The sequence below is a fragment of the Dreissena polymorpha genome, chromosome 14 (genome assembly GCF_020536995.1).
Source record: "Dreissena polymorpha isolate Duluth1 chromosome 14, UMN_Dpol_1.0, whole genome shotgun sequence".
NCBI lineage: Eukaryota > Metazoa > Mollusca > Bivalvia > Myida > Dreissenidae > Dreissena > Dreissena polymorpha.
The window spans coordinates 4,113,910-4,185,998 of record NC_068368.1 but is presented as its reverse complement, the minus strand read 5'-3'; the positions used below and the strand labels follow the sequence as shown (position 1 = coordinate 4,185,998).

At 35.8% G+C, this 72,089-nt stretch overlaps 3 protein-coding genes and 2 long non-coding RNA genes across 9 annotated transcripts in view; 3 read left to right on the top strand and 2 right to left on the bottom strand.

Annotated features, from left to right (window-relative positions):
• The window catches only part of LOC127858846 (uncharacterized), a 9,336-nt gene extending 8,962 nt beyond the window's left edge, over nucleotides 1-374 (top strand). For all 3 annotated transcript variants that reach the window (XR_008039126.1, XR_008039125.1, XR_008039127.1), the window contains exon 6: nucleotides 88-374. This is a non-coding gene — a long non-coding RNA (uncharacterized LOC127858846). The remainder of the gene's footprint in view (nucleotides 1-87) is intronic.
• A 27,416-nt stretch (nucleotides 375-27,790) lies between these two features.
• Nucleotides 27,791-40,923, bottom strand: LOC127858124 (uncharacterized). 3 transcript variants are annotated; one of them, XR_008038764.1, is made up of 4 exons: nucleotides 40,612-40,923; nucleotides 31,254-31,402; nucleotides 29,850-29,974; nucleotides 27,791-28,160 (listed from the first exon to the last, which is right to left on the bottom strand). It is a non-coding gene; the product is annotated as an uncharacterized LOC127858124 (long non-coding RNA). The 3 variants fall into 3 exon arrangements; XR_008038765.1 differs by lacking the exon at nucleotides 40,612-40,923 and adding an exon at nucleotides 39,535-40,459; XR_008038766.1 differs by lacking the exon at nucleotides 40,612-40,923 and adding an exon at nucleotides 36,804-38,259.
• A 400-nt stretch (nucleotides 40,924-41,323) lies between these two features.
• LOC127858902 (dipeptidase 1-like) lies at nucleotides 41,324-56,456 on the bottom strand. Its single transcript, XM_052396231.1, has 12 exons — nucleotides 56,381-56,456; nucleotides 55,776-55,879; nucleotides 49,542-49,638; nucleotides 48,602-48,749; nucleotides 47,939-48,071; nucleotides 46,823-46,973; nucleotides 46,398-46,470; nucleotides 45,558-45,734; nucleotides 45,042-45,138; nucleotides 44,132-44,207; nucleotides 41,750-41,885; nucleotides 41,324-41,416 (listed from the first exon to the last, which is right to left on the bottom strand). Exons 2-12 carry the CDS (start codon nucleotides 55,876-55,878, stop codon nucleotides 41,324-41,326), a joined length of 1,284 nt encoding a protein of 427 aa, XP_052252191.1. The 5' UTR covers nucleotide 55,879; nucleotides 56,381-56,456.
• A 3,962-nt stretch (nucleotides 56,457-60,418) lies between these two features.
• LOC127858663 (uncharacterized) lies at nucleotides 60,419-61,762 on the top strand. The gene is made up of 2 exons (XM_052395869.1): nucleotides 60,419-61,023; nucleotides 61,258-61,762. The coding sequence occupies exons 1-2, from the start codon at nucleotides 60,510-60,512 to the stop codon at nucleotides 61,683-61,685; spliced, it is 942 nt and encodes a 313-aa protein (XP_052251829.1). The 5' UTR covers nucleotides 60,419-60,509; the 3' UTR covers nucleotides 61,686-61,762.
• A 3,218-nt stretch (nucleotides 61,763-64,980) lies between these two features.
• LOC127858311 (uncharacterized) lies at nucleotides 64,981-67,606 on the top strand. The gene is made up of 2 exons (XM_052395336.1): nucleotides 64,981-65,498; nucleotides 66,299-67,606. The coding sequence occupies exons 1-2, from the start codon at nucleotides 65,404-65,406 to the stop codon at nucleotides 67,125-67,127; spliced, it is 924 nt and encodes a 307-aa protein (XP_052251296.1). The 5' UTR covers nucleotides 64,981-65,403; the 3' UTR covers nucleotides 67,128-67,606.
• Nucleotides 67,607-72,089: the final 4,483 nt, after the last annotated feature.

The following is a 72,089-nucleotide window of genomic DNA, read 5'->3' as shown; positions in this document are numbered from 1 at the left end:
TGCCATGACTTTATTTTTGAATATTTCTGTGTTCATGTGGTAGGGAAAACATTGTTGTATACTACAAATTCCCTGTTTTGCTTTTAGGTTGGAGACTACATAAGACTTTGACAGTTGGCGGGAAACCATCATCAACTGGAGAGATGCCGGTAAAAAGATGGCCATAAAACAGTGACCGCTGATTCGCATTGAGTTCTTTCTTACATATTGGATGACCTATGTTTTTTATTGTTTAAATCATTGCGGCTTGGAATGCTCTTTAAGAAAAGGTATGGTTATGGGGGTGTCTACGCGCAAAAGTTTGACTTTATTTTTTGTTAAAGTTATTGCTTTTACATTGAATTTGTGCAGGAAATCTTTTGGTATGTTGTGACCTTATAGAATAACCTCCTTTTGAAGAACGTTGCTTACATCTTTAACAAGTAATAATATTTAAGTCGAGACGGCAAGTTGAGTCGGTCTCAACTGAAATGAGATTTGAAGGGATCTTTTCACATATTTTGGCATGTATTAAAGTTCATCATTAAATGCTTTATATTGATCAATTAAAACATTGTATCTAAAAAGCTGCAATAAAAAACAAGAATAATTTTTTTTTTAAAGTAACCCTCAACAGGGCTCGAACCACTGACACCAGGAGTTAAAGTCTAAGGCATAGACCACTCGGCCATCCGTGCTCATAAAATGAATGATGTATTTTATACTTCATATAGCAATCCTCGTAGTGTCACACAATATAACGACAAAAACAGAACTATCCAAATTAGTAAATTGTTTCGCGTTGCAACGCTTTATTATTTTCAGGTTTGTAAATCGTCAAAATATGCAAATATTGGATTTTTAGAGCATGTTAAATGTTCAGTATTACCGTTTCCTCACAAATATTATAACTACAACGAACATTTGCATATCTGAAACCATTTTTTGTAATTTGCCAAATTACCAAAACGTAAAAAGGCCCCTTAATATTATAATACATGTATAGGTATGTTTAATTAAATGGTGACTGCAAAATTGCGAACCGTCTGTTCTTTTTTCTGGGTAGGTTTTATTACGCCACATTTGTCGTGTAATTACATCGTCGATACTCACGTTCGGTGATACCTGCTATTCATCTTGAAATCGGTGTATGTTGAATTTTGCCTCGCTCTGGAAAAACTGGTCTTGATTCAAGTGCGTCAAGCGACGTCCCAGATTAGCCTGTGCAGTCGGTCTGTGATTAGCCTGTGCGGGATTATCTAGAACGAAACTTTACGCACATGCAATAAGCCCCATTTACCCACAGCGCGGCGCAATTCTAATGGCCGTTTTCAAAAAAGTTTGGGACGTGCGGAATACCCAACATACCGATTTAATGCAACGGCATTTTGAGGTAAGTCTACAAAGGATATATGCTACAAGCACACAACTGTACCAAATCCATATTTTTTTCCGATTTCCTATGCGGTTTGTTGGCATTTTGTTCGGTTAACATTTTCTTGTTTAAAGTTTATGTTTAGTGTGTTTACGAGCTGATGCTTTATGTAATCGGATTCTTAATACACACAAAAATAAAACATACAAAACTGGGACAACTGGACGTAATGCACGTGCTTCCAGTATCGTCCTGTGTTAGTACGAGCAGGCCTCCGTTTAATGGAATTTTTCGTTTAAATGAAGTCTCTTTTGAGAAAAAATCCAATTTAGGAGGAAAATCAGAACGAGGCTCAAATATACCCCAATTGACTCTGTGTGATTAAAAACATAACGGCTAATATGAGGTGCAATTTAATATTTAGCCCACAACAACACGTCACTTATAATGAATAATTTCCTAAAATAACGTACACGTGAGATTGAATTCCTGAAATAACATCATCATTAAGGTTGATTTGAAATGATTAAATCTGTTCAAAAAATGTAACGTGCATGTTTTGTGTAAATGGTATTCAAATGAGTTGTTAGAATAATAATTATAGGTTATTAGACGTTTCATTGTACAATACGGAGATATATTTGGACGAGCACACAGTTTGAAGTCAAATTGGATATATAATAATTATTATTATTTTACATTGCTTAATATTACATTGTTATAATTTGAATGTATTTTTGTTTAGACAATCGTCTACGTCTACGCATTCGCCATCGTATGTATGAGAATAAATTGGTAGAAAGACGATTATTATTTTTGCGCGTGAACAAGCACTCACGATAAAGTTATATATATTAGGGCGAATTTTGATTTAAATTGAGTTCATACAATAAAAACAAAATGTTCAAAAGAGATGTTGAGTAAAGATATGTTTAAAATCACACTGAATAGAAATGTTGGAGTATCAGGACGCAACAAACATGTTTTTAAATCCAATGAGCACGTGTTCTGTGCTGATAATAACGTGAATGTTCTTAGGATGTAAGGTTTTATTGTTATTTCAAAAGATAATAATTTTGAGTTGAAACAGTGTATGCAGACCTTTCGAATATACCGATGGGTCGAGAATGTAGATTATTTTTTTTGTGAATAAGAAGACAAGTTTTTAATTAACTTATAAAGCAAGTTTTTATTTTTATTGACATTGGCATTTATTTTTTAAACAATTTAGTAGACAATATTAAAATTTCGTCAATTATAAAAAATGATTTATGCAGTATGCCATCATCAAACATTTAGAAAGTACACACAACTGTTTTGCCTGTACATAGGGACCTTCTTACAGGCTGATAATTTAATTGATAGATTTGCATTGAAGCGTAGTGTACTTGTTAGCTGGTAGTTATTTTTTATCCATGAAGAGTTTTACCATTTTATTACTAAAATTTATTTTTCAGTTTGTCAAAGTAATTGTCAAATCTGTATTACAACATTCAAATAGTTAAATAACAAGTTCAAGAACTTTAAACACACAATAAACAATTAACACTTTTGTTCTGAAACTCAAAAGCAACTTGTAACACTAAAATACATTTAAGATTAAACAAAAAATAAATAAAATGCATTATTACATGCGATGATTTTATTAGATTGCATAGAGTTTGAAGTCAACAGTATTTGCCTGTTATTTCCTATGCGTGTAATGAAATTGAGCTGCGTTCTTGGAAAACGGGGCTTAATGCATTTGCGTAAGGGGGTCGCCCAAAATAAGCGTGTGTTGTCCACGCAGGTTAATCAGGGACGACACGTTTTGTTTCTACGTAGTTTTCGTTTAAAGGAAGTCTCTCCTAATTGAAAATCCAGTCATGATGTTATGTGTCGTGTCTGATGAGACTGTGCGGACTACACAGGCTGATCTTGCATGAGACATTTCGCACATGCATTAAGAATAGTTGTTACACAGTGAGGTTCAATTATTGATTCCATTTAAGATCACGTGTCTGCGAATAAAGACTCCGAAGAAAGAGTGAAATCTGTCCTGAAGTCACTGACAAGGTATAGTATATTCATTGTCACTCATGTCTTTAATTATCAGCATTTATTAACAGTAAAGCTGCCTTGGTAAGATATTCAACATAAAATGTGCGATTTTGTCCTAGAAATTTAATAAATATCATTAAGGCGGTTTGTTGGATTCGCAGCGTATGAGACATATGTGTAAGCTATAACACGAAACAAAAATATATGCATACAGTGGCGAAGTGAATAATGTGTCCGCGATCGGGAGGTCACGGGTTCTAGACCTACTGTGGGATCGTGCTTTAGATTTCCCAAATAAACACCAAATATTGGTTCTAGTCCCTGGAAGCGGACTTGAGAGCGTTTCAATTTAGCCTTATGCTTTCTATGCAATCGAGCTAAATGAATATTTTTTAACTCATACATACATACGCATATTCAAACGCATTTTTCCATTTCATTCGAAAACACAAGAATCAGCACAGGAACCTGGAAAGTTGTATTCCAATTCGCTGCGAGACTGAGGTTCCCTTTATGCCGACGGTATGACTAGAGCCTTCTCCGGCGCCATTTCCGGCGGCGGCAGTGGATCGGATACGATTACTCTCAATGCAGCGAATCGAATAATTGAGAACATTATGGCCAGTTGCGACACCGATAAACTTCTCGTGGAAACCCTCGAGAAGTTGATCAACCTCCGAGACGTCGTGAAAAATAGACAACAGCGCAATGGAAGTCGGGCGAACGCGGAACTGAATTCAGAACTAGTCGGAATGGATAATGAACAGTCACAAGCAAAAGGCCAAAAATCGGAACCGGCTGTTGCTGAGCGCGACTTCCATAACAGAAACTGCTTCAAGCTTGGGCAGATCTGCGGCTTCTAACGAGACTCCTGCTCCGCGCGCGATACAAAATACTGCTCAAACGCACCGCTGTGCTGCATCGGGCTTTCCGGCGGCGGAAATTTCCTCCTAAGTGACAGTTACGGGAACTGCGTGCCGATCTACGACTCCTACACGTGCGAAGAGGATGCAGATGATGTACAAAGATTGGCAGCGTTAAGCGGCCGTTGCACCGGACATGACACAATTAATAGGTGTAGGCGCCTGCTAGCGCGGGTTGTTGTGTTTTTATCATAAGCTCTCGTTTAACAACGTTGTTCTTCGCGTGCGTTAGTTTGTTCGGGGATATTTCAAGAAGAATACTGTATATGATTTGTGATCACTTACTATTTAATGTAGAATGTTCATTATGATTTTGTTGTTTGAACTATTATTAAATGAGGGCCTTGGTATTTATCTTACTACACATACGCAGGATGCATAGGTGCAGTACAATCGTCATTAATCTGTGACATCGGGATTACTCGTCATGAATTTTAATCAATTTCGTGGGTTAAGCGATTCTCAAATTGAAGACCACAACGAACAATTAGTTCTTGTTAGGTTTTATTGTTTGTTTTGAATGGGGGGGGGGGGGGGGTCACAGTTCAATGAATTTACGAGTCCACAAATTTATAAGTTTTTCATCCACGAGTTTTATACCGCCGTATATCAATGATTCTATAGTATTAGCTTGTTGGTGAAATGTACGAGTATTCTGAGGATATTCCCATAGTCGTGCTAAATTGAAATGAAGTTTAAAAAAGCCGTCCTTCTGAGGTAAGAACGTACAAATCAGAGCCTCGCTCTGGGAAAACGGTGCTTAATGCATGCTCGACAAGTATCGTCCTAGATTAGCCTGTGAAAATTGCACTAATCTGGGTGGATACTGTCCGCTTTTATGATATCGTTTGGTTAAAGGAAGTCTCTTCGTAGCGAAAATCTAGTTAAGGCGAAATTGTATACCCAAATTAGAATGGGAGAATTGTGCAGGCTAATTTGGGACGACACTGTTCACACACGCATTAAACCCCGTTTTCCCAAAGCGACGCTCATTTGATCAGTACCAGTTTGTGAAACTCTCGTTTAAATATATCCGTAAAGATTTGATTTTTATTTAATTTGCTTTAACGCTCTGCACGATTTAGAAACATCTCATTTAACAAAAGTGTAGAAAAAACAAACTGCCGATTAAAATGTGAATACTTAAATTCTCCTTTTAATGCACATTTCATATACAAAAGTACTTTTAACGTCGCTTACAGTCATTTTTAATGTGTATTTTATATGAAGTCATGTTTATTATTCCCATGTGTGTCGTATGTCATATTTAACTCCAATGTTTACACTTTTAAGACATGTACGTTGAGTGTCCATCTAGTTAATAAAAAAAATTACTGTAACGAAAAATAATTGTTTTATCCCAATATATAAATGAAATCACGACTATTATTGATGATGCTGATATCTAAATGAAATCACGACTATTATTAATGATGCTAATATCAAAATGAAATCACGACTAGTATTGATGATGCTGATATCTAAATGAAATCACGACTATTATTGATGATGCTGATATCTAAATGAAATCACGACTATTATTGATGCTGCTGATATCTAAATGAAATCACGACTATTATTGATGAAACTGATATCTAAATGAAATCATGACTATTATTGATGATGCTGATATCTCAATGAAATCACGACTATTATTGATGATGCTGATATCTAAATGAAATCACGATTATTATTGATGATGCTGATATCTAAATGAAATCACGACTATTATTGATGATGATGATATCTAAATGAAATCACGACTATTATTGAGGATGCTGGTATCTAAATGAAATCACGACTATTATTGATGATGCTGATATCTAAATGAACTCACGACTATTATTGATGATGCTGATATCTAAATGATATCACGACTTTTATTGATAATGCTGATATCTAAATGATATCACGACTATTATTGATGATGCTGATATTTAAATGATATCACTACTATTATTGAGGATGCTGATATCTAAATGAAATCACGACTATTATTGATGATGCTGATATCTAAATGATATCACGACTTTTATTGATAATGCTGATATCTAAATGATATCACGACTATTATTGATGATGCTGATATTTAAATGATATCACTACTATTATTGAGGATGCTGATATCTAAATGAAATCACGACTATTATTGATGATGCTGATATCGAAATGAAATCACGACTATTATTGATGATGCTGATATCTAAATGAAATCACGACGGTTATTGATGATGCTGATATCTAAATGAAATCACGACTATTATTGATGATGCTGATATCTAAATGAAATCACGACTATTATTGATGATGATGATATCTAAATGAAATCACGACTATTATTGATGATGCTGATATCTAAATGAAATCACGATTATTATTGATGATGCTGATATCTAAATGAAATCACGACTATTATTGATGATGCTGATATCTAAATGAAATCACGACTATTATTGAGGATGCTTATATCTAAATGAAATCACGACTATTATTGATGATGCTGATATCTAAATTAACTCACGACTATTATTGATGATGCTGATATCTAAATGATATCACGACTTTTATTGATAATGCTGGTATATAAATGATATCACGACTATTATTGATGATGCTGATTCTGTCAAATGTAAGCCTCGCTCTGGGAACACGGGGTTTAATACGTGTTCGTAAAGTGTTCTGCGAACACAGCATTTATTGCATGTTCTTAAAGTGTTCTGGGAACACGGGGTTTAATACGTGTTCGTAAAGTGTTCTGCGAACACAGCATTTATTGCATGTTCGTAAAGTATTCTGGGAACACGGGGTTTAATACGTGTTCGTAAAGTGTTCTGCGAACACAGCATGTATTGCATGTTCGTAAAGTATTCTTGGAACACGGGGTTTAATACGTGTTCGTAAAGTGTTCTGCGAACACAGCATTTATCGCATGTTCTTAAAGTGTTCTGGGAACACGGGGTTTAATACATGTTCGTAGAGTGGTCTGGGAACACAGCATTTAATGCATGTTCTTAAAGTGTTCTGGGAACACGGGGTTTACTGCATGTTCGTAGAGTGGTCTGGGAACACAGCATTTATTGCATGTTCTTAAAGTGTTCTGGGAACACGGGTTTTAATACGTGTTCGTAAAGTGTTCTGCGAACACAGCATTTATTGCATATTCGTCAAGTATTCTGGGAACACGGGGTTTAATACGTGTTCGATAAGTGTTCTGCGAATACAGCATTTATTGCATGTTCGTAAAGTATTCTTGGAACACGGGGTTTAATACGTGTTCGTAAAGTGTTCTGCGAACACAGCATTTATTGCATGTTCTTAAAGTGTTCTGGGAACACGGGGTTTAATACATGTTCGTAGAGCGGTCTGGGAACACAGCATTTAATGCATGTTCTTAAAGTGTTCTGGGAACACGGTGTTTACTGCATGTTCGTAGAGTGTTCCGGGAACACAGGATTTAATGCATGTTCGTAAAGTGTTCTGTGAACACAGGATTTAATGCATGCTCGTTAAGTGTTCTGTGAACACAGGATTTAATGCATGTTCGTAAAGTGTTCTGGGAACACAGGAGTTAATGCATGTTAGTAAAGTGTTCTGGGAACACTGGGTTAAATACATGTTCGTAAAGTGTTCTGGGAACACATGATTTAATGCATAATCGTAAAGTGAACTGGGAACACTGGGTTAAATACATGTTCGTAAAGTGTTATGGGAACACAGGATTTAATGCATGTTCGTAAAGTGGTCTGGGAACACTGGGTTTACTGCATGTTCGTAGAGTGGTCTGGGAACACGGGGTTTAATGCATGTTCGTAAAGTGTTCTGTGAACACGGGGTATTATGCATGTTCGTAAAGTGTTCAGGCAACACGGGGTTTAACGCATGTTCGTTAAGTGTTCTGGGAACTCGGGGTTTACTGCATGTTCGTAAAGTGGTCTGGGAACACGGGGTTTAAGTCATGCTCGTTAAGTGTTCTTGGAACACGGGGTTTACTGCAAGTTCGTACAACGACAAACATCCTCAGCTAATGGAAAAATTGTCATTATATCTAAATCACTTTGCTTTTCATTCGTTAAATGACGGCTTATAAACTAGTTAGGCGATAATGTTGAGCTCACCGGTGACGTCGGCTATCCAGCCGTAATAAGCTTGCACGGAAGCAGTGGCGCAAGGGACAACATCGTGCAGGCAGTTTCCGGACCCGAAACGGATTACTTCTGTAGCTCTCATTTTCCAGTCCCCAGCTGACACAACAGCGGACCGCCAGAATCACCCCGTATAGGTCAGACAGTTTGGTTTACCATGTTTTCATTTAAACAACAAAGATAGAAACAACAACAATATTTATTCCGTAAAAATAACAAACTCATAGCCTACAACCGAGCTACTATGTCGAAATCACAATCGTATTTTGCAATGTTTGGTGACATTTGTTTTCAGATTCTGATAATTATTAAAGAGCCTGTTTTCATTGGTCCGCATGCATACAATTAGTTTTTCATGATCTTATTTTTGATAAACTTAAAATGTGGTCCATTTTGATCTGATTCATTACGAGAGTGTGTCATCACACCAGGATGTCGTTACACTGTAGAACGGTTTTACATTCATTTTATAGAAATTGTATGTTGGAAATGAGCAGTCTCTCTAATAATGACGAATATCCCCCTCCCCGCTTACACCTAACAGCCGCATTTAAAACGCGCAAGGATATCGAACGTTGTTACAACCATGTTAAACAAATTGTAATGTACGAGATCGGCAGTCTCAATCATGAAGCAAATACTTTCCCAAATTTTCACTTGCGAAGCTTAAACGAAAAAGCTTTGCATTATGCGTCAAATAAACACTAGCCCCTTTTTACATTTGAAGCTATTTCCGGGCGCAACTTACAGACCTCACACGGAAAAGCCTTAAGGGATTGATAAACCACTAGCTCCAGTTCTTAGTCGTCTTTCGAAGCACGTGGGCGCTCCCGGTCCCTCACTGGCGACGCAGACGACTTCACTGCGGAAGTTGTAGAAGCCGTTCTCTTGAAGCCGCGCGGTTCGGCAGATTTAGGTTAGCACGAGATGCACGCGTTTCAGTTGAAGTTGCCACGCAGGCGCCATGGACGAAAACGGGTCTGAAAAAGATTTGTGTTATTATAATATCTCGCACAATTTTAACACGGTTTCGAGGAAATTGGAAAATAATTTTAGAATGAAGTTATAGAATGAAGTTTTACAAGATAAAATGGTTAACACCGCCGGCGCGCCTCTTATGTCACATGCGAACATTTTCTTAACAACCCTAAATGTACATTAATGTAGATTGATGGAGTTGCCTTAATAAAAATGAGCCTCGCTCTGGGAAAACAGGGATAAATGAAAAGTGTCGTCCCAGATTAGCCTGGGCAGTCCGCATATTAATCAATCTAGAAAGATTTTCGTTGAGAAGAGAATTATTTAAAAAATAAATTCAATTAAAGTGGAAAGTGTCTTCCCTGATTAGCCTGTGCGGACAGTGTACGCAAACACATTAATCCTCGTTTTCACAGGGCGAGGCTCACATACATTCATCATAATCATACAAGTAAGTGTTACTTTAATGGAACTGTAAATAGGGCAAGTGTACTTGACCTGTCGCCCCTTTATATATACATCTTTTATGGTTTCAGCTGTTTAGTATGACGGGCTTAAATTAGTTCATTCCAAATGGCATAGTACATGTATTGTGAATCACCCAAACGTGAACAGTTATCAAGCCGTTTCGCAGAAGAAAATAACGCGCATATTTCAAACAAGTGTATCCGTTTCAAACTTAGAACGTCATGATGATGGTGATGATGATGATGATGATGATGATGATGATGATGATGTGGAGGAGGAGGAGGAGGAGGAGGATGAGGATGAGGATGACGATTATTATCAAAATCATGGTGTTCATAGCGCTGCTGATGAATAAAATGATAATAAGCATCATAAAGAGTACTATTTTGGCGAAAATAACGCTGTTGTTTAAAATGTATGGTTTTTCCTCAACGATAATTACGTTACGCCATCCTTAAATGAAACCATTTTACGATCTCCCATCAAGTTTGTCTTCGGTCGCTCCGTGCCCAGTAACGTAACATTCGGCATCAACGTTAGCATCATACACGGTCGACACTGACGTCACATGCGACACGCCGCTAACCGGAAGTAGCGGCGATGGAAGGCACACGACGATGGAAGGTTGTAGTTGGAGAGGAAGGCCGAATGTTCCAGTCGCAGTATCGCGATGTCGTTTGCCGGGTAGGGTTCGACTATGTATCCAGTCTCTTTAACACAATATAAATATGAATGAGAGTGATAATAGTAACACGTATACGGAAGTAGTTTTATCAAAAGGCATTTACATAATGACTCTTATAAAGGAAAGGTAAATAATAACCATTTAGTTAAGCGCTTAGTTATAAAACCCTTTTAGCTGTATTTATAAGACTGCTATTTGTGGTGATGTAGCACTACAATACTTTATCGTATGTTTTGGTGACCCGAATCGTCTGCATCCAGTCATCGGAAGTGAACAAAGAGTCGACGCTGTGGACTACCGAGTATTCTGTATCCGAAGACAGCTTTTTATTATACAATAAATAAGCGCCTTACATTGTAAAATTTATCATTCATATTTTTATCTTATATTATACGTAAATTTATGTGTTTAATAACTCTACAAGTCTATTTGTGCAAGCGTTTAATGATTGTTTACGTTAATTAATCAGGAAATTCTTCAACAAAAGCACACATTATTTAGTGAAAACTTTTTTTTTTTTTTGGTTTCGAACTTTTTTTATTCACAAAGAAATAAGGGCATACAACAGAGTATAGGTCAGTTATAAAGTACAGTTACATATAGTTACATACAGTTGCAGCTGTATAAACATTCATTCAAAACGTGTGAATCAATATTTAATAGTTTCTTTATAATTAAGTTATATATTGGTTATTCACAAATATGTTAATACTCTTTTTACATAAATAACATAGGATACTTTATTTATTACAGATTCTAAACAAAAAAAATTCTGTTATGTAAGTCATCAAAAGCACTGGAATATTAATTTCCAACAAATTGTGAAGGCTATAAAGTCAAGTGTTTAACAAACTTTGATAATATATTGTGACATATATTTCGTTTTTGGTAATATTGGGTAACAGTGTGGAGATCTCTTATAAGCATATCTTTCATATCAATAATTTTTGATCTTCTCTCACTGATAATGTAACATTTATATATGTAGAAACAAGCATAGCTCATTATGATATTGACATCATCGTATGTACTACTTTCTATTTTATAGCCTACAATTATATTACGAAGGGAAATAAGGGGGGAACAAAAACCTATTTTCTGGAAAGTTATTTAGACAATGTACCAGAGTCTAATAGTAAGTGTTCTATTGTTTCTAATTCCCCACAGCAAAGGCATAGAGGCGATTTTTTTACTTTCCAAGTAAACAAGTTTTCATTAGTTGGGATAATTTTATGAATAAGTTTATATCTCATTTGTCTAACCATAGTATTCTGAATAACATTATTAATAAAATCGTATACTGATTTCCAGATTATTCTTCCTTTAAATTCTCTCGTCCAGTAGTCATGGACGTATGGTTTAGTGCACTTATGCTTAGTAAATATCTGTTTTTGTTGTTTATTATTCAAGCTATAGATGTTTATTTTTTTGACAAATGCACCCTGCTGGTCTGTTTTTACCGTGGAATTAAATGATTCAGTTGATTGCAAAGTAAGAGTCCAATCTTTCGGAATTGATATTTTTAGTTTATTTAACTCGGCAATCCAGTTAGATTTGTTTTCTAATTTTGAAATAATATAAGTTTCCTTAGCTAGGCCAGTGTTCGAAACTAAATCATTAATGAAAATTATATTCGAATTTATCCAGTTTTCGAAAATAAGACATTTGCCATTATGTTTTATATATCGGTTTCCCCATATTACTTCAGTTCTTGTATCAAAATATCTTTGTTGTTTTTTTTTGTGTATTGACATTGTTCATTTCGATGAAATTGCATATAATATCTTCATAAAAGGAAGGTATTTTCCATGTTACTTTTGGTAATGACTTAAAAGAATCGATGTTCATTTTAAATATTAACAGCTTTTTGCCATACTGATTTAAGAAAAAATTAGGAATAACTTTCCAATTTGCATTGTCATCGATACATAACATTTTTATCAATTTCATTTGAGTGATTTTGCAAAAATGCTCATGTCAGGCATTTCAATTCCTCCATCTTGTGTATTACCTATTAAAATAGATCTTTTAATTTTTTCGGTTTTGTTATTCCATAAGAACTTAAAACACATAGTATTAAGTTCATTTATGATATTCTTTGAAACAAATGTTGACTGTAAAAGATATGTTAATTTTGGTATCAATAACGTTTTAATTACTGTTACCCTTCCATAAAATGTCAGGTTCCTGTTGTTCCAGGAATAAATTACTTTTTGACACGATACAATTTTGTCATTCCAATTAAGTTCTTCACATTTAGCAGAAGTTATCCCAACGTAAGTGCCTAAGGCTTTAACCACTGCACTAAATTTTCTGTCGTGAATAACACATTCGTTTTCGTGTTTAGACTTACCAAGTAATATACCTTCGGTTTTTTGTTTATTTAATTTCAAACCTGATATTATCCCGAATTCATCGATTATATTAATCACAACTGGTATCTCATTTGTATTTTTTAAGAAAATTGTGGTATCATCTGCAAGTTGTGTGATTTTAATATTTCGAACTTGTTGGTTGCATTTTATCATTATACCGTCATATTGATTACACAATCGAAGCTTTGTTGCTAATATTTCAGCTATTAAAATAAAAAGCAGAGATGAAAGAGGACAGCCTTGCCGTATTCCTCTTTGTATTTTGAAGAATTTTGATTGCCAACCGTTATTCATTACAGATGAGCAGATGTCATTATATAATGTTTTACCATATTAATAAAGTTACTCTTGAAACCGAATTTTGTTAAGACGTTAAACATCATGTTCCATTCAACTGTATCGAATGCCTTCTTAAAATCAACAAATAAAAGGGCTCCGTCTATGTTAAGCAACTCAGAATAATCGATTATATCTTGTATTTGTCGAATATTGCAACCAATAAATCTGTTTTTAATAAATCCCTGCTGATCGAGACTGATTATATTTGGTAAAATAGTTTGTAGACGCTGAGCTAAAACTTTTGCTAAAATTGTGTAATCTGTATTTAAAAGTGATATTGGTCTCCAGTTTTCTAAATTCTCAGGATCACCTTTTTATACAACAATGAAAAAATACATTGTTTTTGAGTATGCGTCAATTCTTCCTTTTGAGTACATTCTGTAAAACAATTTAGTAATAAAGGCGATAAAATAGCCCAAAACTTTTGGTAGAATTCGACAGTTAAACCGTCTAGGCCAGGACTTTTATTATGTTTCATTGACGCTAAAGCATTCGACAGTTCTTGTAAGGAAATATTATCTTCACATAGATTAGCATCGTTTTCTGTGACTGTTTTTTCGATAGTAATTGAATTAAGGTAAAACTCTAAATCGGAGTTTGTACATGCATTTGATTTGTATAATGATTCATAAAAAATTGCTTCTTGATTTAATATTTCAACTCTGTTATTAAAGTGTTTGCCATCAACATTAAGAGAAGTTATATTTTTTCTATTTTGTCTTGATTTTTCTTGACTAAGAAAGAATTTAGAATTTCTCTCGCCTTCTTCCATAAATTGAAGTCTTGATCTAACAAAAGCCCCATTTGCTTTTTATCAGTTTCTGTGTCAGAATCTTTTTAAGTAAATTATTTAACTCGGTTTCGAGAAGATGCAACAAAGTTTGGCGTTCACGTGATTTTTTCTTTGAGTATCCTATTGACATTTGTTTAACTTCCCATTTAAGTACTTCCCATATAATTTGTTTACTATCTATATGTAATTGTGAGCATTCGTCGATAATGGTTTTTACTTTAGTACAGTATTCATGTTCACTCAAAATTGAGTTATTTAATTTCCAAAATCCTTGGCCCCGTTTCGATGGGGTTTTAAGTTTGATAGATATTGCCATATGATCAGTCGATTGAATTATTGCAGGTCTAATATCGCTTGCATTTACAAGAGGAATACTATTTTTGTCTAAAAGCCAGAAATCTATACGACTTTTATCAGTATAATTTTTCCTCCTCCATGTAAACTGGTTTTTTGTAGGATTTAAATATCGCCAAATATCCGTAAGATTATTTATTCGTTTAAGATTTGTTAGTTTACCATTAATTTTTACTTCACTTTTTGATGATGATACTCTTATCACGTATGTCGTTTATTTCATTAAAATCTCCACCAATTAATTTAATGCCCTGGGAATGTTAATTTAATATTTTTGAAATTAAATCGAAAAAAACGTTTCGTTGTTTTTTGTCATTTGGTGCATAAATATTGAGTAGTGATATGTTATTGTTTTGTGTTTCAATATTCATTAATATATATCTTCCACTTGTGTCTATGTATGTGTCAATGACCGTGTATTGAAGGGACTTTTTAATTATGATTGACACACCTTTGCTTTTACTATCTCCGTGTGAGTGGTAAAGATCCCATTCAGAAAATTCATCCACTAAAAGTACTTTTAAATCTTCAGAAAAGTGTCTCCTGTAAAATAGCGATTTGTGCTAGTTGATGTAAAATATATTGTTTTACTCTTGCGCGTTTTAATTTATCACTTAGTCCTTGCACATTAATGGAAATAATGTGTACATATTCATTTAAGGTTGTCATTTACAAAAATATGAAAAAAATGCAAAACATTGTTACATCCATTACATTAATGGAAATAATGTCTAATGCTTATTTAAGGGTGTCCTTAACAAAAATATTGTAAAGGTACATCCCGTTGTTACATTAAACAACGGTATGCGACTACATAACCGAAGAAAAGTACATTTTAAAAACCAACATGTATAAGCCACCACATGCAAGTGTGGCACTACAGGATAACAAGTATAAGACATCATATACAAAGGTAGCAAAAAAAAATAAGCATATTTGTACACATTAAGTGTATAATACATAATTGAAGGCATGTTAAATGATTAAAATTGCGTAATCTGGATAAAACTATACATTCCATGAGCGTTAATACGTCATGTGGACACACAGCGCTATTTATTGCTATAACGAAGTAAATCACTAAGTCATTTATCAAGCTATTAGCAATGTGATTAAAGTTCATGTAAAAAAGCAATAGACCATGCAAAGAGTACAATGTGGTCACGATGTTGTGTTGATTACAGTGCGTATAGCTGTCGTGTAACACGGTTGGATAGTTTAACAAAAAGTGGAACAGACTATACAGTGAAAACTTAAATAGATGCTTTTGATGTTTTTTCTTATTTATTTAAAGGACATTAATATAATTTAAACATCAATTTAATATCACTGAATTATTGCACATTTAATGTATGATTGTCGTGTTCAATTTACTTGACTGTCATGAAATGTGAAGCGGATGCTTTATATCACGCGATAGTCAAAATGGCGACGTTCATGCCGAGACATTTTTTTTCCGCCGTTTTATACCCTTTATTTCGTATGTTTAATTTTTAAATGACGCTCACTTTCCAGCCATATCAGTAAACATGTGTCTGTTTTGCATATCTACACTTCATGGCCATAGCATATTTTAAGTTCCAATTTAATCTATTGAGACATTTCCAGACCGAACTTACAACATTTCATGCGGAATAAAGCAAATTGATATATAATCAGGTTGATTTTTGTTTACGCGTTTGCGTTTTGTGATAATTCTGGGCCAAGTATGGCGTGAAGTCATCAATCGGTTTAAACACAACTAATGTATGTAGTGATTGTTCAAAAGCAGTCACATCCGTAGTTATGGCTACCATAACTTTAAATGTCGCTTTTTATGATTTTTGACTGGCGCGACTTTATAGTTATGGACCAACCCCATTAGGAAAGTTAACCAGAAATTCCCGAAAAGTTGACAGTTAACAAAGACCGGTCCAAAACAGCTTTAAAATGCAGTTGTTGGCCCAAATCAACCACTTGATTGGATAGATTGACAAATTTCACATTTAACAGATATATTCTTTCACAAAATACTATCTTAAACATTTAAAATGTATCTATTCTGCTCTTACATATCGAGAAAAACAGCGATGTGACTGACTTTCTTGAAATGCGAATCTCCCGAGATTTCACGGTCATATGACGTTATTTCTATTTTTAGTAACAAACCATGTGCTCAAGTGTTTTCAAATTCAGAATGACATTTCCCGGTATTTTAATTATTCTGGCTTATTTTGTAAACAAATTGTAGTGTCAATACAAAGTAAAAGTAAATATTATATAAAACTACCTGATTCACAATGAAATCATTCTTAATAATCCACCAGACGTAAGTTGTTAATCACAAATAATAGATTTCAGAAAACGAAAGTAATGTTTACAATTTCAGCATAAAATGTCAAGGTCGATCCGAAAGTATCCAAATGAAAACTCGTCACGTGACAAAGCGACAATGGCGTCAAAATTGTGAATTTCAGACTGATGAGAGTTATTTTCGTCTATTGTAAGATGCATTTGAAACATTTGAACCTTAAAATATTCCTCGATGCAGTAATTTATATTCATTCACCAATATATGTAGAAATGTATCCAAGAAAATGAGCTTTCTTTGATTTATAGCGTGACATAAATATGTTACGACTCTGGTTGACTTTCGATACGGGGTTAGCTTCAGCGTACAGGTCTGTCAATACTATATAAACTGTACGCTGAAGTTTCTTTAGCTATCACATCCGCTGTATTAATTCGTTTATGTTTTATGCATTGTATGCATTTCCTGGATGTGTAAATAAGCAACCCTTTTGAAAAAACAGGGCTTAATGCACGTGTGTAAAGTGGTGTCCAGATTAGGCTCGTTTAGCAGTCCGCACAGGCTAATGTAGGACGGCACTCACCGCTGATACTTGATTAGCAGTCCGCACAGGCTAATGTAGGACGGCACTTACCGCTGAGTCTTGATTAGCAGTCTGCACATGCTAATATAGGACGGAACTTACCGCTGAGACTTGATTGCAGTCCGCACAGGCTAATGTAGGACGGCACTAACCTCTGAGACTTGATTAGCAGTCCGCACAGGCTAATGTAGGACGGCACTTACCGCTGAGACTTGATGAGCAGTCCGCACAGGCTAATGTAGGACGGCACTTACCGATGAGACTTGATTAGCAATCCGCATAGGCTAATGTAGGACGGCGCTTACCGCTGATACTTGATGAGCAGTCCGCACAGGCTAATGTAGGACGGCACTTACCGATGAGACTTGATGAGCAGTCTGCACAGGCTAATGTAGTACGGCACTTACCGCTGATACTTGATTAGCAGTCCGCACAGGCTAATGTAGGACGGCACTTACCGCTAAGACTTGATTAGCAGTCCGCACATGCTAATATAGGACGGCACTTACCGCTGAGACTTGATTAGCAGTCCGCACAGGCTAATGTATGACGGCACCTACCGCTGAGACTTGATTAGCAGTCTGCATAGGCTAATGTAGGACGGAACTTACAGCTGAGTCTTGATCAGCAGTCCATACAGGCTAATGTAGGACGGAATTACCGCTGATACTTGATTAGCAGTCCGCACAGGCTAATGTAGGACGGCACTTACCGCTAAGACTTGATTAGCAGTCCGCACATGCTAATATAGGACGGCACTTACCGCTGAGACTTGATTGCAGTCCGCACATGCTAATGTAGGACGGCACCTACCGCTGATACTTGATTAGCAGTCCGCACAGGCTAATGTAGGACGGCACTTACCGCTGAGTCTTGATTAGCAGTCTGCACATGCTAATATAGGACGGCACTTACCGCTGAGACTTGATTGCAGTCTGCACATGCTAATGTAGGACGGCACCTACCGCTGAGACTTGATTAGCAGTCCGCACAGGCTAATGTAGGACGGCACTTATCGCTGAGACTTGAAAACTAGTCCGCACATGCTAATATAGGACGGCACGTACCGCTTATACTTGATTAGCAGTCCGCACAGGCTAGCGTAGGACGGCACTTACCGCTGAGACTTGATAAGCAGTCCGCACAGGCAAATATAGGACGGCACGTACCGCTGCTACTTGATTGCAGTCTCCATAGGCTAATGTAGGACGGCACGTACCGCTCATACTTGATTGCAGTCTCCATAGGCTAATGAAGGACGGCACGTACCGCTGAGACTAAGCAGTCCGCACAGGCTAATGTAGGACGGCACTTACCCCTAGACTTGATTTTGGTTTAGAAGAAACTTCCTTTATATCGAACAATTCCATAGAAAAGGAAAGTGTCGTCCCTGATTAGCCTGTAATCCCTTTTTTGCAATAGTTTGGATCATAAGAATAGGTCATTTGCATTAAATAAATGAATAACGCACAATTATATACTCATTATGATACTGGAGTTTCATTTCTTATATACATATATTAAGGATGTTGCATTATATGGAGAACCTACGTCTCATAGATTTAAAGCCATACAACTTATTGTATTACTTTGATATATTCCGGTTTCAGGTTTCAACAGTTATGATTTAACATTTGGATTGACATAACAGTTTGCGTTTATGAGATTGACACCTAGACAAATGTTAAGATTTAAAATCACCAGACTTAAATTATTACAAATTGACGAATAACAAATTCAGTTACTTGTCATGTACATAACTCTTCAATGCGTTAAAATAACGGACACATAACCTTGTAGAGCAGCTTTAACTTTTTAGTAATGAATCAAACAAGCCTTCTCATTACGTTAAACAATTGTTAACAAATAGTAAATATGTAATATATTATGAAACATTGTAAAGTATCAAATTCATTTACTAGCGTACTAGTAATAATTTTCGGTTGTTTCCAGTGTAAGCATATATACATTTCCGGAAAAAAACATAAATAAATTGACTCAAAAGAAAATTTCTGATATATGCGTGTGCTGTCAATACATGTTACGATATTAATAAACAAGATAAACGATTTAGTAATATCACAACTGGTTATTTGCCTGTTAACTTTTTATAAGGCAATTGTCGTTGACAGAGATGTGAACAATCCAGCGCTTCTCTATTCTTTTCGGAACACCACTAGAAGCGGAAGTGTATTGGCCGGCTAAGATTGGCATTCCGCCCAGACGCCAAGAGTGATCGACAAACAGTTTCCTCTCTTCGCAATAACGCCAGCAGAGAAGCCGAGCATATTATTTAAAACAACAACAAGGAGCCGCACTATTGGAAAATGGGGCTTAAAGTATATGTATTAATTGTCGTCCAATATTATATGTGCAGTCCGCACACGCTAATCAGAGAAAACACTTTCAGCTGTATTGTAATTTTCGTTGGAATGAAGTCTCTTCTTAGTTTCTATTACTCAATATCGCTGTTTTGAACACAACAAGTGGAACTTTTCGTAATAGCGGTCAACTTGGGAACATTACATAAAATAAACGATTACATCCATAATCGCAAAAATCATGTTCAATTTATAAATGAAAAAAAAAGAAAACTATTATTTGCGGTATACCTTTCCAAGAACCAATTTAATAACTCGGAAATTGATGGCACACATAAGTTGAAAAATAGCTCCTTATGTATGTCAGAAAGCACTACAACCAAACACCAATCATATACCACAGCAATGAGTATATATTTGTTACCGGAAATGTACCATCGAAAGAGGCGCATGCGTCATATGAGGCGAAAGAAAACAACATAACAAGATACACTACGGGTAAAACACGTCTTCACACAAATACATCGTAGAAAGCGGCGATGCATATTCGGATCGTGAGGCACGAGAGTCGAAACTTATACTTTACAATGAGACTTGACAAAAACATAGACCACGACTTCAATAAGATATATGACGTATATGTCTGCACTGCGGAGTTCTATTTACGCATGGACAGCGTGAATTGGGGTGGATCTGCACGAGTTGACGCGCACGATTCTCAAGGAGCGACAAGGCAAACGTCACAGATACACTCGCTTTATCGTACGCTTTCATCCACATCTTGCTTTTGCCCTTTTTATGATCAAATTGATTTAAAATGTATCTTTTTATAAGCAAAATGTCAGTCGTATCTTAAAATGTGTTGTGAGATGATAAGAAGGTTCCCGAGGGTCGTGTTTAAGATGGTCGAGGAGTGAATTTAGCGGCATGGATGAAAGGATTATGTTGTGTTGAATTGATGCGACCACATCACAAATGGCCAGATCCTGATACCCTGCAATCTAGGAGCATCGACACAATGCGGTGTTTTGAGAAGATGATGATGTTCCGCACAGGTCTTTTTTCACAGCAATGTGTTTGTCTTAGTAGGAAAATGGTTTGTTATTGAGTATGTCTAACGATTGAATATTGTCTTACAATTCGAGGCATATTTTAGCGGCGCCGAATTGAAACTTTCCGTTTTTTTACAAACGAGTACACACATACTTATTATTTCCTCGATTCAATATATGATTTATATCAATACACGGATTACTCAAACACAGTTTCGCATTATGATGGAAAAAGCTTTGTGAAGATAATTTGTTCGCTATTTGAGGCGATAATTAGCTACGTACTCATTTATACATTGAAGTTATAAAGTTTAAAAAATATACAGCCTAATTAACACGTTAATCTAAAGCGAAAACATGTCGCGCACGGACAACTTAACTGTAGTAATTTTTGGAAATGACTGAGGGAAGTACATGGAAACAAAGTACGTGTGTACGATCTGTTAATGTTCACGCACATAACCTCCGTTGTTTCAATGGTTAATAATAAGTCTTTATAACGAATATTGTGTTTATTCACGCAATAAGTTATACTTTTCGAGTCAAGTTCAAAGCGCTATCTTTGCTTAATTGGGTTTTCACTCCGATAATACCGAACACAATACATTTGAACGCAATAAGTTCAAATGCTTGTCAACATGTTTATTAAGTTCCATCACTTTAGCAGCAATTATTTTTGACTTATACACGAATAGTTCAAAAGTGATTTTATTTGCTTAATTATGTCCAATTTTGTTGACTGAGGGCCTTAACTAATTGTATGTCCCAAAACCATTAAAATGCTGACATGCTGATAAAAATGAATGTACTATTTGATCAGTAAAGCAAATACATGTGTACGTTTATGTTACATGATACACAATAATCTGACGCTCTGACGGCATAATATACAAGGACAACTTTATATGCGTCCTTCTGAAATTGTAGGATTGAAATTTTTGTGGAAAGAACTTAAGTAACCGTAAAAGTGAAAAAATTTATATAGAATCAGACTAGATGTTTGCTTTCTGAGAAACAGCATACTATGTCTCTACGAATGACTAATAATGTGAATATTGCTTAGTTTTAAGCATGTGCGTCACATGGAACCCAGCACGACCAAAACTGGAGTGATTTGTAAGAAAATTTACAACTTAGCGCACTGCTTAGTTTCATGAATTGTATGTAAATGTTCGTGTTATATGTTTTGTGTGCGACATTCAAATACAAAAAAAACAACGTATTCGCTAATTGAGTTTTCTGTGTCTGTATCCGGAACACTTTCGTATATCAATTGACTATTGGTTATACCGGTATGCATAATAAAATATATGTCATTAGACATTAAATATGAAAAGTTAAACATGCAAAGTAATTTAATTTAAAGGGACGGTCAAAAACGACGACGAAGACAAAAAAAAAATGGAAAATACCATATTTTTTACAATTATTAGTTTATATTGATTAAAATATCACGACTGGTATATTGCATTACTTGAAAAAAGTTAATATTTTCAGTATTTTCGGTTATAAAATTTCGCGATGTCAAATTGAAAGTACATCGCGAAAATATGTGACATAACGATATACACACTATAAATAACGCAATTAGATTGATCATTTTATATATAAAATATATACAATTCACTACGCATGCACAATTTGCATTCCTGGGTTTACCACGTGACGATGATGATCAATCTACTGGCGTTATTTATAGTTAACTGGTAGTTACCTGGTAGACATACCCAGTAAAGTTTATTACCGAATATACTGAAAATATGATAACTTAGCAACTTGTTTCAAGTAATGTAATATACCGGTCGTGATATTTTAATCAATATAAATAAATTATTGTAAAAAATACGGTATTTTACAACCTTTCCTTTTCTTCGTCGTCGTGGTTGACCGTCCCTTTAATTACTACAATATTATATATATGTTGTAAACTTTCCTCCATAGCATAAATGATTAGAAAAGAATGCGTTACATCGTTTGGAGGAAAAAGTATGGAAACAAAACAATAGGGCGTGAATTGTGTTGGTAATATGCAAAATACTATATGAGAAATATATTATTACATAAGTATGAAGTATGTAACGTTAAGTAAAACGTGTCCAGCTCAAAAGGCGTAACTCGCCTCATTCATGTTGTCAAACTACTACAAGCAATATATTCTACAAATAGCATGCGTTAAGGTGAAAGAGTTGAAATGATATCTTTATGTCTTACCCTTCATGGAGTCCACATGGAACCTGAAATCGCTTACCTGACCACCCAGAAGACCCATGCGAAGCTTAGGGATGTCCACCCGCGAGTAACTATGGTTCCAGACGAACGACATGTCAGAGTTGAGATCTACGCTGTACACGGAGTCATCAGCGAAAATGCCATACAGCGCAGCCAGGTCATTATGACTGCCGAGTTAGATATGCAAGAAATTGAAGTATGTGCTTTCTCATCTTTAACCCATTTATGCCTAGTGGACTCTCCCATCCTTCTACATTGGATCAATTTATTTCCAAACTTAGAGATTTCTAGTATGTTTATTTCTATATTTGGAATATTTCTTACAGAGATTCCTTTAAACAAACAGCGTAGACCCAGATGAGACGCCGCATGATGCCAATGCCTTTTTTCCAGACGCTAGGCATAAATGGGTTAATAATAAAGTCCGAGTTATTTTAGATTTATTTCAATAAAACTTACTTTGCATTACAAAGGTTACATATGATACAAGTATTAAATGCTATCTTGTGCAATGTTCAATCATGGACTACCTAGAATTCATTATGTACACTTTTTAATTTTTTTAGTAATTTGCTGATTTCGGTTGTTTCATTGTTATTTTGTAACGCAGAGTTCGTTTACCCGTCAATGAGAGGATATGATTCCAGTACACATCTTGCTCGATCCAGATGTATGTTGGTAGAGTTCTTACGTAGAACACAACGTCCTATGTGCTCGATGGTTGCTGTATTCCGTTCACAGAATCATTAACACAAAATCTATTTATCAGTGGGCAATAAGATATTATAATAAATACAAACTACATTTAAAATGGAATTTTGGTTTTATTGATTTAATTTTTGATATGCTAACATCTCTCTATACTGTTATACAATGTGTTATACTGTTTATATACTTTAAAACAAAGTATGTTCGTTATGTTTATAAATCCATGTTTTAGAAAGTTATATATTTTAATCTATTGAAATAGCCATTGACTATGAACTATATTTCACTATATGTCATTCATATATTATAGAGGTTCATGTATTATACTAAGTGTATTTCGGTACCATTGTGTTACTTGCCATTAGTGGCGTCAAGCACAAATCTTGTATTGACTGGATGACAAGATATTTGGCTCGCTATTAGTATAATCAGCAAAGCTTGCAGCATTCTGTCCATTATTATTGGTCCGTGTCTGAATATGTATTTACCAAATGATTGGTTACATGTGTTGTAAATGCTTTACTATTTTATTGATTTCGTAAGTGCGTTACAAACGATCTGCTATTGTAAAATTGCCTCACGCCATAAGTGTATTTGTCGTGCTTGCATGCTACGCATCATTTTGTTATTCTACGACTTATTTCAATGTCATATAACAAAAATGTGAACATGTCTCTTTCTTATGGTGTATGAAATCTTTAGTAAATTGCGGCTAAATTTGCATACTTGACAATATAAACTTCTATAATGAACACTAGACAAAAAGCATAAAGCATATTTTATGAAAGGTAAAATTATACCTTTTACTCCAATATATTTTCGTTCATAACAGTCATACCTGTTCCTATTGTATGAATATACCAGAGGATTGCTGCTTACCACATTAGTCAAATCGCAGAAGATTTGTGTCGACGATAAGCAGGCGAGAAAGCTCACACACCTTATCTTTCAGGTGTAATGTCACAATTGATAGGCGTTTTGAAGGCATTTCTGTTATGTTGCTTTAAATAACCTCACACGTTGGCGATAATGCCCTACATTGAGGCAATGTTTGCAAAATGTTCTGCAGTGCGCCCATAGCTGTAATCATGATATAATCTATATATGCATTTAGGTTGTACTCTAGTTTAAACCTATTTATTTTAGCTCGATTGCATCGAAAGCCTAAGGCATAAACGCTCTCGAGTCCGTTTCCTGGGCCTAGAACCAGTACTTGGTCTTTGGGGGAGATCTAAAGAACGCTCCCACGGTGGGGATCGAACCCGTGACCTCCCGGTCGCTAGGCGGACACCATATCCATTACACCACGGCGACCTATAAAGGTTGTACTCTGAATGATGATACTTGACACTCAGTTGTTTTAATAAACGAAAATACTATAGTTCATGTCAGTAATTTGTAAAATGGAAAACTTGCTTCATTTCTGTCTGGTTGTCTAAACCAAATAATTTGAATTGCATTTTGCATGAAAAATAATCTCTACAAATACATACACAAATAGAACTATGCTCTACAGTTTATTTAATAGCATGCTGACATATTTTGTCAAAGACTAAGGTGATTCCCGCAGCTTGTTGTTTCATTGACTTACTGTTAACTATCTACACATTTGGCCCACATTGGAGTTATGCATTGAATTAACATTAACCATATTCTGTAATGGTAAGGCATAATGTCTACTCAATTGTTTACCAAATACAGCGTCTGACATGAGCTGACCAAGTATTAGTTCATATTGTGACGAGCAGACCGTAATGTATGGCGCACCAAAGGGGTCGAAACTTTAACTTCTGCTCGAGCAGAAAAAAATGCTGCTCGAGCAGCATTAAAATGCTGCTCGAGCAGGATATTGCTGCTCGAGCAGCAATTTACTGGTCGAGCAGCATTTCAATGCTGCTTGAGCAGCAAAATTCCTGCTCGAGCAGCAATATGCTGCTCGAGCAGCATTTATTTTTAGAATAAGCCATTGAACCCGTCAGCCAATCAAATTTGAGCTTACAAACGGACGACATTAGCTATCTCTACGGAAACGAAATAGACCGGTGAAGCGTCAATAACAGTCAATATTGTCAGATCGTGAGATTTGACGATTTTCACAGTACCCTCGTGATATTGCTCCGATCAGTTGCCGTGAAAAATGTCAGATTGATGAAAAATAATATTTAACGCATTGTTGTTTCAATTCAACTTAATTTCGCGTTTTAACAGCTCGCAGTTATTTTCGGACATCTTTTTTTTCGGACGTTGAACCTAAACACATTGTTCACAACAAAGATATCAAAACAGTAGTTCTAACACCATGCAAACATTTGAATTTTAAAACGATTTTCGTTTTAAATGCTATATATATCGATGATGTACATGCATTACGTTGTAAAGAAATATGGTAATGCTTAATTTACAGTCATGAGTGTTGCAGTTTTTTAATACAAAGATATAGCATTGATTTAAGAAAATACTTTCAGATTATATATATATATATATATATATATATATATATATATATATATATATATATTATTTCACCTTAAAAAAGTTAAAAACTGATTATGAACCAAATTCAGTTCCACAAATGTTTAATCCCAATCGGTGTTTTTATCATTATTTTAGCTAATTCACATGTACACTCAATTCAGGAAAACTATTGTATTATATTTCACACAATCATATTTACCACTATCATCATTTATTTAACATGTCAATAAGCTCGATTGGTAATTGTCGGTTCGGCTTGGGCAATGCTTTAAAGTACCCCGTGTACTCTTAAGTATACTTTAATGTACCCCGGGTACGCTAAATATTCTTAAACGTACCGTTGGTCTGTCTGTCAGTGCAGTCACTCACAAACTTTTCAGTGCTTTATCTCAGAAATTCAATATAAGTTTTCAACATGAAACTTTATGGGTGTATAAATATAGCTGAGGAGAGGTGCCATGCACAAGAACCATAACCCGTCGCTTTCTGAAATAAGAGTTATTTCGCTTTGTTGTTTTTGTATGATGTAACTAGGGCTATATCTCAGATACTATACAAGATTTTAACATGAAACTTCATGGGTGTATAATTATCAATGCACAAGAACCATAACCGTATACTTTCTTACGTAACTGTTATTGCCCTTTCTTGTTATTGTTATTTTATGATGTAACTTTTTAGGGCTATATCTCATTTATAGAACCATGCATAAGAACTACAACCCTTCACTTTCTTATATAAGAGTTATTGCCCTTTGTTGTTTTTATATGATGAAACTTTTCAGGGCTTTATCTCAGAAACTATAAATACAAGATTTCAACATGAAATTTCATGGGTGTATAATTGTCAATGAGAATAAGTGCCATGCACAAAAAACATAACCCTAGTACATATGTACATGTCTGATGTTACTTTACAGGACTATATCACAGATACTATACACGATTTAAAGATGAAATTTAATGGATGTTAAGATATCAATGAGATGAGGTGTCATGCACAAAATCTATAACCCTACACTTTCTTAAATAAGAGTTATTGCCAATTGTTTTTTTTTATGTTGTTACTTTTAAATAAGTGAGATAAGGGTACAACCCTTCAAATAAACTTTTCTGTTAGTTCTGCACCCATCAATAATCAAAATTTATTTGGCGGGGGATATCAATTAAACGAATTTGCTTATTATTAGTCTCAACGTTGAAAAAGACTTAATATTTTAAGTAGCAATGAGAATATAAGACACAACAGACTCATCAGTCATCAGTATTATGTTAACATATCTTTAGTCAGTTACTTAACTAGGGCAAATAAAGTTGAAGTTTATCAGGTGGTCTAAAAGTCCTCACCGCCTAGCAGATAAGTCTACAAAGTATTTTAAAACCGGTTCATGAACATGAAATGATAAGTCATTTACGCCATCGGGATTATTTATTTTAAGTCAATATGTTTTTGGAATCTTAAGGCACTCATTGAAAAATACACCACTACATAAATAAATATCTAGGTCAATTGTGATTCTGTCAAGCAATGATTATCATATCAATTATTATCTCCAGAGTTATTCTTTTTTTGTTGCACTTATCATAATCTAACCATCTGCATTATTTTTGCCAAACAGGTGGTTTTGCAATCTGAGCACCACAATCATCAATATTTTTGTGTGGATATAAAGATGTTATAAAAATGTAGGATTTAAAACCTTCAGTTTTATTGTGCTGTACTTGTTTAGGAGATGTGTAATACCAACTGGCTACTTCTGTTTTCAGAACTAAAAGGCACAGAAGGATTTTATTAATATTTTGTTGAGTTCTCAGATTAATCGAGCCCAAAGCACTTCCTGCTACAAAACATATTTTCGAGCAACAACACATATTGATAATATCCATTTTAATGCCGTGCGGGTCTTTACAGTGGAGTGATCGAGTCACACAGATATGTTTGCCGCACTCCATGAATCAGAAGTCTGCGTCTCACGACTAGTCTTGATAAGCTGAATCATGGGCCTGTCGCAACATTGTGGGATGCTTTTTCATGACCATACATTTGGCAGTCTGGAAATAAAGTAAAAGTCATTCATACTTAGCTTAAAAAACAACAACATTTGTTTGCAATAAGAAAAGCATATATTCACTAGATTAAGTGTTCACAAAAAATACTATTTCTGAAAATAAAATTGCAAGAACGATAGTTTTACAGTGAAAAGTATTCATGTTTTATGCATCATAAATATACAATCACATGAAGACACTGAAAAACAACTTTTCATACAAAATAATATAATGGAGCAAAGAGAATGCTATTTTTCATTATATGACACATTAATAAATTAAAATATGAGTAATCTTCTTGTTTAACCTTTTTTCAGGGTTATTTGACAAAAGTGGGACTCTATAACACAGTTTGATATTACATATGAAATATCGTGTCCTTTATAAATTAAAAGAAAATGCAAGGCTCTAAAAACCAATGCACCAACAGAAAGGTACGATGATTATATTCTACATTCTCCCATTATTTTGTTGAATAAACGTTAATGCAAATCTTTACTAAGCAAACTATAGCTTTGTCACAGACGTGACAAATACCCCCACATGCCGCATTGACACAGACTATTTTGAATGCTGTCTTCACAAAACAAGAGAATCAAATTTATGGCGATTTTTAAGAATGATAATGCCATTATCATTTATGGCCATTTCGACCTTTGAACTCTTGAATTCTTTAGCATGACATGCAGTCCAAATTTATGGCCATTTTTTTTTACTTTTGAACTCCAAGTGTGACCTAGACCTTGGAGTCATCAACATAATTCTTTCGCATGACACATCGTCAATCACTGTGAACAAATGAACCATGTATTTTTAAAATCTCACAATAAATGACATAGTTATGGCTCGAACAAGATCATTTATGGCCAATTTTGACCTTTGAACTCACAGTGTGACCTTGACGTTGCAGATATAGACTTAATTCTTTTGCGCGACACACCGTCCAATAATGGTGAACAAATGTGCCAAATGATTTTAAAATCTCACAAGAACAACATAGTTATGGCCTGGACAAGCTCATTTATGGCCTTTTTTAACCTTTGAACTCAAAGTGTGACCTTGATCTTGGAGTTATCGACGTAATTCTTTCGCGCCACACACCGTCCAATGATGGTGAACAAATGTGCCAAATGATTTTAAAATCTCACAATGAATGACATAGTTATTGCCCAGACAAGCTCATTTATGGCCATTTTTAATCTTTGAACTCAAAGTGTGACCTTGACCTTCGAGATATTGAAGTAATTCTTTCGCGCGACACACCGTCACATGATGGTGAACAAATTTGCCAAATGATTTTAAAATCTCACAATAAATGATAAAGTTATGGCCCGGACAAGCATTTGACCCTTGAACTCCAAGTGTGACCTTGATCTTGGAGATATCAACATACTTTTTCACGCAACACACCGTTCCATGATGGTGAACAAATGTACCAAGTTATTTAAAAATCTAACGATTAATGACATAGTTATGGTCCGGACAAACTTTCGGTTTAAAACACACTAAGTGACCTCGTGACCTAGTTTTTGACCCAGCATGACCCATATTCAAACTTGGCCTAAACATCATCAAGATACAACTTGTGACCAAGTTTGGTGAAGATCGGATGAAATTTCGGGACAGACCGACAAACCGACCGACAGTACGACAAAGTGACTCCTATATAGAAATATAAAGCTAATTTATTACCATCAATGCAAACACTCCACAGCTGTTTCCATGGCGCTGTTTGTTGCAAGGTGGCGCTTTGAACTCTGAACTGAATTTTTTCCAAGCCATCGTTCACAATTTGCGCTCGTTGACACATGAACTGGCTGCAACAAATATTTTGTTGGTAAAAATCAACAAAAATCATGTGCCTATATACTTAAGTGGTACTTTATCTATACCAAATTGTTTTGGTAATCAGTTTTCAAACATATATATATATATATATGTGAATCTCTTAACACATTATTGGAAACACATAAGTGTGAGAGATAGGACACAATAATAAATAAGAATGAACTAAGAAAGCAAGCTTAAATTTATATATAGCCTATCATTTTTAAAGTGTTGGTGGTCATAACAATTTAATATTTAAGATAAAGATCCAAATATAGAAAACAAATAAGATTTACAAAGTTTTTTGAATATCTTGTTTGGTATATTGCCTGATGAATGATAACTGGAACTGGCCAAAAAAGCTCCCTAAATGTGACCTTTGATCTCTTGTTAACGCATGCGCTGCAGCTTCTCAACATGGAGAACATATGTGGTAAGCTATATTAAAAATGGCATATTCAATTATCGAATCACAGTTTGGATAAGCTCAGAGACACACATAAAATGCACATACACCAGCTGCTACTGTGACTGCTATATCAAGCAGGTAAGACAAACAAGATGCGTTTGTGAAACACAATGTCCCCCTATATGACGTTTGACCTTGAAGGATGACCTTGACCTTAACCCTTCACCACTCAAAATGTGCAGCTCCATGAGATACACATGCATTTAAAATATAAAATTGCTAGCTTCAATATTGCAGAAGTGACATTGCATGAGCAATTTTGACCATATATTTGACCTTGAAGGATGACCTTGACCTTGACCTTTCACCACTCAAAATGTGCAGCTCCATGAGATACACATGCATGCCAAATATCAAGTTGCTATCTTCAATATTGCAAAAGTATTCATAAAATAAGCGATTTGGGCCACATATATTTGACCTCTGACCTTGAAGAATGACCTTGACCTTTCACCACTCAAAATGTGCAGCTCCATGAGATACACATGCATGCCAAATATCAAGTTGCTATCTTCAATATTGCAAAAGTACTCATAAAATGAGCGATTTTGGCCACATATATTTGACCTCTGACCTTGAAGGATGACCTTAACTTTGACCTTTCACCACTCAAAATGTGCAGCTCCATGAGATACATATGCATGCCAAATATCAAGTTGCTATCTTCAATATTGCAAAAGTTATTGCAAATGTTAAAGTTGGCGCAAACAGACCAACCAACCAACAGACAGGGCAAAAAGAATATGTCCCCCACTACTATAGTGGGGGACATAAAAATGAATTACAGCTTTGAACCTTACCAGAACAAATCGAACAATGCCTTGTTGTTACCACCCAACGAGTCGTAAATGGTTACAGTCCTGGACATAACACTTGCAAACAGCAAAACCCAGTGATTGTTGCCTTTACATTGTGGCAGCATAAGTAGATCATACATATTGAAGTCCACCTACAAAATGTGAAATTATAATGTACCTTAAACAATGTATACATTACTAAACAGTGAGAAATTTGCTCAAATTACTTCAAAGAAGTATAGTGGCATGCTAGAATCAAGTACAGTTTAAGTTAACAATAAAACAAAAGATTGTCAGGCAATATGGTACTCCTGGAACAACTTTGTAGAGGTCATCATTTGAAAAGAACATGTAGAATTTATGAAGAACCACCACTTTTACATAAAAATTCATGTCATGTAAAACGAAGACTTTGGCATTCATATCTCACAGACATATCAAGTCATTACCACTGCCACCTTCATCAACATAATTATTGGACACATAGAGAACTACTATATCTCACTACATACAAAATGTGGTAGCCCTAGATCCTACAGTTAAGGACAAGGACGCACGCAGGCACGGACGGACGCACGCATGACGGACACAGGACTATGACATACGCCTCGCTGGCCTTTGGCCAGTGGAGCTAAAAATCAATTAAGGAAGGGAGGGAGCACCCCTCACTAACCCAACCATAAAGGCCCCTGGGCATCTGAAATATGACCACAAGCACTAATAATCATATAATAATGATAAAACCCGGTCACCACTACAATTGTTATGATTGCGAGATATAATGTAAACATTTGCATTACAGGTCAATCTTTTTTCTTCAAGCCCAACACAAAATAACAATGCAAAATTAAAGTTTTAAAGGTTTTCAATGGGTACAAATAGGGTATTTATCTGGACATTGGAAACGTTGAAATACATGAAAATATCATCAAACAACTTAAATGTATTTCATTGTTAAAATATGTTTTTCTTGATTTTTCTCCAAACTTTACACAAATATGGGTGATTTCAAAAATATAAACTAGAAATGGCGCGGTTGAGGCCGACGTGTATCCCCACGCCGCATGTTTGACCCAGGGCTCCCCCAGGGTTGGTAATGGTTTTATGCATAGTTGAGATTGAACGTATTGTCATAAGAGAAGTTCGGTATCAATTAGATGTGAATCGGTGTAGAAATGAAGATATTATAGTAAAAGGCAATTTTGGGTGGGCGTGGCCTATGTGGGCGGGTGCCCCAGGGTTGGTTATGGGGCCATGCATAGTTGAGATTAACCATAATGTCATAAGAGAGGTTCAGTATCAATTTGAAGTGAATCGGTGTAGAAATGAAGAAATTATAGTAAAAGGCAATGTTGGGTGGGCGTGGTCTATGTGGGCGTGGCCAATGTGGGCGGGGCACCCCAGGGTTGGTAATGGGGCCATGTATAGTTGAGATTATCCGTATTGCCATAAGAGAGCTTCAGTATCAATTTGAAGACATTCGGTGTAGTCTCCGGTGCACTCAAAATATGCAGCTCCATGAGATACACATGCATGCCAAATATCAAGTTGCTATCTTGAATATTGCAAAAGTTATGACCAAGGTTAAAGTTTTGGGACACACACACATACAATGACAGACAGGCGAAAAACAATATACCCCCGATCTTTTGATCCAGGGGCATAAAAATGAGTAAAAATCTCTGACCCGGCCCCACCCCAACCCACATAACTTTTGACCCAGGGGTCAGATCAAAATTCCAAATAGTGCAGGGTCGCACATATGCTCATAGCTACCATGTGTGTAAGTTTCAAGGTTCTAGTGCTTATAGTGTAGGAGGAGAAAGTGGCCAGGACGGACAGAAGACGGAGATAACCACAATATCCCCACTTTTTCTCCGAAAAGCGTTAGGATATTGAAGCCTAAATGAAAAAATTTCTCAAATTTTAGATGTTAAGTTATGGCAACAGTTTTGTTTGTATTGCATAGGGAAAGGGTTCAAGTTTTATAAATGAGTAGGGCCGTTCTGTCAGATGTAATCACTTTTTCACAACAAAAGATGTTAACCAAATGTTTTGATTTTTTTTTTATAAATGTACATGTCTTTTGCACTTAATAAAATCCCATTAAAACATGTTATCAATATTTTGTGTGTTTTGTCAACATGCAGTATGTTCTTAAGCAAAATTTAAATACAAAATCAGAAGTGTTCTATAAAAAAAATATGGAAAAATTAAATTTTCATGTTTTTTAACACATATTTTTCAAAACTATACTCCTAAAAGTTTTTTACCTGGCCTCAAAGCAGTGTATCTTAAAGGAAAAACTCAGATTTATCAAAATATAGGATGACCTTCAAATATATGTGAAGTTTTTTTTTATTATATAAGAAAATCTGCAAAAACTAGCTTTTGCCAAAACTGTATACAATTTTCAAACATGTGTACACTTGGGACACTTACATGACTTTTGTATACAAGTTAAATAAGCAAACCATTCAACATATATAAATACTTTTTAAATTTGTATTACATTTGACTATACAAATTAATGTTTCCCCAAATAATGTTCTGTGTCCGTTTGATGATTTAAGGTTGATGTTTAGAGATTTAAGGTTATTTGTACTCGACAACTTTAGTTATCATTTATTCTAAGAAATACCCAAACAGTCAGTAATATAGAATACAAATTAAATTTGCATAAAATATTCTTATAAAATTATAAGATAAGTTACAGGGAACTTGAATTGTTTGCTGAAACGATCTAGCATGATTTTAGGCCAAATCTGTACACTTGGGACATTTTCAAAATGGATGAAAATCTGAAGAAAAATAGCATAACTTTTATATGTATTTCATTTGAGGTATTTTTGTGGCCCTAAATATGTTTATAACCGATGGGATATCAGAGGCATAAGGAATCTCCATAATTATGCAGTCTGTCATAGATCTGTATTTTCAATAAAACAACACATATATTTCACAAATTGTAGATACATTTGACCTGGTTATCCCCACGCTTTTTGAAAAAAAGGTGGGGATATTGTGGTGATCTCCGCCGTCCGTCCGTCTGTCCGTCCGTCTGTCCGTCCGTCCTGGCCACTATCTCCTCCTACACTAAAAGCACTAGAACCTTGAAATTTACACACATGGTAGCTATGAGCATATGTGCGACCCTGCACTATTTGGAATTTTGATCTGACCCCTGGGTCAAAAGTTATAGGGGTTGGGGTGGGGCCGCGTCAGAAATTATCACTCATTTTTTTAGGTTATTTTACATTTACTTCTTTATTTCTACACCGATTCACTTCAAATTGATACTGGACCTCACCTATGACAATACGGTCAATCTCAACCATGCATGGCCCCATTCCCAACCCTGGGGCGCCCCGCCCACATAGGCCACACCCACCAAAAATTTCCATTTACTATAATTTTTTCATTTCTACACGGATTCACTTCAAATTGATACTGAACTTTTGTTATGACATTAGGGTCAATCTCAACTATGCATGGCCCCAATCCCAACCCTGGGGCGCCCGCCCACATAGGCCACACCCACCAAAAAATTCCATTTACTATAATTTTTTCATTTCTACACGGATTCACTTCAAATTGATACTGAACTTCTCTTATGACATTAGGGTCAATCTCAACTATGCATGGCCCCATAACCAACCCTGGGGCCCCGCCCACATAGACCACACCCACCCAAAATTGCCTTTACTATAATTTCTTCATTTCTACACCGATTCACTTCAAATTGATATTGAACTTCTCTTATGACAATACAGTCAATCTCAACTATGCATGGCCCCATTACCAACCCTGGGGCGCCCCGCCCACATAGACCACACCCACACAAAATTGCCTTTTACTATAATTTCTTCATTTCTACACCGATTCACTTCAAATTGATACTGAACCTCTCTTATGACAATACGGTCAATCTCAACTATGCATGGCACAATTACCAACCCTGGGGCGCCCTGCCCACATATGTCACACCCACCCAAAATTGCCTTTTACTATAACTTCTTCATTTCTACACCAATTCACTTCTAATTGATGATGAACTTCTCTTATGACAATACGGTCAATCTCAGCTATGCATGGCCCCATTACCAACCCTGGGGCACACCTAGGTCAAACATTCGGCGTGGGGATACGCGTCGGCCTCTGCCGCGCCATTTCTAGTTTTAAATATTTTTCACATAGTTGTATATATTTTACTTTGGTTTCATAATTTATCTTGTTCTATATAATAAAGATCTATTATAAATTGCTCTCTATATGCTGGAGATCTATATGCTGGGCATTGTTCTCTATACAAATGGGTAGCATACCTTGTTCTCTACATATCAAATGATGTTCTCTACATATTAAACATTGTTCTCTATGGCATTGACCTTGATCTTTAAATATAAGACATTATGCCTCTTCTATATGTTGGAATTTGATATATATATAAGACATTGCTCTCTATACTTGAAGTTGATCTAATATTGTGTTCTCTATATATTGGACGCTTTTCTATAAATATTGAACATGGTTCTGTATACAAATACATGTTTATATTTTTTCATAACAGTTGACCTCGTTTTCTATAATATGTGTCTTGTTCTGATAAAACTGGGCTAAATTCATGTGCGTAAAGTGTCGTCCCAGATAAACCTTTGCAGTCCGCACCGGCTTATCAGGGACGACACTTTCCGCTTAAACTTGATTTTTGGTAAGAAGGGACTTCCTTCAAACTAAAAATACCATAAAAGCGGAAAGTCTCGGCTCTGATTAGCCTGTGCAGTCTGCACAGGCTAATCAGGGACGAGACTTTACGCACATGAATTAAGCCCAGTTTTCTCAGAACAAGACACATATAATTCACTGTTCTATATTTAGACCTTGCTCTCTATATATTAAACATTATATTCTCTATATATCGGACCTTGTTCTTTATAAATTAGACCTTGTTCTTTTTATACTTTATACATTAAACACGATGTCCTCTTACTTGACCTTCCTCTGTAATACAATATATCCTCTATATATTTTGGTAATGTGTCATTAAAAATGAATGAAATAATAATAAGTGCTGTACCGTTGTTTATCGAAGGTTTTAACATGGTTTTTAGTTTAGATGTGTAGGAATTGTACCACAAGGGTGACAGTCTGCGTGGTTTAATTATAAGTGTCTGAGAGACTTTTTCATCCATCATATTTGACATTTGACCATGTTCAACTTTTATATTGGCTTTTTTTCAGTTGCTTTTGAATGCTTTATTAAATCAAAATTTAATCATTAATTCCGCTATAATGTAAGTTTGTTTTCACTTTCTTGAGGTTTATAAGAAAAACATTCATTTTGTGTCCCAAGTGTACATGTACAACATTTAATAACCAACTTCAGGCTAACATTGAAGATAATTGGAGAAACATTTTGATTAAAATTGACATTAATTTGAGAAGAGGAAACGTGTTTTTGTAATAATGTTATGGTAAAGTCAAATATAATTCCCACACATTATCATTTATATGCTTATATTTTTCTTCTGAAGACAAAATATGGAGACATACCCATATAATAAGAGTAGTTAACCCCCAGAGTGAAGACAACACCTTTTTCTCTTGGAGATTACATCTTCTGTGTACTTCTTTCCAGAAAATTAGTGCCTTTGTTTATTTTTTAAAAGCTATCACCTGTCCATCAAACATGATAAAAAATTCGTACACTTGGTACAATGCAATATTTGTCTTGCAAAAAAAGTTCACAAGGTTTTGGCATCAAATTTTCAGTACATCTAGTGATAAGCATTAATGGTTTGAAGAAAATGATGTAAAACCTTGAAAATTCTATCTTATGAAAAATTTAAAATAACTTTCTTGCAAAATGTACACTTGTGACAGGGACAAATTCTGACCACATTTAGTATTCAGCTGTTCAAAATTTACATGAACAAATAATTGTATAAATACCTGTACAAATGTGTAGAAAAAACATGTGACAGGTTAAAAGGACACTTTTTGCCTATAAATATTGAAGCACTTTATGATCCCATCTCTTAATATACATGAAGAGAGTTGAAAATTGTGGCACAAAATTGACAAGAACATCATTGCTTTGAACACTTGCTACAAAAGATATCAACCTAAGTAAGAAGCATTGTTTTATTTTTCTTAAAGCATATGAATTTTTATATTCATTAAATGATGGCAATACCTAATATTTCTGAAAGTTTTATTGAAGTATAGAATTGAAAATTGCCTTTTACATAAAATGTCACGCAAAACCAGTACACTTGGGGCAATTTTAAGGATATTTTTCAATATATTTTGTTAATGAAGAAAGTTATTGAGAAGAATTTTCACATTTAAGTTAATCACATGGAAACACTTCTGTAAGATAGAAAAAGAACTCAAACATGCTTAATGGTAAGAAAATAAATGCATGTTTTATTTAGGCTTCATTAATTTTTAAATCACCCATAGGATATGATGCGGCATTTGTCTTTACGGAATATAAAAAAAATCAATCATTTTTACCCGTAAGTTGGCGCTGTAATAAATTTGCTATTCTGTGTGCTCTTTTACCAAGCTTGATTAGGAATTTTTGAAAACGCGTCATGGAGATTTTCTTTCACCATTAAAAATAATAGTTCACGGATTCAAACCATAATTCCTGATTAATATGTTGCTACAGTGGAATCCTGTTCTTAGCATACCATGTCAGCCAAAATTATGCTAATAACAGGAATATGCTATTAACCGGAACACACATTTTAGCATAAATATAGCAACTGGGGGCATACAATAAGTCAAATCTGTTAATAATTGATCGTCAAAGTGAAATTTAAATTCAACATTGTATATGATTGATGTTTAAGATAACTATTTATCAAATGGAATTGTATTCTTAGGTATTTGCATTTGCATTTGAGCATATTTTTGCAAATTTAAAGCATATTTTCTTGGCATTCTGAGAATGTTCTATGCTATAAAGACTTTAAGTGAATTCTGAATATTGGGGTTAAAAATTATGCTATTAATAGAAGAAAAATACATTAAAATTTAAGAATTAATCTGTGCTTTGACATTCTATATGCTAATAACAGAAATATGCTATTATCAGGTATGTTAATAAGCGGAATCAAGAAATTATCCTTCAGTCTGACAGAATTTCGTAGCCTGTCAGACCAAACATCTGACAGATTATTTTACATTTTGCGGTGTCTGACTTGGCTTCTCACTTTTGAGTACATGATGCTAAATGTTTTAGATTCAACACTAGTTTCCTCAACCTCAGGACACCAGAGCTCCTGTGATGCAAATATACTTAAAGAAATATTTTTTTTTCCTGCAAATTGTGTTTAGTTCCTCACTTCTTGTAAAAAAAAAAAACCTGTTACCCTCCGATTGACTGTCAATTTAAAAAGCAAACTTCAATACATATTCCTGTTTGTATTCTTGTATGAAAATGTCCACAACATATGGGCGTAGTTATATGGGGACTGAATATTCAAATACTGGTTCTAGGCCCAGGAAACGGACTCGAAAGCATTTAAAATAAGTAGGAATTACTTTCTATGCAATCGAGCTAAAATAAATAGGTTTAAACTAATATTCAAATACATGTAGGTTAAGAAGTACAGTAAATGACATGACAAAATGCTGTTAGAACATATCATCATTCTTAATTCTAAACCAGCTATACATGACATTATTCTTAAGAGGGGCATTTCAGAATAAAGATAAAAAGATACAAACGATTCGCAATAGAAAAATTATTTACTGCAAATATTTTTTATCGAAATTATTTCCGTCAAGACATGTTGTACAATAGCATGCCATGGTTAAAATGAGTGTGTAATACAATGCCTAAACTCTTTCTGCAAAGTTTGGGAAGTCTGCTTAAGGGACATTTAAATGGAAGGACAGATGAAAGGTAACTCATTATAGTGCCACCAATGTAATTATTATGCAATTTTTTCGCAGTTCAGAGCTGAAAATAACATCCCAGATTTTAATTATGCACTGCCAAGTTATTCAATAAATAGTAAATTGTAAACATTTCAATTATGAAAAATTAAACAACTTGTAATTCAGACAGAACTCACATTTTACCTGTTGTTAGCTTTGAACAAGCTTATTGGCCTCGGTGAAAAATAATTTACACTGAAGTTGAGAAAAGTCCTCGCGAACTCAGTGCCCCAGATAATTATTTGGGAAATAGGGTTTTCAACCATTGATTTTGAAAAATAGGGTGATTCCATTCTTCATATAGGGTAAAATGAGTAATAAAAATGCATACCTTAAAATAATTGCTGATTTACTTCCGTTGACGCTGCACACTTGTATTGATTCAATAGAACTGTAAACTATCATCATAAATTTTAAAAAACTGATGTTTCGTAATATGTTTAATCCTTGAAACTGTCCATGATATAAACTTTAAAAAATGTCGACAATTTCTAACTTCTTTTTATACTTTTGACAGGTTTGTTAAGTCACAGACTTTCCATCATGTTTTTTGGATGTCAACTCATTTGCTGTATACACAGTTTTTAACAAAATCGATAACACGAATGATTCGGCACTGATTGCCTCTTGCTTTCTTGATTCGAAAAAGTTTGCGATCGGCTGATATTTTGGCGCAACAATCTCGGACGTCTATCGACCTCTCTTAGCTATTTTTATTTCGCATTGTAATAGAAACTGAAAGTACAGACGCTTTACAAATACATGCACAATGAGCGACGAATTAGGTCAGATTGAAAACGCATAGCGTTTGAATAACTAATTACTATGACCGTTTGCTGAGCTTGCTGAATGTAAGCGTCACCGCATTACGATAACAATTCCAAAGAGAAAATAACTAAAATGAGCAAAGCATTTTTAATCGAAGTTTTGTATTGTTAATTTGACGAATTTGCGTAAAAGTCAAATTGGTTGCGTTTTCAATACTCATGATATTGTATTTCTTTGCATTTTTAAACATTTTAATAGGGTGAAAGACGCAGATACGCAGCTTATCTGGGGCACTGAGAACTGGTTAACAGACATAATATTTTGGATAATTGTAAAAGTTAGGACAGCAGATATACATGTATGGGGAGAACGAGAAACGTAAACAATGTTAACCAGAAAGGCACAATCACAGGCAATCGGCACCTGTGTCGGAAGCAATTATTAAGAATCATTAAGAAAGTAAATCGATAGACACAGAGAACCTACACTTGCGCACCCATTGAGCAATTCTTATCAGTCATCGTTGTGATTTTCGCAAAAGTTTTAACAGCCGTTAGACATTTATGGTCGATTTTCTTATTAAGCGAATGGCAACAATTTTTTGATCGACTAGTTTGCAGACAAAATATAAAGCACTTACCGCGTGTCACTGTTAAACTTTAAACAGGTCGTCACATAAACTTGCAGAAGATGTGAAAAAGGCACCATAATGGTGGCAGCCATTTTTTCAAAACAAACCAGTTTCGCACCATGTGGCAAATATAACAAGAGCTCTGATTGGCTAATGCCATAATCTAAAAATAAATGCTGGTCGAGCAGGATTTTTCTGCTCGAGCAGAAAAAATGCTGGTCGAGCAGTAAATTTGCTGCTCGAGCAGCATTTTGCTGGTCGAGCAGCATTTAAATGCTGCTCAAGCAGCATTTTTTCCTGCTCGAGCAGAAGTTAAAGTTTCGACCCCTTTGGTATCCCATAGTAATGTCTTAGGTTTGTCTGCAGCAATTCCTTTACAGCTGAGTCATTTCATGATGTTAAATGTATTATCCGGGGGTTCTCAAACTCCATGTTAAACCTATTTAATCTAGTCGAGCAATTCTTTATCTGTTCATTGTCCTAGAATGTATAGGTATGCGTCAGAGGTTCGTAGAGATAATTATCAAGTGTGATGTTGAATCGCATTCAAAATGTAAATAACTTTAACAAGCAAGCATCGTTATGAGAGACTATAAAGACCATATGTTAATATAAAACCTTAATTTCTTGTATCAATTTTATTTCTATTGATAATTGCACAATTCACTGAAAGTCTTGTATAGGAATAAATACAATAGCAAATCGAGCAATTCTATCTCGCTTAGTACCAAGTAGTTCGGCACTTCCGGTCGACCTGCTCTGACGGTTCAAGGTGGTTTTCAAGTGGGTTCATTGACTTCATGCTGTCACGCACCTGTATCAAAATAAGTACATTCCTCATATTTCAAAATAAATCGGTTAAGTGTAAATTTAAATTTCTTGCATTGTTTCATTGCGTACATAATGTTGCTTGCTATATACTGTAGTACCTAAACAATGCTTCTTATATAAATATAAAAATATATACGTATTTCATACGTGTAATGACTGAAGAAATACGTGTGTGTATCAACATAATATCCATATGCGTAGTTTCAATAAATCGGACTCGGAGCTTCACTTCCTGAATAAGTGTTAATTTAGGTGGATGCTTTTTTATAAGTGCCATCTTATCTATCAATTTCAATCATTTAATATAAACATATACCTTCTCCACTTCACGGAACACGCGAAGGACATTTCTTCCCGCCAACTTTTGCAAGTCAAGGTCACTCCAGCCTCGTTTCACCAGCTCGGCAAAGAGCTCAGGATAGAAAGAGACATTCTCCAAACCAATTGGGAACCTATTCATACACATGATTCATATTATATGTATAACTTATTCTTTAAAAATAGAGTGTGTTTTTGTTTATGTATTATGTATGTATATATGTTTTTTTTATTAATTAATTGATGAAAAAAAACACATAATGTCACGTTTTTAGTAATAGCAATCAACGAAACACTAGAAAAACAACGCCACAATAATGTGTCGAAACATATACATAAGACAGTAGCAATTTACATACTTATAAACGGTTCGACTTTTAAATTGAAGCATACAACGTTATGTTCAGTCAACAATTATAATGATTAATGTTAAATAGCTGTTCCATTTTTTTTAAATTTAAGCACATTCCAAAGGTTTGTATTAAAACGATTTATATTGGGTATGCTGCTTTGATAGATATTTATAAAAAAAGAAAATTTTGCCATCAATAAATTGAACAATCCATGACATTATTGAATGGCCCATTGAAACTTTACAGATGCGTATATGATCAGAATCAAGTGATAAAATCCGCGTTTCTTTGTTGCATGTTTTCTTTTGCGTTGACCTAATTTCAAGCCTGTAAAATGCCCTTTGAGAACACTGATAGAATATTAATTATGTCTATATCGTCAAGTAAAATGTGATTTTTAAAATAAAATAATAACCAAAGCTGTCCAGAAAAGTACCGTATACTCTGGTTATTTTTATTCAGATGGATGCATACACGTTTAATCCAATGAGCTTTGAGACAATTTACAGAGCTTTCTATATTAATCATGTTAAACCGCAAATTGTATTTTCTTGTATAATTTGATCACGTTAAATTATGTCGAATTTCTCCGTCCAAACAAATTTGAAACTTTGTTTTTAAAGTTTTTATTTCAGTTTCATCTGTTCTTTCTGAAATAGTTATTGGGTATATAAGGTTGAAATGAAAACTTTTTAATTTCGAATTTTCATATAAGGAAAATATTCAATGCTCTCCGTTTAAGTAAACAGCGTTGAAACTCAACAATATTATAACATATATTGTGTTCAGCCTTTACATATGTGATGTTGTACATTATTATCCCAAAAGTTGTCGCGCTTTCATAGTCCCAATCAAACTTTTTATGTTGAAACAATGTTACAATCCTGCTTAAAAGTACACCAAACTTCACAACAGAGCATTTATTGGCATTTAGTTATAAAGCTCATATAGTAAAACATGTCTCAATGTTGATATTAAAATATCAAATGACTTTTTTCTGCTGCGGAATCACCTATGTCTTATATAAAAAGCTATACATTCAATGCGTTTGATAAACAGATAAGTGGGTTACCTTACCTTAATCCGTGTTTAATGGCGTGAAATTCAGAGAAATGCCCATTATTAAGTACACAAGATTTTGTTTAACTATAAAATAAATCAACCACTGTATTAGAAACTGGCTTAATCCCTTCGACACATTTTTTCATAAAGTTAAGGTCTAAGCTTTCAAAAGATTTTTGAAAATCATGGCAACAGATCAATCTTGTTTTAATGCGATCGTTTACTTTATCAATTATTTCATTCACAATAAAAACGTTTTCTCCCATTTATCTCTCTTTTATGCGTTTGATCCGTGTTTATAGTTTTTTAAAGGGTTTTATTCTATTAGCTACATATTGTAGTCAAAATTAAACAAAAAGACTGGCTGCTTATAATCGATAGATACAACATCTTTAATTTTTGGCAAAAGTGGAATAACACCTTGTGTTTGAAGTTTGGTTTACTTTCATGTTTCAAAGGAATAATGAATCGAACTGAAAATATGTTTTATGTCGGTTCTAAAGAGTTTATCATTGTTCATGTATGCTTGGACAAATTTATATTCGGACCAATGGTCGGGGAATTGTTATCAATTCTCCAAATTCAATTACTCGTTTTTTTCTTGGTCCAAAATAACGTCTATTTAATAAAGTAAAGCGTAATATTGTTTAACAAGTGTCAAATTGTACCAAAATAACATGCACTCTTGGTAATACTGTTAAGATACAATTTAATGTACCATACCTGTATTAAAATATGCATAAAAATATCAGAGTGTCCTTGTCATACAGTCAAAATAATCAAGTGTTTGGTATTTACCTGTGTTTGTAACCTACATTGAATCAACTTGAGATCAAAGTTAAGAACAAACAACTTTTTTCAAACAATTGTTTGTTGTTTTTGTGTTGTTGTTTGGTTTGTTTTCTCTCCAAGACACTACTGTATATGGGAAGACAAATCGATACAAATAAAGAGAGATGACTTACGAGTCTGCTCCGTCATAATCACCTCCCACGCCCACGTGGTCTACTCCAATCAAGTTTTTAATGTACTCAATATGATCTAAAATCAAAAAGCATTAACTACAAATGTATTCGTTGAGAAAAGGCTTTTCTTGTTTTTGTTGTTTATAGTTCAATATAAAATAATGGTTCCAAATGGTTAACGGCTAAGCATTAAAGTGATATTATGGGCATTTTTCACTGTTGAATTGAGCTGAAAAGAATTGACAGGTCAAAAGAGTTAGTTAAAATGTGGTTATTGACCAATTATCTGCAACTAAACTTGCTACCAGTTGTTTAAAAAAAATATTTTATATTCGATATTCTTACGTGACTCACCCAGTCCTCTAAGCCGAAATGATCCGTAAAACAAAATTGTGTCTTTATGTCGTATGAACGAATCTGCACTAAATTAAATTTAGGTTCACATCGTACATGCATGATCAGTTGTCAACGAAAGTACGGTTGATATTCAAATGCATTATTTTTTCTTCCCGGGATATTGTTTTAGTATGTTGATGCTGCATTAACAAATATAAGTGTATATGAAGTGAAAACACCAAAAATTAACAACGGTTGCGATAGACACCTATAAACGGTTAGATGCCCATAATATCACTTTAAAAGGCAAGTTGTTAAACAAATACAGCAAAAACAAACAAAAAGCGTGTGAGGGCCCTTAACACTGGCTTTAAATACATGTTTATATGATTTATTACCGAGTTTATGCCAATCACACGCCATCAAAGTGTTGAGGGTAAAAAACTTTATGGATCCTTATTTGTATGTGGTGCGTGGTAGCCATGTTCCAACGATAACTGTACAATTAAGCCCCGTAAAATTAATGCTTTTAATAGTAACATAAACTGAGATTCGGCTTCGCCGTGATGCGTACCTGCGACATCTGTTAGTTCGGTCGTGGGTTTGTTGTTCGGTGAACACACAACAAACGGTGTGTAGAAATTCACCATAACAACGCCACCATTTTCTCTCTGCAGGACAAAATTTGACCAAGTAAACAAACACAAATGTAATCTTTAGTTGGACCGACAGATCCTGTAAATGACAAGTGGACAATTGCTGAACAACAAACAAACAGATGCAAGAAATGCATGTAAAATGTTACGAGGGTGCATTAGTGACACGCTTATAACTCGATAGGTACCATGTTAATTAAATAATTTAAAGTTTCTTTCTATTTGGAAATACATTTTTGATTGCAAATAATTGTAATTTTCAAAGTATTTGGTCGTACATCTTCGTCTCCCACCTCAATTTGTATTTACGCTTTACAGTTGCTGGTAATCCATCTTAATAAACGGAGGCAATATAGAATGACGATCGCTCTTGCATTGAATTGAGCGAACCTAATACAGAACAACCTCTTTCTTTGCAATAACGTTCGCCTTACCGTCTTGAGTAGTACGTCATCCTGAACGTTTCTGTAGTGATTACACAGTCTGAATGCGGACGAGTGCGTGAACAGAACAGGCGCACGTGTCAGACTGAGCACGTCTAACATGGTCTTCTTGGCCACGTGCGCGAGATCTACAATCATTCCCAGCCGGTTCATCTCCAGGATCACTTTCTGAATCGAAATCAGCTAGCACGAGTAATGTTTTTTATCAGATTGCGATCAATTGAGCATAGAAGTATCGTGTCTACGTATATATAATTCTTATAAAATCTGACAAAAGATGTCATTTTACAGCTCATTATTTACCGATAGAAAAAGGACACAATATAAAAATCATTTGAACATAAACATAGCTAACGGTACTGGACGAAAATAATGCTTTTGCATTAACCGCTTAAAGCTAGCGTTAGTTGGTTCATAGTTTCACTGAGTGCCTAGAAACGCATGTGACTGAACGCCTTATAATGACTCTACATACCATTCAACAACAAAGTGTGTGCTTGATTAAAGCCTCAATATCAAGTTTCGTACTAGTATTAGATGCAACTTTGAAAATCACTTACGTTCTGTTTGCATGACGTTTACGTTTATTATTAAAGTTTAAGATTCAATTATTTAATATGTGGGCTATACAATATTCCCAAGGGGATACTGTATACTTGCATTACCAAAATTAAACGTATTTAACAATTTATAAACATTCGAATACAAATATTTTTAAAGAATGTCTTAAATTATATCAAAACGTACACTTTTTCTTAAAGTCATGAGTAACACTTGGGTCTGATTTTCTGGTCAAAGATTGTAATTCGGGGAATACAACTACAACGTTACCTTTCCAAAATCTGTTAACCCGTTCAGGACCGTCCCGTTGTATGTTGGCTCATCAACGTGCCAGTTGTCTGCCCTTGAAAATCAAGCAACATTATATGAGTCGCGTTTTGAGAAAACTGGACATAATGCATGTGCGTAAAGTGTCGTCCCAGATTAGCCTATGCAGTCCGCACAGGCTAATCAGGGACGACACTTTCCGCTGTTATGGTATTTTTCGTTTGAAGGAAGTCCCTTCTTACCGAAAATCAAGTTTAGGCGGAAAGTGTCGTCCCTGATTAGCCTGTGCGGACTGCACAGGCTAATCTGGGACGACACTTTACGCACATGCATTATGCCCAGTTTTCTCAGAACGCGACTCATATATTGACAACATTTTTAACCTATTGACTTTTAACTTGAAAGGGAGAATAATTAGTTTGAACTACCATGGGGTGTTACAGCTGTGAGTGACGGTCATGTAGCGCACACCCAACTCATAGTACATGCGCAGTGCTCCCAAACTGCTGTCGATGGAGTGACCGCCTTCAAGGCCAATCATACTTGCTATTTTGCCGGCCTGGAAGGCCTTCATCACATCTTAAGTGAATGTTTAAAACGTGTCAATTCTCTTTCATGTAAATAAATTGAAATTATCTAAAATATTGTTCCATTATAAACTCATTGTTTTTAAAATATTCCCACCATACAACGACACTAATACAATGATTCACATGTTATCATTTCAATTGAAGGAGTAAAGGGAAAAAGAGCACACAGAACAATAAACATGTACTCATTTCATGCGGATACGTAAGTTCGCAGAGAAACTCATGATTCATAATTACCAATGAATGCTTACAGTGATGATTTTGGAATATTTAAAAACATGTAAAACTGTTTTCATCTGTCATTGTATTTGTGTACTTCCGTTATAGAATTTCGTTTACACGGAAAATATATCACACTAAAACATCCATATGATCATGCCTATAATTGTTAAAGTGTTAGAACAATGTTAATATGGGGACGTTTGTCATCCCTTTTGCTTATGCATTGTCTTGTGAACTCACACATGCGCTGGAAAGAAATAGCGAACTGGTAAAACGTCTTATTTATATTAAACGTGCTTGTTAAGTAATGGAAGTGTTCATGCTTTATACTTGAGATGAACGTGTAGACAGTTTTCTTTCTTATTGGTGCATGGTCATAAGTGTGTCCACATTAAAAGACTGACTTAATTTTATAAGTTCTAAAAACAGGCTCTTTCTTCGGCTTTCAAATATTCAGAAATACTGTAACGTTATTTTATCATTTGAATAACAATACTGATTTGGACATTTAATTGTTCCGAAGCTATATGTTCTTCGTAACGCACCTTTATATCCCTCGACAATATCACTGCAATCCAGAAAAATAACGGACAGGAGCAAACGTGATATATAACCAATACGAACCAATCGCTAAACGAGTTCCAGATGTCTTGTTTAAATATGCGTTGACAGTGATAACTAATAAAATACACGTGGGGACTTGATTTGATTTGAAAGAAATTGTATGCAAACCATCGACTTTATCGACGAACTGGAATGTTTCTGGGTAACGTGTGATGAACTTTTTGATGACGTCAAGTTGTTCCAGTGTTTGGCGTACTACGTCGTGATACTGAGCTTGGCATGTGACCCAGCAAGACCAAAACTTAAATGCATAATATTTTCAATGTATATCAAGTACATGTACAATTAGTTTGGTTTGATTAAAACACTTTCAAGCACTATATTCTATGAAAGTCCACTAAATCGTTATACATCATATAATTGCATTGTATTGGCTAGTGAAGTCTGATACACCACATGCCATAATCACGTTATAATCAGAGAAGCCGAACATTCTACCATGGCAACTACTGTTTGCAATTTTAAGAAGCACAATCAATACTTATGATGACACGGTATCAATACTCGATTGTTTGTGTTGGTGTTCTTATTCAATTATCGTCATGTTGAGTTTTCCCTATTTAGTATTTTTTAAATCATTTTCCTTCTTTGTAGAAATTCTCTGGATTATCGAATTTCTATCACAAACAAAAAGTAGTACGGACGCAGAACCATGATCGGCCCAGATCATATTCAAACTAAGTTTAAACACTGACTCAAACAATATGTATTTTATGCTAACCTGTATGCTTAGTACACCCAGAGCCATCTCACTTTTAGATCTACACTTACCTGTCCTCCAAGCATTCCTTTACGCAGCTTGGGTATGTCAACTTGAGAGAGAACCTTGCCCCAGACCAAATCCAGGTCCGAGTCTAACTCTACACTATACACAGAGTCGTTGGCGAAATATGCGTATTGCTCGGCCAGGTCGTTGTGGCTATGTGATACGGAAAATTAACCCATTTATGCCTAGTGGACTCTCCCATCCTTCTAAATTGGATCTTTTTTTTTCCAAAATTAGGGAAGTCTAGTATACTTATTTCTATGTATAGAATATTTCTTACAGAAATTACTTTAAGCAAAAAGCGCAGACCCAGATGAGACGCCGCATCATGCGGCGTCTCATCTGGATCTACGCTGTTTGCCAAGTCCTTTTTTTCTAGACGCTAGGCATAAATGGGTTAAAGTACATAATTTAGTAATAGTTTGACTATAATTTGTTTAAAATGACAATAAAATGTTAAGGCCAAATAAGGTCATCATTCTTCAAAATTCTAATGTTCATGATACCTCCTACTACAGCTACATGATGCTCGTTTGTTTTGGTTGTTTTGTGATTTTCGGTTAAGCAACGGTAGGAAATTCTGGCACAGGACTCAATTGAAAGTCGTTTGACAAAAACAACTATTAGTTTAAGTGATCGCTTATGACGAAATTCCAGCTTATCGTTATTGAAAATCGTTATTAAAATAAATTTAAGAAAGACTTTTCAATAACGATAAGCTGGCATTTTGTCTAAAACGATAACAGATATATGTATTTTCACCGCATTTTTTTTTGTTTAGTCGCATCAAGAAAAAACTATTGTGCACATAATTGATAATGTATATAAGGGTTACATATTGATTAAAATTAAACAATAATTTGGTTAATTTAAAAATCACGATGTCGACATAAATTACCACATAACTTTAAAACAAGGAGGTCGAACAATCCCATCATGCCTTACCCGTCAATAAGAGGGTATGATTGAAGCACGCATTTTGCCCGGTCGAGATCCGGATTGGGGGTATTCCTGCGCGGAACACAGTGTGCTAGGTGTGTCGCTAAAAGAGCATCAACATTACTGAACACAGTGCGATAGGTGTGTCGCTAAAAGAGCATCAACATTACTGAACACAGTGCGATAGGTGTGTCGCTAAAAGAGCATCAACATTACTGAACACAGTGCGATAGGTGTGTCGCTAAAAGAGCATCAACATTACTGAACACAGTGTGATATGTGTGTCGCTAAAAGAGCATCAACATTACTGAACACAGTGTGCTAGGTGTGTCGCTAAAAGAGCATCAACATTACTGAACGCAGTGTGCTAGGTGTGTCGCTAAAAGAACATCAACATTACTGAACGTAGTGTGCTAGGTGTGTCGCTAAAAGAGCATCAAAATTACAGAACACAGTGCGATAGGTGTGTCGCTAAAAGAGCATCAACATTACTGAACAGAGTGTGCTAGATGTGTCGCTAAAAGAGGATCAACATTACTGACAACAGTGTGCTAGGTGTGTCGCTAAAAAAAGCATCAACATTACTGAACACAGTGTTCTAGGTGTGTCGCTAAAAGAGCATCAACAATACTGAACGTAGTGTGCTAGGTGAGTCGCTAAAAGAGCATCAACATTACTGAACACAGTGCGATAGGTGTGTCGCTTAAAGAGCATCAACATTACTGAACACAGTGTGCTAGGTGTGTCGCTAAACGAGCATCAACATTACTGAGCACAGTGTGCTAGGTGTGTCGCTAAACGAGCATCAACATTACTGAACACAGTCTGCTAGATGTGTCGCTAAAAGAGCATCAACATTACTGAACACAGTGCGATAGGTGTGTCGCTAAAAGAGCATCAGCATTACTGAACACAGTGCGATAGGTGTGTCGCTAAAAGAGCATTAATATTACTGAGCGCAGTGTGCTAGGTGTGTCGCTAAAAGAGCATCAACATTACTGAACGCAGTGTGCTAGGTATGTCGCTAAAAGAGCATCAACATTACTGAACACAGTGTGATAGATGTGTCGCTAAAAGAGCATCTTACTGAACACAGTCTGCTAGGTGTGTCGCTTAGAGAGCATCAACATTACTGAACACAGTGTGCTAGGTGTGTCGCTAAAAGAGCATCAACATTACTGAACACAGTGCGGTAGGTGTGTCGCTAAAAGAGCATCAACATTACTGAACACAGTGCGATAGGTGTGTCGCTAAAAGAGCATCAACATTACTGAACACAGTGCGATAGGTGTGTCGCTAAAAGAGCATCAACATTACTGAACACAGTGCGATAGGTGTGTCGCTAAAAGAGCATCAACATTACTGAACACAGTGCGATAGGTGTGTCGCTAAAAGAGCATCAACATTACTGAACACAGTGCGATAGGTGTGTCGCTTAAAGAGCATCAACATTACTGAACACAGTGTGCTAGGTGTGTCGCTAAACGAGCATCAACATTACTGAACACAGTGCGATAGGTGTGTCGCTAAAAGAGCATCAACATTACTGAACACAGTGCGATAGGTGTGTCGCTAAAAGAGCATCAATATTACTGAACACAGTGCGATAGGTGTGTCGCTAAAAGAGCATCAACATTACTGAACGTAGTGTGCTAGGTGAGTCGCTAAAAGAGCATCAACATTACTGAACACAGTGCGATAGGTGTGTCGCTTAAAGAGCATCAACATTACTGAACACAGTGTGCTAGGTGTGTCGCTAAACGAGCATCAACATTACTGAGCACAGTGTGCTAGGTGTGTCGCTAAACGAGCATCAATATTACTGAACACAGTCTGCTAGGTGTGTCGCTAAAAGCGCATCAACATTGCTGAACACAGTGCGATAGGTGTGTCGCTAAAAGAGCATCAGCATTACTGAACACAGTGCGATAGGCGTGTCGCTAAAAGAGCATCAATATTACTGAGCGCAGTGTGCTAGGTGTGTCGCTAAAAGAGCATCAACATTACTGAACGCAGTGTGCTAGGTATGTCGCTAAAAGAGCATCAACATTACTGAACACAGTGTGATAGATGTGTCGCTAAAAGAGCATCTTACTGAACACAGTCTGCTAGGTGTGTCGCTAAGAGAGCATCAACATTAATGAACAAAGTGTGCTAGGTGTGTTGCTAAAAGTGCATCAACATTACTGAACACAATGCGATAGGTGTGTTGCTAAAAGAGCATCACATTACTGAACACAGTGCGATAGGTGTGTCGCTAAAAGAGCATCAACATTACTGAACACAGTGCGATAGGTGTGTCGCTAAAAGAGCATCAACATTACTGAACGCAGTGTGCTAGGTGTGTCGCTAAAAGAGCATCAGCATTACTGAACACAGTGCGATAGGTGTACAGGGTTCCCTCTGGGCTTTCAAAAGTTGTCGCCACTTACTTTCGCCAAATTTAAAAAGTTGTCGCCACACTGGGGCTACATTTGGGCAATGAAGATCATGTTATTATAATACAAACAAAAACTGAGCATTTACAGTATGTTAAAGGAATTGATTTAATAACAGTAGTATTAATAATAACAACACATTTAACATTGTTAATTAAATAAAGGCACGTTCAATCAGTTGTAACTCTTGTTAATTGACACCTTCTTAGCAGCCTGAATATGTTGCCACAGTTTTGGTGTTTCAGAAGCTTTATGGTATTCTGAAAATACAAAAAGGGAAATATAATATTAATATAACACTAATAATAATCACTGAATGTGAAGTATATAAATAATATAAATGTGTGCTAGCATATGATCTACTACATAGAGCCCTTAACACAACAGTCAAATAAAATAAGCATTTGTGTATATCAAATGTCAAATTGTATCCATGTGCTAAACTATGTTTACCTTTTTTTTAAGGTACATCCGGTAGTGAATGAATTAATAAGTGTTTAGGATATAAAGAGTTCACACAGCATAGATTGTGTGTTGGAAATCATATTGAAGGAAATGAAATTCTGATAAACAACTGTCTTTGTTTGGTTTTTGTTTGTTAGCTGGTGAATAATAGCGGTGGGAACGTTTGCATTTTGAATGAGTCTCAAAATAAGCAGCATCTAATGTTCACTTTCTAAAAGTCGTTTTACACTCTGAACTTGCCATTTTGACGAGTGAAACAGCAATATGTCACCGTTTAAATAGAACCAATAGATGTAAAATGTTTTACTATTTTCTATAATTACACCGATTTTTCTAAAAACAATCGATACTTACCTTTTTGATTGTCATTGTTGTCAATTTAACGGTCTTGAATCTGCTTCGAACACTGTGACAAACACTTCACATTTAAGCGCAAAGTCGGTATATTTCAATATTGCCTTATCTCTGAAGCAATAAAACTGCCGACCAATTAAGATAACTTGCAACAACACCCCAGATAATCGCAATTGACCAGTCGCCAACTCCGCCCACATTTTGTCGATCAGCCAATCAGATATCGATTTTTCACACACCCCTCAGCAACGCTTATCTGGCCGCCATTTTGTCCGACAAACAAAGCGTGTTGTACATATGGAATGAACGTAATTTTTAAGAGTTTACACAGATTTTATATCAAATGCATGATCATTACTGTTCGATCATTATTCAAAATTGTAGGTGCTATACATACTTTATAAAAGGTTATTATTTTATCTTTTTTCCTTGAACATATGAACGAGTAATGAGAAAACAAACACAATAAATAGTTTAACCACACCAGGTGTGTGTTCTATAAAACGTGTTATACCGTTTGATGCACAATATTTTTAAGCAGTTTGGGCAACATAATAATTGCCACACGTGCTTATTAATCTCAGCGTAATTGTCGATGATTAATAAATAACAGTATGTTGCGTGGATCTCAGAATGAAGGAACATTAAGGCATTGTTAGGTACTGTACACAAGAAAAGAAAACTATTTAATTACTTAAATGATTTCCAATTATATATTTATTTTCTGTGGATCATAAACAAGGGAAATCATTATAAATTGTTAACTTAAATATTGTTTTAACTAAAGTAAAAACAACAAAAAGGTGATTTCAACGCGGCTTAGCCAGCTTAAAGCGACTTCAAGTGTAAAATGTACGGCTTATATTACAACAACAACATTTCTAATACAACATACATTGTCACTGGAGAAATGTGAAAATTGCAATTAACATATAAGGGCCATCTTGTTATAAATAAGCAAATGCATAATATGCTAAATGTATTCAATTCGAATGTTCGTGAACAGCACCGTAATACCAACATTTCATTTTTTGATAGTGAAATGTAACAGGTTCGCATTAAACATAAATGTAATAAAATGCATATTAGACTATCTGTTAATGAAACCACGAAATCAGGCCTGTATTAAATTATGGTTACAATAAAAATTTAATTTATATCTAAATAAAAAAAATCGGTGTCTTTTTAAAAATAACACAATAAAACAAAGATCTAAACATTTTTAATTAACAAAAAACCCATCATGATATGGATATGTCATTTGAATTTAATAAAAATATTTGCAAAATTATATATGAATAGCCACCGGGTTCACTGTCAGACGGTTGAATACAAGTTCAAAATCAATATGAAATAAATGCTCATTTTTACGACGGATTTTTCATCACCTCCCTATATAATATGTATTAGAAACGTTTCTGATAGTCAGTCTGCCGTTAACTCATTTATTTTGATTACGCCATTTCTATCTAAAGTTTTTATAATTGTATTAACGTTTTACAAAGCAGTTTAGTTTAGTGTGCGGCTTTAATAATTTATTTTATAGAAAAGAGCATAATACATCATTACAGATATAGAATTTCCCTCACGTAATCCGCTATAATTGCGATCTGCTTGTCGGAGTTTTTTAATCACTAGACCACGTGACTATGTGGGCGGAGCGATCGATAATTTGGCGACTGGTCAATTATCACCATAACATGCCACTTTGCGGTAGTCGGCAGTTAGCACCACGCTCCATTGATTACAGCTGTATCGCTTACACCATGGAAATCTATAGTATTACGACTGCCGTAAAGCGGCTGGTAAACACAGCGTCTTTTGTCATTTTAAGAAAATATGAACGCAGAAAAATGCCGATTTTTTTTTTTAAATCGCCATTTACGAAATTTTGTCGCCAGATTTTTTATTTTATCGCAATTGGCGCCAATGGCGATCGACAGCGGGAACCCTGGACCGTGTATCGCTAAAAGAGCATCAACATTACTGAACACAGTGCGATAGGTGTGTCGCGAAAAGAGCATCAACATTACTGAACACAGTGCGATAGGTGTGTCGCTAAAAGAGCATCAACATTACTGAACACAGTGTGCTAGGTGTGTCGCTAAAAGAGCATCAACATTACTGAACTCTGTGTACTGAAATATCAATAATAATACGAAACACAGGTGGATTGTTGAAAAAGAAACGAAAAACCTGATCACAGTGTGTTTGGTATGTAGCTGAATGGGAAATGAAAACACTCAGCACAGTATATTAGGTGGGTTGCGGAAGTAGCAAATACAACACTGAGCCCAGTGTGATTGGTGGGTTGTTGAAATAGAAATGAAAACACTGAGCACAGCATGTTAGGTGGGTTGCGGAAAGGGAAAATACAACACTGGACCCGGAGTGATTTTTAGGGTTGTTGAAAGAGCAAAGACAAACTCAAAACAGTGTGCTGATTGATTGTTAAAAACAACAAAACACTGAACACAGCAATAAAACACTAAAACAGTGTTTGGTTCGTTGCTGAAAGAGCAACGAAGATACTGAGCACATTATGCTATGCGGAATACTGAAAGAGTTACGAAAAACTGAACACGGTATTCCCGGTGTGGATCTGAAATAGCATCGACAACACTGAACAACGTTTGCCCAGTTGGTTTATGAAAGAGCATCGACAACACTGAACAACATTTGCTTAGTTGGTTTATGAAAGAGCATCGACAACACTGAACAACGTGTGCTTAGTTGGTTTATGAAGGAGCATCGACAACACTGAACAACGTGTGCTTAGTTGGTTTATGAAAGTTCAAAGAAAACACTGAACAAATAGTGCTGGTTGAGTTGCTGAAAGATCAAACAAATGCATACAACGTGGAAGGTGGGATACGAAAGAGAAATGAAAACACTGATCAGGGTTCAGACGTTATATGCTGAAACCTAAATCACTGTTTAAATTAAAACACAATTTTTGCGTTGTAGAATATGCATGTATTACCATTCCCTGCGCGGTCATTGTTATCCAGCAGGTATCGATTGCTGATCACGTGACCAGAAGCATTTGACGTCAGCATCAGAAGCAACACCAATGACTTCATCATACTGTTATTTAAAATAAAATTTTATCAACAATTCTCATCTAAAACAAAATCGTACATCAAAGATTAAAACCTGTTAGCTTGATTGGCGGTAAGAGTAAATGTTTGTAGAATATGTTTGGTACATAGCCTGATATTGATGTAATATCTTCAGCCGAATTTTACAATTGCACCCCTGCCATCAATCACTAGGATATGATTAACTCATTTATGCCTAGTGCACTTTCCCATCCTTCTAAATTGGATCGATTTATTTTCAAAATTAGGGATGTCTAGTATATTTATTCTATGTTTAGAATATTTCTTACAGAAATTCCTTTAAGCAAACAGCGCAGACCCAGATGAGACGCCGCATCATGCGGCGTCTCATCTGGGTCTGCGCTGTTTTCCAAGGCTTTTTTTCTAGACGCTAGGCATACATGGGTAAAATACCATGCTGAATACTGTTATTTTGATGTGTGTCTTCTATACAAATTGAAATAATTTGCAAGTAACAAAAGCTTACCTTCCTTAGTTCCACTAAAGTGTGCACCTAGGTCTAACGAGTATCTCCAGACGTCGTCCAAGTGACACAAGGAAAAGGTTATCTCTTTCTGTGACCTTGAAGATAGGAATCGAGATGGTTTGGAGAAGATTGTGGTACCAAAATAAGCTTCCCGTTCGGCAGTATAAATTTGTATTATGATACGTACGCCCTTACACGGTCAATTGGTATTGAAAGCTTATTTACGTTTCAATTATTAGGAATGTACAACATGTATTTAGTTTCTAGACTCTTCAATATTATTTTCAAGACTAGCCTAGTTCCATTTTACGATTAGTCTAGTTTCTTTTTTAAGACTAGTCTAGTTTATTTTTAAGAATCTAATTTATTTTTATTTTTAATAAACTCCCCCCCCCCCACTTGCGTGCCGTAGTCGCCTCGTTTCACCTATGTATATTATATTTCAGAGTCAAACCAGTTTCGAATATTAGTACCTTGCTTGGGACGTATAAAGTCATATACTTCTATTTCTTACTCACCCCGGAAACCCGATATGCTATGACAAGTTGGATGTGCTAGGAGAAGTTGCCGATAGATTTCGATGAATTTCGGTAGGGTAAGTAAATCCAGTTCTATAATTGTTTAAAGGCATTTTTGAATTAAAATATATGTTGGTGTATGCAAAGGAGGTATTACCATGTATGTTAGAAAAATCCTGGTTATTTATATTCAGGATTTATTGAAATATGGCTATTTAAAGTCGACGATGCAGGGCTTTGTCCCATATATAGCACTTTATTTACAAATTTCTTTAGAGGTATGCCAGTGAAAAAGTTTTTGCACCGACAATTATATTAACCAATGTCCCCGAGTAATATCCGCAAGGGTTTCTTAAAAAAATTCGTGGAAAAATTCGACTTCACATTCAACATGTTGATGAAAAAATGATATGACATGGTGCTGTACAAAGATGTCGAGATATGACATGAGTGCAGTTCATTTATAAACCTTAAAGCTCACTATTACAGCTGATTTATGCCAACTCTGATGCATTGTAGATCCTTTTCATTGAACTTTGAGGTTTTATAATTATATCCGTTCTGAAGCTAAGTTAATTTCTAGCTTATTTGTATCTTTTGTTATTGTTTGAAAATCATTGTAAATGTAAAGCAATTTATTCATACAGGTAAAAATATACGTCCGGTAGGCAATCTAAACACTTATAATAATATTTTCTGCCTATAGTTCAAATTATGGGTAGACTTTCATAAATGTGAACTAAATTTGGATCTATTATACATGACTTCAAGTTGACAGCTTTGCAAACATCTCCGACAATGCACGCGTGTAAATGTTTGTTTCTTTTCGTTCTTTTTGGTAATGATATATGCAAAATGTAAACATTTATTTTCAAAACCCAATCCAATTCCAAAATTGTTCCTGATTCATATAAATTGTTCATGTTTTAATAGTTGTTTTTTTTCGGTATAATAAAATAAATATTACATATCTGACAGTAAATTTGTCAACTTTCGGAAAATTACTCAGCTTTGCCTCGGTCGACAGTATTTCCTCAAGTTGACAAATTTACTGTCACCCTGTCACACATGTAATATTTATATATTTATGATAAATATCATCGGAATAACAATTGCATATCAAACTTTAACAAAAATCGTATTCTGTTTAAGTGTTTACCCTGCGACCCGTTTCATCAACGATCATCAATCATATTCACAATTCGTTATGTCTTTTCAAAGACGTCTAAATGCTAGACACAATGTGTAGGACTTAATAGCGTTCAGAAATTGTATCCAATTCATTGGTTTATGTCACTTTTATGCATTTTTTTTAATAAAGTGATATTCCATGTATATGTTTAAGCTTTATAATTCAGTCGAAACATACAATTACGGTAAGATGTTTTCCTCAGTCAGAATCCATGTACTTGTTGTGCATTTTTTTGCAGAAAGTAAAAATAACAATTTTTATTTTTTCAAACAACTTTTCATCAAGTCCAATTTAATACATAATAATAATGCCACCACACTTTTTAACTAAAGGTCGCCTGCGCTATAGAGATAAATCTCGTCTTAAATGTAGGGCATGCTTAAAATCAGTCTGAGCGGAACATGCTTGATTAGATCATATACATAAGTATAGTGTTTCGAACACGTTTTTCTCATTTTTAGGTACTGGTATAACATGAAACTGAAACAGTTACACGAATAACACATGAAGTATCATTTAAACATCGTTTACGGTTAAATAAATCGGAAGCAAGTTTAAATGATTCGAGTTCTGAGAAAACTGGGCATAATGCACGTGCGTAAAGCGTCGTCCCAGATTAGCCTGTGCAGTCCGCATTGGCTAATCAGGGACGACACTTTCCGCCTAAATTAGATTTTTGCCAAGAAGAGACTTCATTTAAACGAAAAATGTCATAAAAGCGGAAAGTGTCGTCCCTGATTAGCCTGTGCGGAACAAGACTAAAATTATTATGAGCCACATGCTATCTCTCGTAGCTATTGTTCTTCTTAATTGAATTCATTGTCAAATGTATAGGGAGCATCAATTCGTCACAGACTGACATCAAAAGTGGCAGTATTATTTTTTATAAAGAACATAATGTCTCAACATGATTAACAAGGAAAATCTCTAGTTTTGTGTACAGAAAACTTCTACACAATGTATATTACACGAACTTACTCCTTTAGCTGCACGCAATCGCCGTATTGCGTTAGAAATATAGTTACTAACACGTAACTCAACATGATTTGATAATTGTTAAACCCTAAATACATGTTCGCTTCCAAAATTACTTTTCGAATACGCAACATTTCTTAGGTCGAAAAAAGAAAATTATTGTGCATGTGTACCTTGGTTTTATTTCACCGCAATTATATTTTATTAATACACTTTTTATTAAAATTCATTTTCAAAAAGTCATATTTTTACTGTACCTAAGCTGGGATAGATGGTACAACCCAAAATAGTGAAGTGTTGGCGAGAATAATACAAAAGGGTATCACAGATGTCGAAATTAGAATGAATTCTGGTGGATTTCGCGGGGATTTTCGTCAGATTAGTATATGTTTCTACAGTGATTCATTTACCTTCGGTATAAGTCGTGACTTTTGTTTGCGATTTGTATGGGTCCCTCTCTTGACGGGACGTATTATAATGGGAACATCAAGTGCGGGCGAATCAGCTGTTAGGCGGCACATCCCGGGCGGGCGGATCAGCTGTTAGGCGACACATCCCGGGCCTGCGGATCAGTGGTTAGGCGGCACTTCCCGGGCGGGCGGATCAGCTGTTTTCATCGAATCTTGATCCAACTTTCCTTAAGTGTTTGTTAACATAAAAGAGAGGCCAAGTTCGATAACCAGCCATTGTGCATCTGGCATTTCAGAGTAACTGCCCATGATTTCTGATTTTAAAAAAAGGTAAAAAAAGCGCCGTTTCCGCTTTTTAAACCCACAGTTTTCATCGAATCTTAACCCAAGTGTATGTGGATGTTTATTGACAAACAGAGGCCAATTTTGAAAACCTGACGAATCGCTCAAGGCACTTCAGAGTAATTGCCCTTGGAAGTGTAATAATAAAGTACGCATATGTCTCGCGATGCATTCATTTAACGAGCCGTTATTGCAGCATTGAAACAATACAATTTAAAGAGTCGACACACACACTCATATATGGCATGACCGTAAACTAACAAACATTGTCCATTATATTGCTTCAAGTATTTAGAATTGTTTAAATACATATCGTTATTTGACATCAATTTATAGTAACCGTTTGATAAAATGGTATGCTTTCCGACGAATGCACTTTACCCTTATCCAATTTTACATGTCTACTTATCGTCGGTACTGTATTTATTAGAAACATACGGGAAATGCTCTATGAAACATTCAATACGTTCTATTCTTTTCTCTAGAAAAACGAATTGGTCCTCCTGTGCTTTATCAAAATAAATATGCCCCTTTATTAAAATAGGTCTTCGAGAGCATGTACATGTTACCAATGCGAAGACAAGCAGTTCTCTTGTGTTCAAATTGTATCACTACACGAAGATAAGATATCTGCCCGAAATGTATTTAAGGTGAAAGCGCTCATATTATCGAGGAACACGTTCATAACTAAGATGAAGACCATATTGTCAGTGGGGGCATGTTGGTTTTTATTTGTGTTTATAAATGTTGAAGCGGTAACAGATGGGGATTTTCAATCACTGCTTGCCAGGCTTTATGCGCTCGAAGAAAAACAAGCATTTTCCGAGCAACGAATCGCTGCGCTGGAAACGGAAAATATGTTGTCCCAGAAAAGAATCGCCGACTTAGAAAAGTACAAGACATTTTCCGAAAGAAGGGTCGCTGCGCTTGAAAGAAAAAACAGAAGAAATGATGCACATGCTATCGTAATGAAAATGTATGCACAAAAAGTCGCGCTTGAAAACGACAAGATACTGTCCGACAAAGCCACAACGAAAGGATTCGACAACACTCTGTCTGACGAATTATTTTCCTTGCTTGATAAGGGCAAAATATTACCTAGCAAAAAAATCTCTTCTGTTGAGAACGAATATGCAGTAACACCCAACCGGAGGGTCAATGATGATAGAAACACTGCTGCGGAAACTACGAATCGGCCAAATGCTGGTAACGTTGCGTCATTTGTATTTTAATGTTTGATTTAATTCATGTTAACATCAATCTTTGCTATACACATGTACCGGTACATATTTGTATTGTGTTCGGATTTCTTAGCCTCTAACTATTATTAATAATAGAACATTCAGTATTTAATAGAAAGCATTTTGGTGACTTTCAACTTATTAAAATCCTTCAGAATATTCAAAACTAATATTTAAAACTATTGTACTTTCGTTGCAGTACTTCAATCGGAACACAGACGATTTGTTGCAGCAGGGACTGTAGCATTTTCTGCAATAAAACTGGATCACCAAGAGCACATGGGCATAAATCAGAACATACTGTTCGGTAATGTTCTCACGAATGAAGGAGGCGGCTACCATCCTAATCTCGGTGTCTTCATAGCTCCACAATCTGGCGTTTACGTGTTCTCATCTGCGATTATGACTAACATTAATAAAGAGCAATATTCTGCCATAGCAGTCAACGGAAACCTCGTCGCGCAGATTTATGGCCATGCAGACAATGGAAGACACGACCAGGGCAGCCAGACGGTTGTCTTAAAGCTGAATGCTGGAGATGAAGTCGCTGTTCAAAATAGGCAATCAAATGGTGATGTCTGGGGTTCGCAGTTTTCGTCATTCAGTGGCTGTTTAGTATGGCTGTAATAAAATAGTTCCCGGCTTATAAAACATCTGTAGAATATTTCTGGACCCAAGCAAATAAAACTGGTGAAGAAAATCAACTACCGGTATGTGCGTTTGTTCCTTTAAATTTAAAACGTCATGTCGAGTATTTCCGGAAAACAAATTCTTTAATGAAATCCAGAAATAAAAATGCAGGTCGCTTATTTCGAGACGTTTATGGAGGTCGTTTTTCCGGTAAAGATAGGTACATACCAACCAAACCTCTTTGCAATTCACAGCCCTTTAAATAAATACCACAGTTATGAAAGAGGCTACACTTTTAAGATAAATTCTTCGTTGTGTATTATTTTTTGCCCGTAATCATGAACTAATATATGTGCATACAAAAAAAGTTTTATAGTTAATTAAGAATATGACCTAATTATCAAACTAAATATACATTCGGCAAACATACATAAATGAAATTGTTTTCACACCTAAAAATATAATTATACCACCGTATTACATGACTCGATTTACATGACTTGATTTTGTAGACGATTTAAAATGTATTCACAACTTATGATACAGCTCCTAAAGAGAAAGCACATGTTAATGCGAAGGTTTTTAGTGATCCAGAATACAGAAGACACAGAACTGCACAATGCATACTAAGGAAGGTCTTAAATAAATCAACTACATTTAAAAAATTGCTGTCGTCTTTGAAACTTATGTATCTTGTTGCTGAGGCAAGTCCATTACAAATTGATCGAAGTGACTCATATGGACAAAAAGTGCTGTTTTCAGATTCCATATAATTTTCCACTTCCATGTACTAAACATTTAATTAAAGGGGCATTTTCACGTTTTAGTAAATTGACAAAATTAAAAAAAGGTTTCAGATTCGCAAGTTTTCATTGCAGTTATGATAATTGTGGTCGACTGTCGTCTTTGAAACGTAGATTTCTGAGGCAATTCAATTATAAATTAATCAAAGGGACTCATATGGAGAAAAAAGTGCTGTTCTCAGATGCCATGTAATTTTCCACTACCATATACTAAACATTTAATTAATACTACAGCGCTCATGCATTCACTTCATTGTAAAGTGAATTTGAACGTGTTCTAAAACTAGGTTATCGCTGACCATCTGTTCATTATTTAAGGCAAAAGTATGTATCATATATAATGGAAAACATGGCTTAATGCATGTGCGTAGTGTAAAAGAATTGTATAGCGCTCTATAGATAGCTGTATAGCTGTATATATCTTTAGAGTCGGCTCACACTTATCAGGGACAATACTTTCCAAATTTATGTATCCTTTAAATGACGAATAATCTGATTAAAATCCGGTCTTGAAGAAAAGTATCGTCCCTTATTAGCATTTGCGGACTGCATAGGCTAATCTGGGACGATACTTTCCGCACGTGCATTTAAGGCCGATTTCCGAAAGCGATGTTCAATTAAAATTGTTAAGTATTTGTTTTCAACGGAATACCGTTATGGCCACCGTGGTAACACATTAAAATCCAGGGGACGACAATGCGATAGTACGATGGCGACAATGCAATAGTACGATGTCGACAATGCGATACTACCATGGCGACAATGCGATAATGCGATAGTACGATGACGACAATGCGACAGTGCAACAATACGATGGTGACAGTGCGATAGTACGATGGCGACAATGCGATAGTCATATCATACTGTCGCCATCGTATCATCGCATTGTCGCAATCGTACAATTGCGTTATCGTACTATCGTCATCGTATTATCGCATTGTCGCCATCGGACTATCGCATTGTCGCCATCGTACTATCGCACTGTCGCCAACGTATTGTCGCACTGTCGTCATCGTGTTATCGCACTATCGCAATCGTACTATCGCCATCGTATTCTCGCACTGTCGGCATCGTCTTATCGCATTGTCGACATCGTACTATCGCGTTATCGTACTGTCGCAATTGTATTATCGCATTTTCGCCATCGTACTATCGCACTGTCGCCATCGTATTGTCGCCCTGTCGTCATTGTACCATCGCATTGTCGCCATCGTACTATCGCAATCGTACTGTTGCACTGTCGCATTGTCATCATCGTACTATCGCGTTGCCGCATTGTCGCCATCGTAGTGTCGCCTCTGGTTTTTTATGTGTTACCACGATGGCAATCACGGTATTCCGTAGTTTTCCTGCAAGTATAACAAAATTTTAATAGAAACTCCAGGCAAATGATTACACGGAAATCATAATGAAGTACCCGGTGATAACTATTATAGCGTACCGGGGTTTCCCGCGTATGAACATGTTCATAGTTATTATAATAGTTTATATAATGTACTCTAATTGTTTTATTTACGAGTATTATTCAAGATATTTCAAACACAATAAAATATCAATAAAACGCATCCGTTATCAATTATCATGACATGAATTAGCGGTGATAATAAATCGAGTCATCGGCTATTGTTATGAATCTGGACGTTATCTTACAGGTTTAATTGTATTTCGCAATATTTTATGTAATAAGAAGACAATAGACACTAACTGCGACTTTCTTTTTAACAGTTAAAGGGGTATAGTCAACCAAAAACAATATCAGGACACACATATTTTCCCTCTATCCTTTTTCTGCAGATTTTATTACACTTACCTTGGTTTTTACGAATACATATATGCATGCACGCGTATCCTAATACTTTCTATTAAGCTTTTAGTCCTCGTCGGATATGACATCACAACCATCTCACAGGTTGACCTATAACCCGACCAAGGGCCTTACGAAGCTTCGGTCAATACAAGTGGGATCTTGCATATGTACGCATCAATGACGGTTCGTTCTAGTAAAACTCTTGCAGTCCGCACAGGCTAATCAGGAACGACACTCCGTCTTGACTGGTTGTTCGTTTAGACTTCCTTAAAACTAAAATTTCCAAACAAGTGGAAAGTGGCGTCTCTGATCAGCATGTGCGGACTTCAAAGGATAATCTTGGACAATACTTTATGGACATGCATTAAGCCTGGTTTTCACACAGCGAGGCTCATTTCTTTTAAGAAACGCACAAAAAATGATTGTAGAACTGTTATGTACAATTTATATTTAGTTATAACTTTCATGACACATTCCACTTAAATTATCCACGTCGAAAGAAATGCATACGATGCGTTGAGCTAGTTTGAAATGTCCCTTTAAATGGGTAATCTATTGCGTGCATTAACAAGGTGGTGAACAATAATTAGTATTCACATATCATTATGTCGGATGATTGTTAAATTTAAGGTTACTACCAGATGTGGGATGTTATACATATAATGTACATGGTTTAAACAATAACCAAACAAGTGCGCATTCGTTACATATTATTAACAGGTGACGCCATATTCCATTGTTAATACGTTGTATATATTACCGCAGGAGTTGTTTCTAGTGTATGTTAAAATTATGATTATACAGACTACGAATCTTCGTCTGGTATGTTATTTCTTTACAAAATCAGATGAATTATAAATCAATTGTGGATTACACAAAAATAATAATGCATAAAGCAATTAAGCGATAGTGTTTCGAAGTTGTATAACTATTTAGGGTTGGTGTAATCTGTTCGATTGAAAGAGGACGTCATCCCTAACGGTTTTGTACAGTGCCCCTTAAAGATATAGTGAACAATACCACACAAGGGAATAACGTTGAATGCAATTTTTTTATTTGGCGAACACCTCATCACGACAGTTTCGCTGCTAACGTGTCTAGCGTCATGGACTTCGAGGAACAGATAGCTGTCGCCATGGCAGCAGCTATATCTGGTCTGGCTGTCGCTATAGCTAGCGTGGTCGCCGCAATGGTGTACAAGTAAGTACGTGTAGATGAGCGAGGATCGTCATGTAAATTAAAATCGCAGGATTACAATGATTATCGACAAATATAAATTGTAATTAGGTTTAACTAATCAATATTCTTACGGACTTTCTTATAAATGTCTTAATTGTGTAATGACATATTGCACGTTATAGGGAGGTTTGATGACTAGTATATTACAAATAAAGCAAAGGAGCCTTGCTCTGGAAAACGGGGTTTAATGCAGGTGAATAAAGTGTCGACCCATATTAGCCGCTGTAGCCCGCACATGCTAATCCGGGACAACACTTCGCCTAAACTGGATTTCGTTTGTTTGGAAGACTACTTTGAACAAAAATCAATAACTTCCTATAAACGTAAAATTTTATAAAAGCTGCTAAGTGTTGTGCAGACTACACAGACTGACCTGGGACGACACTTAACGCATAGGCATTAAACTCCGTTTCTACAAAGCGGCTCAACTAATTGACTAATTAACTAACTAACTAAATACAATCCCGTATCAAAGTTAAGGATAGTTAACATAGTAATGTGCTACAAAGCAGTATTTGTCTGCAAATAAATATGTTGAAAATACTTGAATACCTGCAAAATATGCAACACACCACAATTATGCTACTAAAGAACGCTTTCATTAAAATGTTGGTAAGCTGAGAAAATTACGTTTATCATAATTAAAAGCGTTGCCATATATCTGTTGAAATTACTTGTCTGCAACTAATTGTACGGATCTGGTTCTTCAAAACATAACAAACATCTTTTAACCTTAACAGATGTATTGCAATACATTACAGAAGACGCAAGTTAAAGCAACGACAAAAACTACTAGACGCCAACATGCAACGAGGTACTTCCAGACGTATTCAAAGAAATCCCAGTTTCAACGAGCAATTCCAGGGCATTTCTGAGACGACATTGTCTACTGACGCACCGTTCATTATTTCGGGAAACTTAATCACACCAACTTCGGAAAGAGTGAACCCAGTCTACTTGGACGAAGATGGCTTGACATTGAAGAGAAACCAGTCTCTGCGGCTCGATAACAGCATTTCAAGCATCCCTAGAGCGGGCGTTGGAGACGCCAGGAAAACATGGGGATATGAAAATGATACCAATTTTGGTGAGGTCGATGTGCATTGTGGGAACGCAATGACCGCAAACAGACACGAACCCCATTCGGCGTCTCAGTGTCAAAATCGTGACCGATATGATGGTAGACCAACTCCCGCGGTTACATCACCAGCAGACGCTTGGTTCAAAGGAAGACTGGGTTCTTCTCGCTACATGGATTACTCGTCTGCTACTGGTACCGACAGACATATTACTCATGGTACCGGCAGAGCACTTCATGGGAATCCGATGTTAAAGCGGGTACAGTCTACGCCCGCACGCAGACAGGGTCAGACCGCAAAGGAAAACTCCGCTTTCAAACGCAACCAGTCGTTGATGTCACGTGACCATATAGTCCCTGCCCCACAGACACAATCAGAGAGGGCGGGCGTTCATTTTTATCGCGCAAACACCCCGGGAGTTGAACAATCGGATGACAACAGGACGCAGTTTTCAATGAGGAGAAGTGGAAGTCTACTGTGGCGGGATAACCGCATCGGCAACTTTTCATGAGGTATCAAAAAGATGATGTTTATGAAGTTAAAATATCTTTGGAATGCTTATTATGAACTGGTTAATGAGCGCAAATTAATACTGGACACATACGCTATAAAGATATTTTATCCCTACACGTCAAATTAAAGAAGTGCAATTTCTGGATAACGGTAGCTGAAATCTGCATACAATTTGATTTTTTGTTTACCGGTAAATATCTATCTTTTAAATAAAATTTTGCGAACAGACTGTGTTCTACTAGACATTGTAGAAGAATACATTTTGTATAAATTTCATATAATTTGCATATTGTACAATAGATCAGGTAGGCTTTAAGAAATTCTGTTCATTGTTAATAACATCATTATGTGATCTGTAAATGTTACATGTGTATAGAGCTATATAGCACTAAATATATTCTAAACAATTTATATGTACCAGTATACATTTTGTACATCAAATGTCAAAATGCAAGGCAATAAAAACAAAAATAGTAACTGTTTCTCATGTACACAGTATTTATTCATAAGATGTGTTCTTATATAAATCATGAAACATCAGTTTACACAAACATACTGAATTAATTGATCCAGTCTTCGTTTTCTGACAGTATTTCATCTTAATCAGTATCAGTTGTGTCCACTGACGATACAGTTTTATCTGAAACCATGGAAACCAAAGGGAGCTTTGTTGAACCTGACTGTTTAAAAACATGTTGTTTGACAATATTGCTTCTCATCCCACTGTCTGTATCTGATGCGTCACTATCCTTGCCACTGGCAGACTGGTTCACAGATATTTCTACATCCATGTCAGAATCCAGTCCAGAGTCCTGTGACACAGTCTGGGAATGGTATACAGCAGTCTCCTCCTCCTCATCATCATCACTGTCACTGTCTCGTTGTTCTTTGCTAAAAACAAGAACAGTAAAAAGTATGAATAGCTTGAAGCAACTTTTTTTATGCACATAAAGTAAAACATAAACAATTTCATTCTTTATTCTTTTAACATTTGTTTACACTTATATAACAATTGTTTTTATTTCAATATGCATCATCAACTATCCTCATTCAAGAATTGTGTTTGTTTATTCGTATTTTCAACTCTAATTTAGTAATAATCCATCCTATCAAGGCAGTCTGTTTACCTACTCAAACTTTTCATGGGGAAGTCAGGTTAACAAGTACTGAGTGCATATACTTTACTTTACTAGAGGTACAGCCAAGGGGATAGAATGGCCGAACAAATAATTTCAAGACCAAACCCCCAAACAAATTATGTGGCTAAGCCAGAAATTGCAGCTGTCATCCTAAGCTTTGTGGCTCAGCGTTCAAAGAACTGAGCCCGCCCAATGCTACTATAATCCTTCAAAATAAGTAGGATGAAGACAACATTATATGACTCCAGTAACGGAGCCTTGTTAGGTGGGAAACTTAGCTTCAAGCATTTGCGTTAAGGGTTGTCCCTGATTAGCCTTTGAAGTCTGCACAGGCTATTCAGGGATGACACTCTCTGCCTGGACTGGATTTTTGTTTATAATAAACTTCCTTTAAATGAACAAGAACCCGTCGGAGACGGGTGATGCTCCCCAAAGTTTTTTTTTGTCACAATATTGCACTATATATTCAGATAAAAGGAAACGTCTTGAGGGCACAGTAGTTGGGGGGACAATAATTTTTTTATAGAAAATTTCAAAGGGCCATAACTCTGTGAAAAATCATCCGACCAGAACCCGCTGATAATATGCACATCTCCTCTTGGTAGTGAAGCTTCCCATAAGGTTTCATTGAATTCCGGTCATTAGTTGCTGAGATATAGCCCAGACAAGAATTGCACTATATGTACAGTTTATGGAAAATTTCAAAGGGCCATAACTTTGTGAAAAATCATCCGACCAGAACCGGCTGATAATATGCACATCTCCTCTTGGTAGTGAAGCTTCCCATAAAGTTTCATTGAATTCCGGTCATTTATTGCTGAGAAATGGTCCGAACAAAAATTGTGCACGGACGGACGGACACACTGACGGACAGACGAAGCGGCGACTATATGCTCCCCACAAATTTTTTTGGGGGAGCATAAAAAAGCCATAAAAGCAAAAAATGTCATCTCTGATAAGCCTGTGAGGATTGCACAGGCCAATCCAGGACAACACTTTACCGCACATGCATAAAGCCAGCTTTTCCAAGAATGCCACTCAATGGTCAACTGACCTGAACTGCATTGAGGGAATGAGTAGAGACTGTATGAAGGGTCTATGCTACATAATTGTCAACTGACCTGAACTGTGCTGAGGGGATGAGTAGAGACTGTATGAAGGGTCTATGCTACATAATTGTCAACTGACATGAACTGTGCAGAGGGGATGAGTAGAGACTGTTTGAAAGGTCTATGCTACATAATTGTCAACTGACATGATCTGCTCTGAGGGGATGAGTAGAGACTGTATGAAAGGTCTATGCTACATAATTGTCAACTGACCTGAACTGAGCTGAAGGGATGAGTCAAGACTGTATGAAAAGTCTATGCTACATAATTGTCAACTAACCTGAACTGAGCTGAGGGGATGAGTCAAGACTGTATGAAAGGTCTATGGTACATAATTGTCAACTGACCTGATCTGCTCTGAGGGGATGAGCCAAGACTGTATGAAAGGTCTATGCTACATAATTGTCAACTGACCTGATCTGCTCTGAGGGGATGAGCAGAGACTGTATGAAAGGTCTATGCTACATAATTGTCAACTGACCTGATCTGCTCTGAGGGGATGAGTAGAGACTGTATGCATGGTCTATGCTACATAATTGTCAACTGACCTGATCTGCTCTGAGGGGATGAGTAGAGACTGTATGAAGGGTCTATGCTACATAATTGTCAACTGACCTGAACTGGGCTGAGGGGATGAGTAGAGACTGAATGAAAGGTCTATGGTACATAATTGTCAACTGACCTGATCTGCTCTGAGGGGATGAGCCAAGACTGTATGAAAGGTCTATGCTACATAATTGTCAACTGACCTGATCTGCTCTGAGGGGATGAGCAGAGACTTATGAAAGGTCTATGCTACATAATTGTCAACTGACCTGATCTGCTCTGAGGGGATGAGTAGAGACTGTATAAAAGGTCTATGCTACATAATTGTCAACTGACCTGATCTGCTCTGAGGGGATGAGTCAAGACTGTATGAAAGGTCTATGCTACATAATTGTCAACTGACCTGATCTGCTCTGAAGGGATGAGTAGAGACTGTATGAAAGGTCTATGCTACATAATTTTCAACTGACCTGATCTGCTCTGAGAGGATGAGTAGAGACTGTATGAAAGGTCTATGCTACATAATTGTCAACTGACCTGAACTGAGCTTTGGGGATGAGTAGAGACTGTATGAAGGGTCTATGCTACATAATTGTCAACTGACCTGATCTGCTCTGAGGGGATGAGTAGAGACTGTATGAAAGGTCTATGCTACATAATTGTCAACTGACCTGATCTGCTCTGAGGGGATGAGCCAAGACTGTATGAAGGGTCTATGCTACATAATTGTCAACTGACCTGAACTGCTCTGAGGGGATGAGTAGAGACTGTATGAAAGGTCTATGCTACATAATTGTCAACTGACCTGATCTGCTCTGAGGGGATGAGTAGAGACTGTATGAAGGGTCTATGCTACATAATTGTCAACTGACCTGATCTGCTCTGAGGGGATGAGTAGAGACTGTAGGAAGGGTCTATGCTACATAATTGTCAACTGACCTGATCTGCTCTGAGGGGATGAGTAGAGACTTATGAAGGGTCTACACAGGCTCTTTACTGATGGTTGTACATGGCAGGCCGAACTGAACAGCTGTACATGGAAGAAGTAAAATATTGTAAAAAACATCTCTATGCTCATGGTTAGCGAGGGCGGAGTCTGAATCAAGAAATGGGAAAATACTACATGTATTTACGTTTCTATTTACAACTGAAGAGCTTTACATGGTAGAATTATTGTACAACCTCTCTATACACATGGTTACTGCGGGCGGTTTCTGAATCAAGACATGGGAAAATATTATTTATATTTCAATTTACAACTGAAGACCTTTACATGATAGAAGAAAAAGAAGGAAAAACCATCTCTAAGAACATGTTAACTGACAGTGGTTTCTGAAACAGGAAATTGAAAATATATTTTATTGATTTCAATTAACATGTACACAGAAGAGCGTAACATGGCAGACAGTTAAAACATCTTTATGCACATGTTATCCATGTTAACTGACAGCGATTTCATAATTAAGAAATGGGAAAATATAATTCATTGTTTAATTTACAACTGATAGCTGTTTCTTGTAAAACAATAATCGGGTTGAATACCAATTACTTACATACTTTGTATTGTTAATAATTTTTAATTTGGAGTTGGACAAAAAACAAGCATCATAAAAAAGTCAATACAAATACACTTCTTTAAAAGAAACATTTGCAGACCGCACAAACAGGCAGTGAACTGTTACATTGTTTGAGTATGTCAGAATCTCGATAGCAACCAGCCTTTACACAGTGGGTGCATTAATTATAAAACAGCAACCCAAATAACCCTCTAACAATATCTCCCAATGGCAAACTAGTGCTAACTACCATATCTTTGTTCAGTGTGGATTGAGATCATTAATCACCCGTTTTCTTAACTCTTATGGTGATGATTAGAGAACCAATATTTATACATTCGAACACTTTTTACAACCTCAAAATCCCAAATAAAAATGTGAGTCTAGGAAATTTAAGCAGGCTGGTCAGGAAGGGGAAAAACTTACTTTTATTTTTTGACTAAGGTGAATAACAAAGACCCGTTTTCATGTAAAATTCATTCTACGACCTAAGGTATTTTACTTACACAATTAGTTAAAACAATGCACATAGCCCCATATCTCACCTCTCGTAGAAACTTGCCAGTTGGCTGTCTAGTAACCTTCTCAGTGTTGACCTGTGAACCAGACG

What these genes read in the sequence shown, in the direction of transcription:
- LOC127858663 (XM_052395869.1), top strand. Translation starts at nt 60,510, where the DNA reads ATGAAGACCATATTGTCAGTGGGGGCATGTTGGTTTTTATTTGTGTTT. An exon ending in TACGAATCGGCCAAATGCTG is followed by an intron (nt 61,024 to 61,257) that starts GTAACGTTGCGT and finishes CTTTCGTTGCAG; the next exon opens with TACTTCAATCGGAACACAGA.
- LOC127858902 (XM_052396231.1), bottom strand. Translation starts at nt 55,878, where the DNA reads ATGATGAAGTCATTGGTGTTGCTTCTGATGCTGACGTCAAATGCTTCT. An exon ending in CAATGACCGCGCAGGGAATG is followed by an intron (nt 49,639 to 55,775) that starts GTAATACATGCA and finishes ATGCTCTTTTAG; the next exon opens with CGACACACCTAGCACACTGT. An exon ending in TCATACCCTCTTATTGACGG is followed by an intron (nt 48,750 to 49,541) that starts GTAAGGCATGAT and finishes CGTATCACATAG; the next exon opens with CCACAACGACCTGGCCGAGC.
- LOC127858311 (XM_052395336.1), top strand. Translation starts at nt 65,404, where the DNA reads ATGGACTTCGAGGAACAGATAGCTGTCGCCATGGCAGCAGCTATATCT. An exon ending in GTCGCCGCAATGGTGTACAA is followed by an intron (nt 65,499 to 66,298) that starts GTAAGTACGTGT and finishes AATACATTACAG; the next exon opens with AAGACGCAAGTTAAAGCAAC.